The 72,089-nt window shown below is 46.0% G+C and overlaps 2 protein-coding genes across 2 annotated transcripts; one reads left to right on the top strand and one right to left on the bottom strand.

Annotated features, from left to right (window-relative positions):
- The first annotated feature begins 16,500 nt into the window (after positions 1 to 16,500).
- Positions 16,501 to 17,484, top strand: LOC146806166 (olfactory receptor 51A4-like). The gene has a single exon (XM_085623878.1). The coding sequence runs from the start codon at positions 16,501 to 16,503 to the stop codon at positions 17,482 to 17,484; it is 984 nt and encodes a 327-aa protein (XP_085480004.1).
- Positions 17,485 to 41,086: 23,602 nt separating this feature from the next.
- LOC146806165 (olfactory receptor 51G2-like) lies at positions 41,087 to 42,088 on the bottom strand. Its single transcript, XM_085623877.1, has one exon. It carries the CDS (start codon positions 42,086 to 42,088, stop codon positions 41,087 to 41,089), a length of 1,002 nt encoding a protein of 333 aa, XP_085480003.1.
- Between the last annotated feature and the right edge of the window lie 30,001 nt (positions 42,089 to 72,089).

The raw sequence follows: 72,089 nt of genomic DNA, 5'->3' as shown, positions 1-72,089 counted from the left end.
TCCCATCCAGACCAGCGTGATATATATATGTGTATATACATATTTATTTTAAAAAAGTATATCTTTTTTAAAATTCAAAAAAGTTTAATTAAAAGAAATTAAAACATTTTAAAATATGTATTACATATTTATATGTATATTTTGAATATGTATATATAAATATATATAAAATATATATATCATTATATATATTCACTTAAAAAAACATAGGTTTCACACATGTTATAGTTAGCTGGACATTTCACTCGTAAAAAACCAATGAAATTCCCCCGTTATAGTTACTTCAGATAACTATAACTCGCGCGCCCGCAATCCACTGCTCATGACGTCACATATTACATCACTCATGACATGGTCAGTGGCATCACTCATGACATCACTGATGACATCATCCTTGTGATAGAGTGGCGGTCGTGCGAGTTATAGTTATCTGAACTAACTATAACGGGGGAATATCATTGGTTTTTTATGAGTGAAATGTCCAGCTAACTATAACATGTGTGAAACCTATGGTTTTTTAAGTGAATTTGCAAGGTTTTTTAAATGCTAATTCCTAACTATAACGTGTGTGAAACCTATGGTTTTTTAAGTGAATTTGTAAGGTTTTTTAAATGCTAAGTTATGTATGTATTATTATATTTTTTATATATTTATTTTACAATAAACTACCTATGTATCTAGTTCTACATTGACTGTATCCTGTAATATGGAGTTCCTGACCCCCTGACAAAGGCTAGGGGGTCAGGAACTCTCTACCCTGCCCCCTTTTCACGTTCTCCACCTTTCTTTTTCACTGTCACACACCAAACACACAAAATGGCGGCTGACACTTCCTGATTTCGACCGATTCGAATGTTGACTGACATGTAACCACCAATCAGAATTGCGCTCGCGCACGTTAGGGTGCGCGCACCGTGCGCGCACAGTGCGCGCACGGTGCGCGCTTCTAGATATTTATGTACTTTTAAATGCAATTTTCTCAGGAACTACGGAACAGATTGACACCATATATGCAAAAGGCACATGCCTGACCTGAGGACTACCTCTTTGCCAAATTTCAAGTAATTCTGTTCAGCCATTCGGGCTGTACCTTCGACTAAAGGTCCTATGGGAAAATGCATGGGGAAAACGAGTTTTGGGACCCCCCTTTTTTCTTAGCCCCCGCTTGACGAATCACCCCGAGACTTTCAGGGTAGGAGCTGAGCGGAGCGCCCCATTAGTTTTGAACATTTCGCGAGGATTCGTCAACCGGCGCCAAAGTTATTCAAAATAAAATTTTCAGATTTCCTATGGAAACACGGTCCTAACGATAACTATCTACTGGTGACCGCTAGTAGATAATATATATGCATATGTATATATATACATATATATATACATATATATACATATATGCAAGTATATACATGTATATTACCTACTGGCGGTCGCCAGTAGGTAGATATAGTTAGGACCCTGTTTCCATAGGAAATCCGCAACATTCTATTTGGAATAACTTTGGCGCCGGTCGACGAATCCTCGCGAAATTTTCAAAATAGGTGGGGCGCTACGCTCCGCTCCTACCCTGAAAGTCTCGGGGGGATTCGTCAAGCAGGGGCCGAGAAAAAAGGGGGGTCCCAAAACGCGTTTTCCCCATGCATTTTTCCATAGGACCTTTAGACACAGCTACAGCCCGAACGGCTGAACAGAATTACTTGAAATTTGGCAGAGAGGTAGCCATAAGGTCAAGGAAGTGCCTTTTGCAGGTCTGGTGTAAATCTGTTCAGTATTTCCTGAGAAAATAGCATTTAAAAGCATATATATATGTGGGCGGAGCCTAACCACACATCTCATCCTGAGATCTGATTGGCTGTCAGCACTTCATCCAAGAAGTGTTGGCAGCCATCTTGGGACCAATATACATGATAGCACCTCATTAAAAAGCATTGCAGTTAATAGAAGGTTTTACGACTTTAGTTACATTATAAATCATTTGTTGATGGTACCATACTCATTTTAGGAATTGTGGTATGTTCTAAGGTGATTTCACCATGTGAAAAAGCCTTCTGCTGGGATATCATGATTGAGAGAAAAATATTTTCTCATGCTTTTACCACAGAGGTTTGGAAGGTGATCTATAGGCTAAACTGAGAGCTTATTTTCTGTAAATTCACATTATCTTTCTCAGTCATGTGAGAATGAAGTCTGACATTCTCAGTAAAACATGTACATCCAACAAGGGCAGAGACTGTCAGTTGATTCCTTTGTGTTCTACTGCAGCTTCCCAGAGTGTTCCAAAGAACTACTAGAGCGCTAACAGTCCTACTTATGATAAACGTATGGCACACCTTAAGCCATCTTGCTTGGATTAAAGTGGTAACTCTTAAAACATTTAATTTAAAAAGGAACAAAATGAGGGGGTTCATTTTTCCATAAAAAGTATGATTAGTGCTGCAGAAAGAAAAATTAGGGCACATTTTGAGTGACTTCTCAAATCCTCTTCTATTTCATTAAAAAATTCTGACATGCAGACTGAAACATGCACTTTCAATACCAGCAGCAGTTTTCCCTGGTGAGCAGTAGCTTTACTACAGTGATCTAATGAGCAAAAAGAGTGCTAACATTCTGAATTTATGGCAAATGTGTGACACATCTGAATGCCTTCTTGATGGAATCAAAGTAAAAAACAAAGTATTTCCTACTGAGGAGACTGCAGTAAATGAGGAAATTAGGAAACTTCATAACAAATAAGTCTCCCAAGATGGCCACCAGAGACAAAAGAGCCCAAATGTAGCCCAAATATCACCCAGATGTAGCCCAAGTATAGCCCAATGACAGAATGTCCCAGAATGTTCTTAAAAACAACTAGAGCGCTTACTGTCTTCATTATGACAAAAGTAAGGCACACCTGAAGCCATCTTGATTGGAATAAACTGGTAACACTTAAAACATTTAATTTAAAAAGGAACACAATGAGGAGGTTCATTTTGCCATAGAAATTATGATTAATGCTGAAGAAAGAAAATGAGGGCACATTTTGAGTGACTTCTCAAATCCTCTTCTATTTCATTAAAAAATTCTGACATGCAGACTGAAACATGCACTTTTAATACCAGGAGCAGACTTCCATGGTGCAGTAGTTTTACTACAGTGATCTAATGAGCAACTAGAGTGCTAACATTCAGAATTTATGGCAAATGTGTGACATATCTGAATACCTTCATGATGGAATCAAAGTAAAAAACTGAAAGCATTTCCTACTGAGGAGACTGCAGTACATGAGGAAATTAGGAAACTTCATAACAAATAAATCTCCCAAGATGGCCACCGGAGACAAAAGAGCCCAAATGTAGCCCAAAATCACCCAGATGTAGCCCAAATATAGCCCAATGACAGAAGTGTGCAAAACACTTATTATTTTGTGTTTTTGCAGTGTTATATAGTGCAGACTTGTCAGGTATTGGAGTGCTTTACATGAGCATTGGTTACATCACACAAGAACAAATTCATTTTGGTTGTAGACATGGGGAGACTAAGTGATTTGACCAGAATCACAGAATGTCGAGCTGAAGCAGAAACTTCAACCTGGTTCCCCAGTTGCAAAGTCTGCAGTTCTGGAAGTAACACCACATCCTCTCCCCTAAGTGCAACATTTAATCAAGTGGTCAACTGGATAAAAAAACATAAAGATAACAAATAATTTAAAAGTGCTTTGTCGCTATTTGAAAACTCAGAAAATATGTCCTTATTTTAGTCTTTTAGAGCACTAACCATAATTTTGATGCCAATAAGACCCTCTCATATATGTAATTTCTAAAGGAAATGCTCTAGGTATTACAGTTTTGATTACATCAAGATGATGTCAGGCGTTCCACACTTTTGTAATAAATATAGAATGTTAGCAATCTAGTTGTTCATTAGGATACTGTTGAGAGGCAGAGGCCAGGGGCACGGACTCTGAAAATTGAAGGCAGGTAGGAGGGTGCAAAGGCAACAATTTAACCACACTGAGCAGGCAGGAAGGGCCGTGGAAGCACAACAGACTATGGAGGGCAGTGGAAAGGGGGGCAGGGGCAACAAAACAACAATACAGGACTTGCAAGAGAGGCTGTTGGAGGGAAGATCTATTACGGGTCAAGGAAGCTAGGGGCGGTCCCCAGATCCCCGGGAGCCACCACAGAACTGAGCAGGAGAGTGAGTCAGGGACAAAAGGGGCACCTTAATTTGAGCCGGGGTGCCTAGGAACGCTTGCTCCAAAAATGAAGAAAACAGACATATGAGACATGGAATTGGAGGCAGAATACAATGGCAGTTTAATGAGAAGATGCAACTTCAAAGAAACCGCAGAATAGAGACATAAAGTACAAAATACAGAATCCAGATAATCATACAGCTGTCATAATATTCTCTGTATCTCAATTAATGTACTGACAGAGAGAGAGAGAAAACACATCTATAAATGCATCATGAGAAACAAGTTACACCAAGGAAAATGTTACCTAGGAACACTCACGTTTACTCTTAGAGCAAGCATTCCTGCAATTACAATACAAAATCTTTTAAATGCAAAAGTAAAGAGAACAATGGTTAAACATAACATGACATTTCATATAGGTAAAATAGAATAAGATACTTCAAGCAAAGCAGAGCAAGACATTTTAAGCAAAGGAAGACAAGAGCTCCCAGCTCTTGGGGAAAACCTGCACTGCCTGTTAACCTACATACAGACGGCGAGGTAGTCCGTCGATATCTGTGGGTGCTCCCTTTTTATATCATTTTGTGGGCTCCTTTGCACGCTACATCTACCTACGTATGCTACCCAAAAGCTTCGTCTGCAGATTTTACCAGACATTTCGTCATTTACCCACTTAATGCTGACAATGGACTGGGTGAAAAGGTCAGTCTCTCAGGCCAATCGCTTATCGTAAGTTCCATAGAGCAAGCAGAAAATAATGGGTATTGTACGGGAATTCAATATATTCATGTATAAAATCTCCTCAGTTCTCCTAACTTGACGCTCTGCGGTTGCCACTTCCTTAAAAGCGGGAAACCTGCCCAGGAAGCAAGTACCAGTCCAGGATGCAGCCTACTGTATGTCGACAGCTTCAGGGGGATGTTGAACTTTGATACCGAGCACGGAGCACTCGGGTAGGGTGGGGGCTACTAGTTTGGATCAGAAGGCCTCGCAGACCTGCCTTCAGACTGCTATACACTAAAATTGCAGCGCTATGGTCAATTTAACAAAGAGGCCTACATATTGAACAGAAGGGCCTACACAGGGGTTTTATGCTGGCTGAGTGGTAAGGATGTCTCAGGATAATTATATAGCAACACAGGACCCGCTGGTCAATTTAATACGGCCTACAAATGCAGCTGGCAGGGCAAGGACAAGGGTCTCATACTTCAGGTGTGGACAGAACGGGCCAGGGGCCCCCTGTGATACAAAATCTACCCTCCTTCAAGGCTGTGGCAATGTAATAGACCATTGTGGGCAGAAGGAAGAGGCAATGGTAGTACAACCATACATGCCAACAGACCCGATTCAGCCAGGAAACGTCCAATGTTTTTAAGCTCAAATGGGCTTTATTTGATCTGTCTCCTGTCTACAATATCCTCTTTTTCAATGTAACTCAAAGGGGAAAATCAATACCCCAGTTTTTTTTCAAAATCTCCCTCTTACCAAGTTCAAAATGTTCGCAAGTATGGTACATTGGATCATGGAAGGAAATGGGATAGGGACATGGACTTGGATAACAGAGGACAGGAGGGACATGGAGAGGTGCACCAAACTGACCCTGCAGGGCAGGCATCAGGGTTTGCAGCAGCACAATACACCACACAGGGCATGCAGGACGGGAGTGCAGCACAACAGTCCATAGAAAGCAAGAGGGAGGGGACAGGACCATGCACATGGACAACAGAGAACAGAGGGGCAAGAGGCAATGGTAGCTAGCTGACCATAATGGACAGACAGGAGAGAAAGCTGCAGTATAACAGACCATAAAGGGCAGGAGGGACGGATCAGGGGCATTACAATGGAACAGACAAGCCAGGAGGGAGGGAGTAGGGCTGGGGGCAAGGGGGCAGGGCAGGAGCAGCAAGATAGCCATGGAGGTCAGGCAGGATGGGCACTAGAAGCAAGACACACCATGAAGAGCAACAGTGAGACTGTGATGGCATACACACAGACCATGGAGGGAAGGTGGGAGGGGGTCAGGGGCAGCTAACTGACCACACAGGGAAGGTGGGAGGGGCCATGGCAGCACAGAAGACCATGCATGGCAAGTGGGAGGGTTAGTGGCAGCACAATGGCTGTGATGGGCAAGAAGGAGGGTGGAGGGGCATGCACAAAGGACGATGGAGGATAGAAGGAAGGGTCAGGACCTGTGCACAGACAAGAAAGTTCAGGGGAAGGGACCTCACAACAGACCACACGGGGCAGGCAGGAGGAGCAGTTGCAGCACAACAGACCAGGGAGGGCAGAAGGGTGTGGCAGTACAATGGACCATGTAGGACAGGAGGAAGAGGATAGGGGCATGGCATGTGGACAGGCAGGGTGGAGGTGGCAGGGACAGGTTACAGTCATCTGACAATGCTAGGCAGGTGGGAGGGGAGTGGCAGCTCAACAGAACACTCAGAGTAGATAGGAGTGGCAGGTCCATGGGACATGGTGGGCAAAAAGGATGGAGCAGGGGCATGCACAAAGACATCGGAGGGCAGGGGGAAGGAGAATAGGGGCAGCAAGCTAAGCACAGAGTTTAAGCAGGAGGTCAATGATGGGGCATAGAATTGGGCAATGGAGGGCAGGAGGAGTGGACTGGTACATCATACTAAATTGAGGGCAGTGGCAGCACATCAGACCATGCATGGCAGGAGGGAGGAGGCTAGTCCATGGATTCACACAACAGAGGATAGGGAGGAAGGGGATGGGGCAGCAAGCTAACTGTTCAGAGAAGGCGGGTATTAGGAACTTTATTGTTTTTAAAACATTGTGTCTGTGCGAACTACTTAAAATATGAACAAGTATGCAGCATAATCTCACTTTTATTCAGGAAGAAGAGGACGTTTGTGACTGTGACTCCGGGCTCACTTGGCAGAAACACCCCCTGACCCTCCACCCCCTATCGCAAAATGTAATGCCCGTGAAAAGGGTAGGTGAACACAGTGTTATATAGAACATAGTCCTGAGAGCACGATTGAAAATGAAAACTAGATATAGTGTATGGTATAAACTATGCACCAAAAAGTGTGATATAAGATGAACCGGGCGTGAAATATAATATGCAATACATTGTGCGCAATGACAGATTCATGGGAGAGCGCGAGATAGCACAGGCACTAGCGCGTGCTATGCGATATGCGCCTTGGAGTGTAATATGCACAGGGCAGTGTTGTGTAACCTAACTAGTCTCTAAAGTTGTAATATAAAATATGTGCTGGGGAGTGTAACGTTGCATATGCACTGTGACAAAGATATGGATCCCAGATTGTAATATGTATGGCATAGCACTGTGCGTTATAACATAGGCATCGAGAAAGGCACGTTAGATGGGGCAATATAACCCGTGCGAAGACAAGTGTGGCATGACATATTCACGGGGTGGTGTTACAGTGCACATGGGCTAGAGAGTGTCATAGCATATGCACTAGCTAGTGGAATACAACACAGAGGTGTGTGGCACTCGGCAGGCAATGGTGGGTGTAACACAGCATTGGGCTCTGTCAGGAGCACGCTGTGACTCTCAAGTGATGTTCGTCCCCTTTCCAGAGAGTAAAATAAAAAGTATTACACATCCGGCAGTGGATGTGTGTTTTATTAACCGTGAGGGGGGTTTCTTGCATAGTTTTGGTCGAATTTTTGTCGAATCCCCTTTGAATGGCTTGGTGTGCATGTGTATTAAATGTGCCCGTCAATAGCTACCTATGTTTGTATAAATAAACGACAAGGGTGTCTACCAGGATTAGGCACGGTAGGGCATCAGACATGTCAGAGCTTCACTAGTGGTGTAAATACATTCCACGTGGATTCATTGCATGCATAGTCGCCTTTTAATGAATATCACGCAAATCGTCATGGTGATGGGTACGTACGGTTTGTCCAGCATGTCCTAGGTGTGTCTATAAATATATATTTTTTTTAAATAATAAAAAACAGTGGCCGGCCCTGGGGATTGGGGTCAAAAAAATATAATTAGGAGACTGGCCCTGGGGGATGGGGTCATCAGGGCCAATAAATTAGAATAAGAAGGGGAACCAAACAGCCCCCCTTCTTAAAAAACTAAAATAAATAAAAGACTGGCATCGTGCCGGAGGCCATGCCCCCTCCGTGCAGCACTCTGCAAACGCGCCCCCAACAGGCATCTCCAGTATGCGCCAGGGAGCTGCGCTGCAGCCAGGTGTTCTGAGGCCAAGCCCCTTTTTACACCTCTCTGCAACGCAGCTCTGTGGCGCTTACTGGAGGTACCTAGTGGTCTAGTTTGACCCTAGGGACCCTTAGGATTCAGGGGGACTTAATCTCTCAACTTAGAACAGCCACAGGGCGCATTTACACAGTGGTGAAGGGAGGGGACGGGGCCTGAGGTGACGTGTGCAAACACGCACTATGGCACGTTTTAAATTGGGGATATAATTTCCCTTTAATACTGAGGGCCCCTGGGGGCTAACTAGCCCACCAAGTGCTTCCAGTAAGCGCCACTGAGCTGCATTGCAGAGAGGTGGTCCAGGCCGTGCCACTTTTTACACCTCTCTGCAACGCAGCTCTGTGGCACTTACTGGAGGTACCTAGTGGGCTAGTTGGACCCTAGGGACCCTCAGGATTCAAATGAACTTAATCTCCCAACTAAAAATGGACACAGGGCGTGTTTACACAGTGGTGAAGGGAGGGGACGAGGCCTGAGTTAACGTGTGCAAAAACGCCCTGTGGCCTGTTTTAAGAGGTAGTTTTAATCCCCATGCCCTATTATACACTAGGGGCTTACAGAGGAGGTCATGCTAATCACAGGGGGACCCCAACGCATAATGTTCCCTAGTGTATGTAGGTGTTTTCACTGTATTCTAAGTGTCTTTTAACATAGCACTGGCTCTAGGACTGGTTAGTCAGACTCAGTTACCACCAGTATCCGTCTGAAAAAGTTGAGGGTACAGGATGATTTTGCAACAAGGCTTCTTTCTGCTCTTCTTTTTGTTCTTTCTGCACGTTATCCTTCTTCCTGCACTTATCTTCGTATTTGAGGACTTCTGTTGCTTCTTTCTGCACTTCTTTTGTTTCTTTCTGTGCATTTTTTCTTCTTTCTTCACATGTCCTATCTCTGTAGGCATAGTTAGAAATTAGCATTTAAAAAAACCTTTGAAATTCACAGAAAAAACCATAGGTTTCAGGCACGTTATAGTTAGGAATTAGCATTTAAAAAACCTCAGAAATTCACTGAAAAAACCATAGGTTTCAGGGGTGTTATAGTTAGCTGGACTTTTCACTTGTACAAAACCATTGAAATTCCCCCGTTATAGTTAGTTCAGCTAACTATAACTCGCGCGCCCGCAATGCACTGCTGATGACGTCACATATTACATCACTCATGACATGGTCAGTGACATCACTCATGACATCACTGATGACATCTCAAATGACATCACTGATGACATCACTGATTACATCATCCTTGTGATAGAGTGGCAGACCTCCTCTTCCCCTAATATAACCTTTGATACACACATTCAAAAATAGAAATTAAAATTTTAAAAACAATGGACATACCAATACCAGTTACAACAACCTATACAGTAATTCTAAGATCCACATACACATCCACTCATTCACCAACAGTCCTATACAGTCACTCATACATGTACTCATACACCTATACATCCTGTTACACAATGCCACTCATCCATAGAGGTACTCACACACATAGTCACTCATGCTAATAAAGAATCAAACATACATTTACTTGCATATACAGTTATACACACACCACCACACTTACTTCTACGGAAACTTACACATACTTAGTCTTTTAAACAATCACTTATAGAAACACATACTTATTCATATAGGAACTCTTTCAATCTCTCACTGTCACATATACTCGCTTATATACACCAATAGTCACATATACTAGTTTAAAACATATGTAGTTACTCATAAAGACACTATTGAGACAGTCATTCACTCACTAACACACCCATACACTCACTCATCCACCCATAGAGTCCTGCACACATGCTGTCTTCAACACATACAAAGAGTGAGTCATTCATTCATGCACCTATGCACTACGTAATACCCCCACCGAACCATGCAGACACTCAGACTGATACTCATAAAACCAACTAATAACCTATATAAACACCCATGTAGCTACTCACCAACCCATGCAGCCACTTATACACAAAGTGAGAGACTGATACAGATATTTACATATTTAAACATTACTCACTAAGCCATGTATTCACTATGAAACACTTAATCAGTCAGTTACACAATCAATTTTTCAAAAACAAATCATCCATTTAGACACTTATATACCCATTTATTCTTCCATCGACCTTGAGATATACATATATAAAACATATTTAATTTTCAGAAACACACACATTCACTGGATGATGTCATCAGTGATGTCATCAGTGATGTCATTTGAGATGTCATCAGTGATGTCATGAGTGATGTCACTGACCATGTCATGAGTGATGTAATATGTGACGTCATCAGCAGTGCATTGCGGGCGCGCGAGTTATAGTTAGCTGAACTAACTATAACGGGGGAATTTCAATGGTTTTGTACAAGTGAAAAGTCCAGCTAACTATAACACCCCTGAAACCTATGGTTTTTTCAGTGAATATATATATATATTAATCGCCAGTAGATAGTTATAGTTAGGACTGAACCATTGAAATTCCCCCGTTATAGTTAGTTCAGCTAACTATAACTCGCGCGACCGCAATCCACTGCTGATGACGTCACATATTGCATCACTCATGACATGGTCAGTGACATCACTCATGACATCACTGATGACATCTCAAATGACATCACTGATGACATCATCCAGTGAATATGTGTCTTTGTAAAAAATAAATATTTTTTATATCTGTATATCTAAAGGTTAATGGAAGAATAAATGGGTAAATAAGTGTCTAAATGGATGGGTTTTTTTGTAAAATTAATTGTATAACTGACTTATTAACAGTATCTTAGTGAATACAGTGATGTAATATGTGACGTCATCAGCAGTGGATTGCGGTCGCGCGAGTTATAGTTAGCTGAACTAACTAAAGCGGGGGAATTTCAATGGTTTTTTACGAGTGAAATGTCCAGCTAACTATAACATGTGTGAAACCTATGGTTTTTTCAGTGAATATATATATGTATATATCCACAGCGAAACCTCCGACTGAGGAGCCATCGACCCTGCAGGGTGACCTCTTAAAGGCGGGCACGGAGAAACCCGTCACCTTCACACATAAACACAGAGAGAGAGGTCCATTCCTGGAGACCAGCACTTTATTACAGGTAATGCAGCACATTGCTTTCCTAGTCCAACATGTTTCGGGGTTAGCCTTCCTCACGGACAGAAAGTTCCAAACAAAGTGCATGCGTGCGTGCATTCTTATAGGTGTATTTTACCACATGATTGAAGAGCCTACAGTATCCAGGATGCAACGGGAATTGCAAGTAGCTGCTGATTTACGAAGACAGTTCTCGTTGTTCATATCCCCGTGCAATACATATTAATTAAATGTGGAATCAATCACAAACGTTATCAGCATGGTGCTCAATATTCTATTGGCCTGATCCAAAGTTAATGTCCCCAGAAAGATTGGTGCAAGAGGTCTCCCTCTGTGCCTGGAGTGGTAATTGGCTTTTGTCATTTTACAGTTCGAGTGAAATGTCCAGCTAACTATAACACACCTAAAACCTATTGTTTTTTCAGTGAATTTCTAAGGTTTTTAAAATGCTAATTCCTAACTATATCAGGCCTGAAACCTATGGTTTTTTCAGTGAATTTCAAAGGTTTTTTAAATGCTAATTCCTAACTATATCAAGCCTGAAACCTATGGTTTTTTCAGCGAATTTCAAAGGTTTTGTAAATGATAATTTTTAATGTATTAATTGTTATACTCATTTTTTTGATACTGATTTACTAAATTTTTTTTAACTATTTATTTTTAGATATTGTAATTTTTTAATTACATTATAATTACGTTATACATTACAATACAAAATAGACTTTCTCAGAATGAATTACTTTAGTTTAAATACTTTGCAAATAGGCAATAGACTTTTAAGTACAGTAGTTACAGTTGTTGCAATGGGCAACACAATTTCAAACACAATGCAACATTGAGCTCAATGTGAATTTCTAGTCAAATGCAATTAGTTACTTTATGGATTACTTTTCTAACCACAGGACTGGATCCTAGATTCAGTCCTTGGACATCTCCTGTAAACAGTTGAGTAAAAGCGTTTTGGTTACAGTAGTGATTTGTAAGGATTATTATTGTATTTTAAAAGTTGACACTTAGAAAAATTTTCACATAGAATCACCAATGTTATCCTATGCCAGAAAATTCACTTAGCAGGTAAGTAGTGTTATTGTTACTTTTTCTTACTCTGTGGTGGAACCTGGATCCAGCACAGGTGAATCTCCTGTAAACAGTTAAAAGAATGTGTTTAAGTCATACAGACGATTTTTTATGAATATTTTTAGTTTGTGAAAATAGACACTTCGAAACCTTTCTACTTAAAAGCACACAATGGATTCCTATGGAAGGAAATACAAGTGACTGTTAAGTACGCTTAAAATTACTTTTCAGGGTCAGTGCTGGTCTAAAAGATGCAGCACTGGGTTCTCTCCTGATAACAGGTGATTAAATCGGAATTTGTAGTTCAGCTGATTTTAGAGGAATATTTGTAGGTTTCAAAAATGGACACTTAGAAACTTTTCTGGTGAAAACCACACAATGCATTCCTATGGAAGGAAATACAGTTACTAGTAAGTACGCTTAGAATTACTTTTCAGGGTCAGTGCTGGGCTAAAAGATGCAGCCCTGGGTTCTCTTCTGATAACAGGTGAGTAAATTGGAATTCGTAGTTCGGCTGATTATAGAGGAATTTTTGTACGTTTCGAAAATGGGCACTTAGAAACTTTTCTGCTGAAAACCACACAATGGATTCCGATGGAAGGAAATACAAGTCACTAATAAGTGCGCTTAGAATTACTTTTCAGGGTCACTGCTGGGCTAAAAGATGCAGCCCTGGGTTCTCTCCTGAAAACAGGTGAGTAAATCAGAATTCGTAGTTTGGCTGATTTTAGAGGAATATTTGTAAGTTTCAAAAATGGACATTTAGAAACTTTTCTCCTGACCACACAATGGATTCCTATGGAATGAAATACTAGTTACTGGTAAGTATGCTTAGAATTACTTTTCAGGGTCAGTGCTGATCTAAAAGATGCAGCCCTGGGTTTTCTCCTGATAACAGGTGAGTAAATCGTAAATTGTAGTTCGGCTGATTTTAGAGGAATATTTGTACGTTTCAAAAATGGGCACTTAGAAACTTTTCTGGTGAAAACCACACAATAGATTCCTATGTAGAGAAATACAAGTTACTGGTAAGTACGCTTAGAATTATTTTTCAGGGTCAGTACTGGTCTAAAAGATGCAGCCCTGATAACGCGCTTACTGAAGGTACCTGGTGGGCTAGTTGGCCCCTAGGGGACCTCTGGATTGAAGAGGAATTAATTCCCCAACTTAAAACGCGCCACAAGGCGTGTTTGCACACATATCACCTCAGGCCCTGCCCCCTACCTTCACCACTGTGCAAACACATCCCGTGGCGTGTTTTAAGTTGGGGGATTAAGTCCCCTTGAATCCTGAAGTCCCCTGGCAGCCAACTTGCCCACCAGGTGTTCAGAGGCCATGCCCCTTTTTACAACACTCTGCAACGCCGCTCCGTGGCGTTTACTGGAGGTACCTGGTGGGCTAGTTGGCCCCTGGGGGACCTCTCGATTGAAGAAGAATGAATTCCACAACTTAAAACGTGCCACAGGGTGTGTTTGCACAGTATCACCTCAAGCCCCGCCCCCTACATTCACCACTGTGCAAACGCGCACCGTGGCGCGTTTTAAGTTGGGGGATCAAGTCCCCTTGAATCCTGAGGTCCCCTAGTGGCCAACTAGGCCACCAGGTACCTCCAGTAAGCGCCACAGTGCTGTGTTGCAGAGAGGTGTAAAAAGGGGCGTGGCCTCATTACACCTCTCTGCAACGCAGCTCCCTGGCACATACTGGAAGTTCCTGGTGGGCTAGTTGGCCCCCAGAGACCCCCAGTATTCAAGGGGAATTAGTTCCCCATCTGCAAACGCGCCAGGGGGCACGTTTGCAGAGTGGTGCAAGGAGGGGGCGTGGCCTCCGGCCCGATCCCGTTTTTCCCCTTCTTTTTTTTTAGAAGAGGGGCTGTGTAGCCCCCCTTCTTTTTCTATTTTTTTGGCCCTGGGGACCCAATCCCCCAGGGCCTGACCCCAATTTTTATATATTACAAAAAAAAATCGGGAAGGAGACCGCGTGGCCATAATTGCCCTGGGGACCCCATCCCCGGGGCATAGGCCTTTTTAAAATAAAAATTATGTAGGGGGCTGCGTAGCCCCCCTCCTCTGGCCACTTTAAGCCTCGGGGACCCCATCCCCCGGGGCCAGCCATTGCTTTTTTTTTTTTATTTAATGAGGGAGGGGGGCCGCATGGCCCCCCTCCTGGGCCAATCCCCCCATGGTCCCAGCTGGCTGGGAGAACCGAGGCACAAGAAACCTAAAAAACAAACGCAAAAAACGCAAAAAGGGGGCATGGTAGAAAGACTCTGACCCCCTAGGACTGCTCAGGGGGTCCCACAAGGAACCCCGGGGCCAAACAAAGAATTTCAGCCGGAAAAAAAAAAAATTCAGCGCGGGCTCCCGCGCTGAATATTCTAATTTGCCCCCGGATGGCCAAATCCCAGGGGCATAATTTTAAAAAAGCGGGGACCGCCACCCCCTGGGACTTTGTTAACATAGGGGGGGGCTCGCAGCCTCCCAGCCCCGGCGAGGACCGCCACCCCCGGGGCTTAAAACTAATTGATGTGGGGGGCTCTCAGGCCCCCCCAGCCACGGGGACCGCCACCCCCGGGGCAGCTTGTACATGTGGGAGGGGGGCCACGTGGCCTCCCTCCTGGAGCCTTGTCTTGGCCCTGGGGACCGCCACCCCCAGGGCCGGCTTCTGCAGTGTCTCGCGATGCCCACCCCGGGACACTGCTGTTTGCAATGGCAAGGCGGGAGCCTCGCGGCTCCCATTCTGCCAGTGCAAACTGCTTTGCTTCATTGAAACGAGAGCAGGGAAACCTGCTCTTGCTTCAATGAAGCAAAGCAGATTGCTTTTCCACATGGGGAGCAACATGTTAGCTGCTCCCCATGTGGAAAAGCAATGCCGGCTCACGCAGGAGGCGGGGAGCCGGCTGGGACCGTGGGGGGATTGGGGACCCCCCCATGGTCTCCAACGAGAGGCCAGGCCCCGGGGGATGGGGTCCCCGGGCCAGAAGTGGCCCGGGAAGGGGGCCACACCGCCCCCCTCCCCATTAAATAAAAAAAAATATTGGCCGGCCCCGGGGGATGGGGGCCCGGGGCCTTAAAGTGGCCAGAGGAGTAGGGCTACGCAGCCCACCTACATAAATTGTTTTTAAAAAAGGCCCATGCCCCGGGGGTATGGGGTCCCCAGGGAAATTATGGCCACGCAGCCCCCCTCCCGATTTTTTTTTTAATATATAAAAATTGGGGTCAGGCCCGGGGGGTGGGGTCCCCAGGGCCAAAAAAATAGAAAAAGAAGGGGGGCTACACAGCCCCCCTTATAAAAAAAAGAAGGGAAAAAAACCGGGATTGGGCCGGAGGCCACGCCCCCTCCATACACCACTCTGCAAACGTACCCCCTGGCGATAACACTACTTACCTGCTAAGTGAATTTTCTGCCATAGGATAACATTGGTGATTTTATGTGAAAGATTTTCTGCCTAGTGGTGATCACTCAACATATGTGACATGATATATATCCTGACAGAGGTGTAAATGTAGATAAAAGAGATAGATAGATAGATAGATAGATAGATAGATAGATAGATAGATAGATAGATAGATAGATAGATAGATAGATAGATAGATAGATAGATAGATAGATAGATAGATAGATAGATAGATAGATAGATAGATAGATAGATAGATAGATAGATAGATAGATAGATAGATAGATTATGAGGTCAATGTGCAAATATGTAGACTTGACAATAGGAAACCTATACTTACATATATTGACTTACATTAAGATATTTTGGTCACTGATAAGTCACTATGTCACAATATTGTGTGGGGTCATAGTTTATCTTCGAAATCCTGGGACTATCCTGCCTTGCCATTCACTTTACATGCAAAAAACCTTCCCTCACTGACAACACATACATTTTTTTTAACTGTTTGTAAGAATTCATTTAATTTCTTTTGCAGCATTATGGTATCTGTCAACAGCAGCATCTTCATTCATTCAACATTTGTCTTATCTGGCCTGGAGGAAAATGATTCCACTGACATCTGGATCCCCATTCTAATCTGCTCCCTGTATGGTGTAATGACACTTGGAAATAGTTCTATTCTGTACATCATCAAAACAGAGCCAAGCCTCCATTCTCCCATGTACTACTTCCTTTCTGTCCTCGCGGTGACTGATCTGGCTTTGTCCATCACCACAATGCCTACTATGTTTAGTGTCTTCCTCCTCAAATCCAGAGAGATTCATATTGACACCTGCCTGTGCCAGATCTACTTTCTGAACATGTTTACAGTCATGGAATCAGGGGTACTCTTGGCAATGTCTGTAGACCGCTTCATTGCAATCTGGAATCCATTAAGATACGTTTCCATCTTGTCAAAGTCAATGGCTTTAAGAATAGGACTTTTCATTGCTCTCAGGGCCATAATGCTAATCCTACCAGAGCCTCTTCTTGACAGGCAACTTCCATTCTGCCGCAACAATGTCCTCACTCACCCATGGTGTCTACATCAAGAAATCATCAAGCTTGCATGTGTGGATGTCAACGTTCATAGCTATTATGGATTATTTGTTGTTTCCAACATGATGTCTGATGCAGTCCTGGTCGTGCTATCGTATATTCTGATTCTTAGGGTAGTGCTACGGATTGCATCACGAAGTGAACGCAGCACGACTCTGAGCACTTGCGTGTCCCACATCTGGGCTGTCCTCCTGTTCTATGTGCCAATTATCTTGCTGTCTGTGCTTCACAGATTTTCCAACATGGTCCCACCTCTTACTCATAAAGTCTTGGCTTACATCTTCTACCTCATGCCTCCATTGATGAACCCCATCATCTACTGCATTAAAACCAGGCAGATCCGTGCAGGATATGAACACATCTTCAGAAAAATGAAGATCTTTTGGAAGGTTTTTTTCAAACTTCCCACAACGTTCCCTGCATAGACTCATACTGCATGAGTCAATGATTTTGACATTGATGCTAGGATCCATGCAATAGTGAGTGTTATTTTATCAAGGTGACCTTGTATTGTTCCAGCACACAGGAGGGAGATTACCTAGGGTACATGGCAGCATAAATATTTTTGGGGAAGTGAAATACTAAATAAATTGCAATAATGCTGACCTACGAATTTCAAGTTTGGTTTCCTGTAACCAATAAACTATTGGATTCGATGGAGGGACCGTTTTGTGGCTGACCCCTTGGTGTTAGACAGGGAACTCCAAGAGAAGCCACTGGACTGATATTAAACCTTATATCACAATGGGTAAGGGCACATCAGACATCTTCATCTGGCTAATAAATCACATTCACAGCCCTGCTGTCAGACAAATAACACATTAATTTGAAAGACTCCATCTATTCTGAACATATAACTTTTTTGGCACATTTGGTTAAATATACTTATAGCTGGGAAACAATTTCACAACCTCTTCTCTGTTTGCATTTTATTAAAATGAAAAGTCTGATGAAAACTTATTCTATAAAAGCCCATTTATCATTGTTACTCAGAACTCTATGCAATTCTTTATTGAATCATTTTTGATAAGCGTTGAAAAACGTCAACCTTTTTTAGGAATTTTGTGAGCTTCATTGAAAACAATGGTGTGCTCCGGGCGTCTAATGGCTGGTAGAAGCACTGAGCTCCAACATTCCAATGTTTGACTGTGGCTCCCAGAGGCATTTGTTTTTACTAATTAGAACTTTCTGCCCTCTAGGGGCAGAATGAACTAATAGCCTTAGACCTCTCCCTAGTGGTCTCTACCGGCCATTAAAGGCCAACTCATTTTAACGCTGGGGCGGGCCTTTAATAGCCAGTAGGGCCCGCAATGGCAGGCTCTAAGGCTATATTAATAAGGTAATGCATATGAGCCTTGCTCATATACTTAACTTCGATGTAGAGATGGCTGAGACTCTTAAAGAAAGGTGTTTGTCACTTTTGAGGTGAAGCTTTTGAACATTTAGTTGTTTTAATGCAGGGGTTTGAATATTCCAAATTAAAAACATTGGTAAGGGTATGACAGTAACTTAAAACAATGTGAATGGAGTAATTCCAATGTGCGTAAACTCTGGTAAGTAATCTGCAATCTGCTCATAACTCTGCTTTCATCAACATTGTTGGTCTATAATGTTTGTTGTATATGTTTTCATCCCTACTTTGAATGCTATGCAATGTTATGTAGATATGTTATATTCCATATAGGTACCATATATAGGCGCAAGTAACACTGCAACCATTCAGCTATATCCTTCCCTACATTACATACATAATGGTTCATAGGGACTGACCTTTTACCTAGATAAAACGCTGCATTCAGAACGTGGGTTTTCCCTAGTTCAAAACTCATACATTATGCATGAGGCTTCTTAGAAGCACAGCAGGATGAACATCTCATGTATAATATCTATGTAAAAAGTTCAAGCCCAACGTCATCCTTTCAGGCCGACATAGTAACACAGCAAGGTAGGATCCCTGGGGAGACCTGTAGGTATACATACATCATGTCTTGCTTTCACAGACAGAGGAGACTGTGACTTCCCGGCTGACACCTTGACCAGAGACCCTGAGGTTCCTGCATGCAGACACTCCAGCTAGAAGTGGTCTAACATCCCTCACGGGGTGTCCAACTCGAGACCAGGACGGAGTCTCATATTCTCTCCTTACTCAGGTAATGGGGTTGAATAGACCTTAGAGGGATTCTTGGCATAACACATAACACCTACACCGATATTAGGTACATTTAGGTACATCTAGTTAGGGAGACATCGTAGGAGTATGCACTTTCTTCTCATGTGTTTTATGTACGTGTATATATTCATGATTACTACAAAATGGTAGAACTGTACCACCCCTTTACTTTCATAGTAATGCTAATCATATATATATACTACTGTCTAATGGTTTTTACAGCAAATCTATTCCACACTAGAATAACAACTGTTCAATAAATCCTTAGTGAAATGCCCAGACTGTTTTTTCAGTAGTATATTGTTTCCACAATCCTGAGGGATCAGGGTTGTCATGTTCTGAGGTTGCCAGAAACGATTCACTCCACTGTGAGCTAGCTAATGCAAACAGGATAACATATCTGGTGGGGGTGCTCAGAACCAGTCTGCCACCAAACCCACAGTTTATGTTATCCGAACACGCAGATCCAGTATATGATATATAGGAACTACACGACATGGTGCCCGACGTTGGTTGGGTATTTATTTAACAGTAGAATCTGAGTAGTTCAGTTGTGCTATTCTCAGAGACCCCTACTTACAAAACACGAGAGACGTCTGGAGTGGGTGGGCACAAACTCCGCCAAAGCTGACTAGGCGAAAAATCCTATTTATTAGCTGTTGGTTAATCAAGCTTGAAGGCCACAGTGTTCCTAAAATTTTGCATAAAAAACCCTTATCTTAGTTCCCTTAGAACAATTCAGACATACAGTCACCCTGAAACTGTTAGAAAATGGTTTATCAGCTAGGGGTGGCTTAGTATTTTTTGTGATTGAGGCACACACATCTAATAAAACAGAGGTATTTTATTTGTGGGTTATATTCCCAGCAGGAGATGCAAGAATACAGACATTTCACTCTTACACAGAAGGAGATGTACCCGCGGAATATTATCCACTCGAGGACATAGAGGTTCCACTCACATACCAGGAACACTTATACTGCTTTAAAGGCGCCCTACCCCATATAAGAGGAAGAGGAAGATTAGGCCCTCTCAGAGGAGAAGGGGCAACATAGCTGATATTAGCAGCCTACACACCACATCCTGACATTGAAAATAATGCCACCAGGAGACTTACTCATACAACATAAAGATTTAATTAAAATCAACAGAAACATGACGCAATTCATTATGAGGACTTTCACAGTTCAACCAGCGATAGTTGCAAAAAATGGAACTCAATCTCAGGATACAGTAACTAAAATCACACCACAAACATTACACGCAGTAATGGGCAAAATGCCCACAAAATGCAAACAAATGCCATTCTGGGTAGCTCAGAAAATAACACAGTTAGAGGCAGTATTCCCGAATAATACCCCGTATGAAAAACACAGAATGCTCACAAGCTGCTTGTCCATGGGGATAACACCACAAGTAGAGGATTGTACCACTTGGGGTACAGTCTTTGCTGCCATTCATACCAGAACTCATGGTATTCCTTCATTAGCAGTGATACCCGATGTATTAAGACAAATACAGAACGAGTATGGGGCAGAGCCTGCTCTGAACTTAGGGATGAAGTTAGTAGGTAACTATGTCCAGGTATCAGCAATAATTTTAGGTAATATAAAAGGGGAAGCAGCGTAAGTGGCTATTTTTCAGCGCCTGAGGGAGTTCAGTCCTTTAGAACAGGAACACGGAGGGGCAGATTTACAAGCCCTTGTGCCTCATTTACGCCGCCGTTGCGTCACTTTTGTGACGTAGCGGCGGCGCAAATCCTGCGCCATGGTGCCGGGTACTTACAACGTGACGCATCTAGGAGATGCGTCACGTTGTAAAGCCCTGCGCCACATGTAGGCATTCCTGCGAAGGGGGGGGCGTTCCGACGCCAGAACGCATCCTAAAAGTGGCTGAGTGAAATCTACAAGATTTTACTCAGTCACTTTTAGGCCCATGCTGCATCAAAACCCTGCGCCTGCCTGAAGCAGGCGTAAGGATTGATGCAGCATTAACAAGATAGGGCCCCCCACAGCATTGCTGGAGCTGTGTCGCGCTTGCGACGCAACTCCAGCAATGCGCCATTTTTACGGCACAGATGCGTCACGCATCTGTGCTGTTTTTGCCCCATGGTGTGCCGCATTGTAAATTCGGCGCATCCATGATGGCAGAGCCGTGCCGCACAATAACTGGCGCATCCCTGCTGATATGCAGGGATGCGCCAGTTATTGTAAATATGCCCTGAACTACCCAAAATAATTGAACTGCGTATGCCGAATTAGGCACAGACAATTTGGGTGGGAAAGCGTTAAAACCACAACTAATAGGCAGTCCTGAAAAGGACACTTCCAAGCAGACACCTGCTTCTTCTAAAAAGAAGTGGGACAATAAAAAACAAGCATTTGCAATGCAATAGGTCTCGCATTTATAAGAGTCTGAGCTATTGGCATTGTAAAATTACAATGCCTTTTATTTATGTTTTGGCTTTAAAACAAATAAAAGGCATTGTCATTTACAATGTCAGTAGCATAAACTCGCATAAAAGCAGTGTGTGGAGTGCAGCAGTGTGCGGCGTGCAGCAGTGTGTGGCGTGCAGCAGTGTGAGGCGTGCAGCAGTGTGCGACATGCAGCAGTGTGCAGCGTGCAGCAGTGTGCAGCGTGCAGCAGTGTGCGGCGTGCAGCAGTGTTTTGTGTAGCAGTGTGAGGCATGCAGCACTGTGGCGTGCAGCGGCGTGCAGCAGTGTGCGGCGTGCAGCAGTGTGCTGCGTGCAGCAGTGTGCTGCGTGCAGCAGTGTCGTGCAGCATGCAGCAGTGAGTAATGCAGCAGTGTGCAGCAGTGTGTGGCATGCAGCAGTGTGCCGGTTGCATCAGTGTGTGGCGTGCAGCAGTGTGTGGCGTGCAGCAATGTTTCGTGTAGCAGTGTGTGGCGTGCAGCAGTGTGTGGCATGCAGCAGTGTGCGGTGTGCAGCAGTGTGCGGCGGGCAGCAGTGTGTGGCATTGTGTGGCGTGCAGCAGTGTGAGGCATGCAGCAGTGTGTGGCGTGCAGTGGCATGCAGCAGTGTGTGGCGTGCAGCAGTGTGAGGCATGCAGCAGTGTGAGGCGTGCAGCAGTGTGAGGCGTGCAGCAGTGTGTGGCGTGCAGCAGTGTGTGGCGTGCAGCAGAGACACGTGGCGGGTGAGGAGAGACACATGGAGGGTGAGGAGAGACACGTGTAGGGTGAGGAGAGACATGTGTGGAGGGTGAGGAGAGACACCTGTGGAGGGTGATGAGATACACATGTGGAGCGTGAGGAGGAGACACCTGTGGAGGGTGAGGAGGAGACACATGTGGAGGGTGAGGAGGAGACACATGTGGAGGGTGAGGCGGAGGGTGAGGAGACACATGTGGAGGGTGAGGAGAGACACGTGTGAAAGGTGAGGAGAGACACGTGTGGAGGGTGAGGAGAGACGTGGAGGGTGAGGAGAGACACATGTGGAGGGTGAGGAGAGACACGTGTGGAGGGTGAGGAGAGACACGTGGAGGGTGAGGAGAGACACGTGGAGGGTGAGGAGAGACACGTGGAGGGTGAGGAGAGATATGGAGGGTGAGAAGAGACACGTGGAGGGTGAGGAGAGACACGTGGAGGGTGAGGAGAGACACGTGTGGAGAGTGAGGTGGAGGGTGAGGAGAGAGACGTGTGGAGGGTGAGGAGAGGCGTGTGGAGGGTGAGGAGAGACATGTGGAGGGTGAGGAGAGATGTGTGGAGGGTGAGGAGAGACACGTGGAGGGTGAGCAGAGACACATGTGGAGGGTGAGCAGAGACACGTGTGGAGGGTGAGCAGAGACACGTGTGGAGGGTGAGGAGAGACACGTGTGGAGGGTGAGCAGAGACACGTGTGGAGGGTGAGGAGAGACACGTGTGGAGGGTGAGGAGAGACACGTGTGGAGGGAGAGGAGAGACGTGTGGAGGGTGAGGAGAGACATGTGGAGGGTGAGGAGAGACATGTGTGGAGGTTGAGGAGAGACACGTGGAGGGTGAGGAGAGATGTGGAGGGTGAGGAGAGACACGTGGAGGGTGAGGAGGGTGAGGTGGAGGGTGAGGAGAGACACGTGGAGGGTGAGGTGGAGGGTGAGGAGAAACAGAGTTGGAGGGTGAGGAGAGACAGAGGTGGAGGGTGAGGAGAGATGGAGGTGGAGGGTGAGGAGAGACGGAGGTGGAGGGTGAGGAGAGACGGAGGTGGAGGGTGAGGAGAGACGGAGGTGGAGGGTGAGGAGAGACCGAGGTGGAGAGTGAGGAGAGACGGAGGGTGAGGAGAGACCGAGGTGGAGGGTAAGGAAAGACCGAGGTGGAGGGTAAGGAGAGACCGAGGTGGAGGGTAAGGAGAGATCGAGTTGGAAGGGAATCAGAAGTGGAGGAGAGAGAGAGGTGGAGGGTGAGGAGAGACAGTGATGGAGTGGGGGGAGGGGAGGATATCACTTTTACTTCCTCTCCTAGTGTAAGGTAACGCCCCCACCCCACAGGCCCTGCCGGGGCCGAGAGCAGATCACTGTTCGCATCAGCCGTCACCGAGACCGCTCCGTACTTGTTGGTAAATAGAGGTTCACTATCTGTTGATAATGGGATTCACTAGGGGGGCTGACTTACCTCCTCCACCCCCAGGGCCAACACTGAGAAGGCATCAGAGACCTGGTGCTGCCTATGCTGCAGTACTGCGAGAGAGAGGGATGGGGGGGGGGGGCAGAGGAAGAGGAGTGGGGTTAGAGAAGGGACAGGTGGGGAGAGAAAGAGGAGAGAAGGGACAGAGACAGAAAAGGAGCAAAAAAAGAATTAGAGAGAGTAAAGAGGAGAGTTGGGGAAAATGAAAACATTACGAGAGAACATGTAGCAAAAAGGTGGAGAGAGAAGATGGGAGAGAGTAAGGACGCAACCAAGAGATAGGGCAGAGACAAAAAGAATCGAAACAATACAAAAGTATTTTCCAAACTCATAAATAACCACGGGCCAAACAACTGATCTGCAATGAAGCATCCGAATACGGTATATCATGACGTTAACCATGCAATAAAAAATAAATTAAAAAAAAATTAAAAAACACCCAAAAACACGTATACACCATGTTGACCCTTTTCCATGCAACGTATTCTAAAACGCCATTCTCATTCATACATTTACAGCAAACCTGTTCACAAGAGTGACAGAAAATGTGCTATTAGTGTTACATTTTTGTTTACATCCATACCCGCTCACTTATGCAATTAAAGGATTCATGACCACACGGTTAAACAAAACTTACTGATTGGCCTTGCCGTGAAGGAGAAACACGTGTTGACACGCACTCCCGATCTGTGAAACGTTCACCCCACTTTCTCGAAATTGAAACCAGTGCATGTGTCCGACGAACTTCCTGCCGCTTATCTGAATGCACCAGTGGCAGAAGATAGTCACCATCTTGCAACAACACAATTAAAGGGAGGCATGTCTGTCTCTCCCCACCGCCACATGTCTCTGAGTCTTACTGTCTTATGCGAGATCTCCCTCTCGGAGACAGCTGACACCGACTCTTCCCCTGAGACAGTACGGGAGATGCGTGTGTGTGCATAGTGTGTGTCTATATGTATATATCTGTGTGTGTATGCATGTGTGTGTGTTTGTATGTGTATATGTTTGTGTATGCATGTGTGTGTTGGTGTGCAAGTATGGGTGTGTCATTGTGTTCATTTGTCTTCATGGATGTGTACACATATGTTTGTGTGTATACCTATGTCTGTGTATGCATGTTTGTGTGTATGTATATGTGTTTGAGTATGTTGGTGTGCATGCTTGTTTATATGTGTATGTGGGGTTGGTGTGTTGGTGTGCATGTATATGCATATGTTTATGCATTTCTGTGTGTGTTTGTATATGTTCATATGTGTGTGTAAATGCATGTGTGTGTTTGTATGTGTGCATAGTTGTGTATGCATGTGATCAGAGGGAAGAGTGCACTTGAGGGCAAAGAGGAAAACATACAGGGAAGAGTATGTGAGGGCAGAGAGAAAAATACAGAGGGAAAAGCACGTGAGGGCAAAGAGAAAAATACAGAGGGAAGAGTCCATGTGAGGGAGGAGAAAAAATAGAGAGGGAAGAGCTCATGGGAGAGCAAAGCGAAAAATACAAAGGGTAGGGCGCATTTTAGACCGGAGATAAAAACATAGAGGGAAGAGAGCATGTGAGAGCAGAGATAAAAATATAGAGAGAAGAACACATGCGAGGGCAGCGAAAAAATACACAGCGAAGAGCACATGTGAGAGCATAGAGAAAAAATGCAGAGGGAAGAGTACATGTGAGGGAAGAGAGACAAATACAGAAGGAATAGCATGTGTGAGGAAAGAGAGAAAAATGGAGAGGGAAAAGCACATGTGAGGGCAGAGTGAAAATACAGAGGGAATAGCACATGTGAGACCAGAGAGAAAAACATAGAGGGAAGAGCATATGTGAGGACCAAGAGAACAAGTACAGGCTATGCCAAGCGGAAGTGATCGCGTTTGCGATCAAACATCAATGCGGCGAAAGTGAAAGTAATCGAGCAGAGCATCAAAGGGCTGGGTGAGAAGGGAGGGGGGAATGCAAGGGTCAAAGCGGCTAAAGTGAAAGTAATCGAGCAGAGCATCAAAGGGCTGGGTGAGAAGGGAGCGGGGAATGCAAGGAGCAGAGGAGAAGCTGTGCACGTGCACGCTATCATGCACTCAAGCCCTAGGCCAGCAAAACCATGTGGGTAGCACTTTTGAAAGCCCACTTACAAAATGTCTCAAAGAGACAGCTTTTGCTGTCTCAGTGAGACCTAACAACAAACATTTAAGGGAAACAGATCTCAATCCAGAGGTAGATCTCCTCCACAGGAGCCCTCCAAAAAGAGGTGAAATCTCAGGAATAGGGATAATATTAGGAAACCTGACAGGTATCAGGATACTGATAAACGTTCCTCTCAATCCTTTCAGGGTTAATTGAGAAACTCTGAGAGGGAAGGACAGTCAGAGAGACAAGTAGAGCATACAAAGTCCAGAGATAAGCAGCACGCTCAAGATTACACTTCCAAAAGAGAAGAAAAGGCAAAGCTAAAGCCACAGTTCAAATAGAATAAGGTTGCAGGTCTAAAGATCAGACATGCTCAGAATTCTGAGGACTCAACTACTGATCGGGGAATGGGCTCTGACGATGCTAGACAATGCGGCAGAAGTAATAACAGCTCACCAGAACCTGATGGAGTTTCTGATGATAGCGGACTTGAATGATTATATCACGGTAGAAACACCTGACACTAGGGTGAGTGTCCCACATAAAGTATTTGAAATGACGCTTCAGATGGAGGGGGACAAGTGTAGAAAAGTTAGAGGTCTCTTTTGGGAAAAACTTACATTTGGCTATGACATTTTGTTAGCTGAATACGATTGGCTGGCAGCTATTGTCATGGATTGCCCTAAAGGAGAAACGGTAATTCTAACAGCATTCTCAGATCATATTCCCAGGCATTTGCAATACAGTACAGCATCCAATTAAGGAAGAAGCTAAAATACAGGTCAGGGAGAGCTTAGATCAACTTGAATACACCAAGGGGTTATTGAAACTTGCACCTCTCAAATGAACAACCTTTTGTTTCCTGTCATGAAACCCGACAATTCATATTGTCTAGATTTAGATTGCAGACATTTAAACACTTGCACTAAGACATTTTCAGTTTAGAATGCACACAGTGCTGCATTAATGAATAACATTGTGCGGAAAAAACTACAAAAGAACACTAGATAGCTCAAATAGGTTTTTCTGCCAAAATATAGCACCTGAAAGCAGGTATTTAACAGCATTCTCAGCGCTCCGGTCCCAGCAGCAATTTCGGCGACTTTCCCAGGAGCATGAGAACAGCCCGGGGTTGTTTTTGGCCAGAGTAACAGAGTTACTACAACAATTGGATAAAAATGCACTGTCCTATGTGGACCATATTTATCTGACGGACGATGACCTAGATGAACACTTGAACATGGTGAATACCATTATTTTGGGATTTGCATCTGAGGGCTACAAATGTACTTTTAAAAAATCAAAAATAGCCCACCTCATTGTTATGTTTTTAGTATATAGGCTTTCAAGTGAAGAAAAAAGCATGGCAGCCTTTTTTTTCGAAAAAATGCGCGCTGCTCCAACCTCCAAAATCATTAAAAAACTTACCCTGGGATTCCTAAATTTTGGTCGAACATAAATTTTGGATTATGCAGAAAGAGTAAAACCTTTATCCGACTTAATTAAACTTGATTTCTCAGCAAGAAATTGGACACCGGACACACCAATACACTTTGTTCCTTACAAGCTGACATGATAGCTTCCAAACACTTACAGACACGCGTAAACTCACAAAACCTAGTGAACCGTATAATTGCGGATCAGTCTGGGTACACCTATCTGACATACAATGAAGGTGAAACAGTACCAATTGCATACAAATCACATTTGTACACAAATGCTGAGATGCGCTTCGCATCTACTCAAAAGATTCTGACAGCGGTACGGACTGCTGTAGTAAGAGAAAGAGCACTGGCTCAGGGGAAACAAATAATAGTTGTGGCTCCGGTTCCAGCCTTAGAGGGTGCGACAAAGGCAATCGTCTAATGCAAAAGCCTTAAATCGGAGATGGATACAATGGGCTAATTCTCTCACTGCAACAGATGTGGAATACAGGTACGACCTACATTTAAAGTCACAAGCATTCCTGCAATATGAACAAGAATATCCTCTACCTAATGAAATAATGCCTCTGGATCAGTATGAATATATCATTCACACTGATGGATCTGCTCAACCGGGCATAGGAAGTAAGCAACAATACAGCGCAGCTTGTGTAATCATTAAAAGTCTCATGCGGGATGGAAAGTTCCATCCAAGTTGCACTAAAACGCAATCTTTAGGAGAATGTACGGCACAATTGGCAGAGTTAAAAGCACTGATACAGGCACTTGTAAAAAGGGATCGGGAATTCACCACTCTAATTGTTTGCGATTCCTTTTACTGTGTGCAGTCATATAATGAATACTTACAATACTGGATTCAAAATGGTTCAAAGATGCTAAAGGTGGCACAATTAAGCATACATTTCTATGGGAACAGGTAGTGGAGTTTAAATCCGAACTACTGAGGACTCACGTGATACATACACTGAGCCATCAGCGTGATGGCGTTCACGTTGAAGGGAATTCATTGGCTGATGAAGCCGAGAAAGGGGCTGTACGTACAGCTCCCCTAGCTGCAATCACTCATTCTAAAACGAAAATAGATGGTGAGATTGTGGTTGCTGTTATTGCTTCATGCAAAAACAGCGGTGCAGTACCAAAAAGATTTCCATTCAAGTACTCCTACAAGTTAGATGCCAATAACATTCCATTTGCTCAGATTCTTGGAGTAGGGGATAGAGTAATTCTGAACATGATTCGTAGGTTAGGTTTAATCCTAGCAGCACACAAAGGGATAGGTTCTGCACATGCTGGAGTTTCGGCAACTGTTTATTGACACAACGCTATTGGTGGCCAAGATTAACAAAGCAGACCAAAGACTTTGTCTTAAAGTACAATATCTGTCAACAGAAAAGAAGGTCCACCATAGCACGTCCAGCACAGATACCATTGCTAGACAGCATCAGACTGTCCATTCACGTGCGTTTATCTGAACTACGGCAGCCCCTTACAAAGTAATGGTAGCAGTGGATTCCTACTTTAGATTCCTATGGGTGTGGCCCAAATGCTCGGCTGACGCTCGAACTGTTATAAAAGATTTGTGAGTCTTCATAGGGACATACACAATTGGCAAATTACATTCTGACCAGGGCCCTGCGTTCATTTCTAGGGCTTACAAGGAGACCATAGGAAGTTTGGCTATAGCATTGTGGTACTCATTTCCGTACCATCCTGAGGGAAATTCGGTTGTGGAGAGAAAAAACAAGACTTAAAGCATTCTTTAACAGCTAGAGTATTAGGCATGGGCAAAAGTTGGGTAAAACATATTTATGGAGTCCAGAATGCTCTCAATAACATGCCAAGAAGTTCTCTAGGGGGGTTCACTCCATATGAGGTCCTATTTGGCACAAGAATGTGGGTACCTGATCTTGACTGTGAAGGCGCAGTGGCAGATGAAAAGCCTTTTGACATCCATGATGGTTTGGCTGTTTTACAGGATCTAAATGAATCCAGGACACCACAAAGTAAAGTCCACCTGAAGCAGACCGCCACTGGGGAAGTCAAATCAGTCATGGCAAGACCTGTATGGATCCCAAAAAGTCTAGGATCTGGTCAGAAAGAAAATAGCGGAGAAAAATATTTTTGGGCCATCCTACAGAAAACCTGAACCGGTCCTAGCAATTGAAGGAACAAGAACTGTGCTTCTACCGCCTCTTGCCGGAAAAAAGGTGAAAAGATTTGTCTCAATTGACCTAATCAAACCACACTATGTGGCCGATACTAAGCAGTAGGCCCCGTGGACTCCAAAGTAGCAGATGCCCTCCTCTCACTACAATTCAAGAAGTTAAAAAGGAAAGACTCATCATGTTCAAACAGTCACCTATACAGAATGAAGGACTATGCAGCAGTGCAATGGAACTTTTCTTTGGATGTAAGTGAACCTGAAATGACGCCAACCCAGAAATCACGCAAGCATCAAGTTAATGCCTTTCTGAACTTTCTAGGAAAGTCTTACCTGGTATCCCCATGGGTAGAACTATGGGTAACTTCCGGAATTTTTTTCATTCTTTTCTGGCTAAGCTTAGTGATAGTTTTTAAAATGCTTATTAATGGACAATACATTCAGCAAAGCTCTGCTGCCCAAGAAGTGAAAATAATATTAACACCACATCAACCATCTCATTGAGAACAAAGAGACTTGTCATTAGTAACCATTAACACGGTTCCTGTACAGGATGGTATAGTTTGGAACAAGGTTGATTTCGATATATTTTGCCCAACAGAAATTTTAAGAATTCCACATTTATTTAAAATATAATTAAGTGATATCATTACCTCAAGTACATTTTCCGATGATTGGGATCTTGAAACTGTTAATAACATGTTGTCTGATTTTGAATAATCTGCTGCATTTTCTAATAGTAAAACATTGGAGAGCTCAGCAGATTACGAATCAATGTATTGTTATCAACATTATGGTCATAATTTTTTGCATAAATCTGCTACTCCTAAAATGTGTTCACATACCACCAGTGGGAACATTGTCCAACACCGGCAAAAGGCAGTTCAAAAACATTTGCGCAAAAATTTGCTAATTTTTCAGGGTTCAATATGTCTGACCCAGCCTTATAATATTATAAGGTTGCACAAACAGCAGCACAGAAAAATATGTTGACAAACACCAAACAGATTTATCCTACATCCTTTATTGCCCAGTTGTCTGAACAAGGTTACGAATTAAGGAAAGACACCATAGACTTAAAATCGGTCTGGGGTAATAGAGAATGGCAAGTTCAGGGAACGGAAGCTTTGTTTAGAGCATGCCTCATCCCTCAGCAAATCATGTTTTTGAACGAGACAGTGCAACAGACGTCTTGCCTTGGACTTGCCAAGAACAAAGACTTGAACACATCCCGGCTGCCAACACCATCACACACGAGGGTGATGAAACATCACAGCAAGGAATTACCATCGATTACATCATGCAATACAATAGATCGGATCCCGATTGGAAGAAATGGTTGATTCCTGGGTAAAACCAAAGGGTTTAGTATCCATAGGACAAATCCAGGTTATGTACAGAGACAACATCCAGGGGTAGTGACGTCATACAGTGTTTGGCTAGAAACCTCAACACTAACAGAGTTGAAAAAGCACTTATCTTTACTCACATGAGAAATGGATCCTAGGGATTTTTTACTAGGTCCCAGGAATCCACATCAGAAACGTTTCATATATGCTGCCTACAATGAGATTTGGAAAATATCCCAACAAGAGGCCGCAGAGAGATTGCGGGAAATAGACTGTATTAACTTGGAAAAATCTCTAGCAGTGGTAGACAATTGGTTAACAACATTGACTTCCAGGATATATTCCCTAGGCGACATTGCATCTTCTGCGATAGACATATTAAAACAAGATTTGGCCATATTACAACACAGGCAATCTCAGTTACGGTCTAATATGTTGTTGAGCTGGATGTTGCAATCTTTGCGTGGAGTCTATGTGCCTCGGCGTTTCATCAACAGTATGTCTCTTCTTTCTGAATACAATCTGACAGATAAACAAATAGAAATGGCACAGAGGGGAGCAAAATATACAATGCTGCGTATCTAAAAACTGGATAGATTAACATCTACAGTGGCAGAATCACCGCCCATGGAATGGCTAACCCATGGCCACATAACTCTACCGGTCACTACTTTTCAGTTTTAGTACTGCTTTGAACAAAAGCATGCAGGCAGATATGAAAAAATGGGTAATGAATACATTAGGGAATCTTGGGAAATACCATAGAGATTTCGGTGCCAGAGTGGGGATCAAGAAGTGTTTCTCAGTGGTACAAACTGTCAGAGCACTTCTAGTGGATCGCTCATATGTCAGGATATTACGCTGCACGGGGCTTGTAATGGTTCAGTAGCAAACTTGTCCTGTCATCTGAGGGGTGCCCCAGCTGCTGTGATTACCCCAGCTTTTGGGCTACTTTCAATGGGAGTTACTTGATGCTGAACAGTCAAGGCTGCTGCGGAATGCTCCCGGGCATCACATATCTGGTAACAGTGAGCTTCAGGGTTACTTGTTGTATGCAAGTATTGTTTCCACCGACACATACAGTCTGAGAATGTTTTAGAGTAGCTGTGATGCCTGTGGATTATTGTTAGATTTGGGGGTCTCTAGTTGGCAGAGGTAGGTACTTTTGACCAAATAGGGACCCTTGCATATAGTCAGGGTCAGGGCCTACACTCTTAAAATAATCCCTGCTCACCCCCTTGGTAGCTTGGCATGAGCAGGCAGGCTTATCTCAGAGGCAGTGTGTAAAGCATTTGTGAACACATAAAGTAATACAGTGACAACACTACAGATGGACACCACACAGGTTGTATTATAAAAATAAGTATTTTTATATAGACTTAACACGAGACCAAACGACAAAAATCTACAATACTGAACTAAAAAATAGACTTTAAAATGGTAGAAAAAAGCTCAGTTCTCTTAAGATTGTAAATGCGACACTTTACTCCTAAAGTACCTTGGATGCGTAACACAAAGTAAACAAAAGGGTCGCAGGGAAGGTGATGCGCCGGTTCCTTACACTCAGGGGAGTGGATGCGTCGGTTCCTTACTGCTGAGCAAGGGAGTTGATGCTCACTTCCTTACTTTGTGGGGAGGTGATGCATCGGTTTCTTACTGCTCTCCGGTATGATGCGACAAGATGGCGCCTCGATGCGTTACTTCTCTCCGGTGCGATGCGACAAAATGTCATCTTGTTTACGATACGACAACGTTTATGCGATGTGTGCACACCTGACGGCCATGTGGCGACTCGATGATCTTCTGAGCCGCGACAGGCCCTGCGACATGCTTCTCGGGTGATGCGACGGTGACCTCTGTGGCGGCGGCACGCTTTTCTGGTGATGCAACGTGATTCGGGATGTGATGGCGACAGCGGCAGCAGCGGCACGCTTCCTTGGCGATGCAATGGCAACTGCTGTGGTGGCAACACGCTTCTCATCGTTGAGTCGCGCTTCCAGCTCCCAGCAGCATGTAGTTTTTCAAAGGCCCAGCACAACAGCAGGCACTTCAATTCCCAGCAAGGGAATTCAGGGAGGAGCTTGTTGGTGAAGTCTTGTATCCCTGAGACTTCAGGCAGGAGGCAAGCTCAAAGTTCAAGCCCTTGGAGATTCAGTCCGCTTCTCCTTTCTTTGGCAACCACTGCAGGCCAACCTCCAAACACACAGCACAGGCGTATTCTCCTCCATCAGCTTCCTGGTTCTTCTCCTCAGCAAAGGTTTGTCTTGATTCCCAGAAGTGATCTAAAATTCTGGGGTCTGGGTCCCCCCATTTATACACCAAAATCCTCTGTGGAAGGTAGGCACAGCCCTATTCAGGCCCAGGTGCTAGTCCTCCCACCACTCCTCATGCAGATAGGTCTATTCAGCATTGTGCTGACTCACCCTGTCTCCTGGAGCACCCCGGCCCCTGTCACTCATAAACCAGACAAGGAATACACAACCTAGCAGAGGCATGTTTGGATAGTTAGGCAAGAAAATACCTACTTTCTAAAAGTGGTGTTTTCAAACACAGAATGTTACAACCTTCTTCACTAAAAGATGTATTTTATCATTCTGAATTCATGCATACTAAATTTGTTTTTCTACCATGTTCCCTGTGTCAGTTAGGATTATAAGGTGTTATAATCAAACTTCCCATTCTGGCCTATGGGAGCAGGCAGCCTTGCAATAGGGAAAAACGAAAACCGTGGTAATTCACTCTCAGGACATACCACACACATCAGAGCATGTCCTACCTTTTACCTACAATGCACCCTGCCCTTGGGCCTACCTTAGGAGTGTCTGATATGTAGAAAAGGGAAGGTTCAGGGCTTGGCAATTGGGTAAACTTGCCAATTCAACATGGCAGTACCAAACTGCACACAGGTTCTGCAATGGCAGGCCTGAGACACACTTTACAAGCTGTTCCAGTAGGTGGCACAATCAGTGCTGCAAGCCCACCAGCAGCCCTTGGCACACACAGTGCACTGTACTAGGGTCTGACGGGTAAACCAAATAAGCCAATCATGGAGTCACTAATCCATACATCAATTTATAATAGAGAGCATATGCACTTTAGCACTGATCAACAGTGGTAAAGTGCCCAGAGTCATCAAACAACCAACAACAGGTCAGACAAAATACAGGAGGAAGTCAAAATGTTCAGGGATGGCCCTGAAAGAAGGGCCAAGTCCAACAATTTTCTGCTTGGCAATGACCTGGAGCACATCATCTGGTAGGAGGTGGATCTCAGGTCGCCCTTGGAGATGTTAGGATTGCCTGAGTGGGTGTGTCTGACCAGATGGCCCATTGCTGCCAGAGAAAGCAGTCAGGAGGACCTGGAGCCTGGAAGCATGGCCCAGGGGCTTGCCAAAAAGAGGAAGGGCAAGGGGCACTGGAAACCCTCTCCTGAAATTCCTATGGTCTGGGAGGAGGCTGAACCTGAGGTAGACACTCTGGAGCCCACAGGGGAGATGTTACCACCCTGAGGAATATACCTGAATTGTCCAACTGGAAGCAGGAAGGAGTCCCACCATGGGGGAGTTCTGCAAGGCGCAATGGATTGCCCCTCTCTTGAGGGCTTACAGTGGCAGGTCAAGCACCATGCAGCTGGTGACACCTCAGGCGATCACCTGATTTACTGGGAGATTGGTCTCCTCTATAGTGAGCCTAAGGTTAAAGAGTCTGGTGCAACATGTGTGTTGGTGGTCCCCCGTTGCTAAAGGGCCTTCTTACCAGAGCTGTCTCATGTTGTACCCCTGACTGATTATCCAGGGTAATACAAGACCTTTGACAGGTTTGTCACCCACTTGTATTGGCTCCAGATTAGGAGGGCCTCAGGTGCTTTCTGCAGATCATGTTCTAACTCCCAGGCCAGTGGGAAGTCAGTAGGGAAGTGGAAAGCTCCCCTGCAACCTTTTCCTGTCCATTGCACCTCCTTTGAAAGAGTGGGTATCAATATTGTTGGACACAATGCCTATAAGTTAAGCCTGACTGCTCAGGGCCAAGCTACCAGAGGGTTGAGAACAGGTTAATTTAGGTATGGCTTGCATGTCACCTAACAAGAATTTAGACTGATTGACCAGTACTCACACCCCAGTCAACCAACAACCCAATTTCTTACAAGACCTTAACATTTCATCTTGTGGTCCTTCTCTCTTTTTTGGGATTTCGGCGAGAAAACATTACTAGCTATCTCTCAGATCCAAGGTCAAGAGATTGAAAAATACCTGAGCTGGCCCTGCTTGGCAGATTTCTCATTTCCTTTTGGCAGCTAGACACACCATCCTTTCCTTATGGGGGAAGCATGCTGCCCCTACCTATTATCTCTGGCTCCATAAAGTTTGACACCTTCTGAGCCACAATATGCCGGCCAATGACATCAATATAAATCCACACCCTTTATTAAATTGTGATGCCTAATTACCTCTTTTTTGAACATGGACTTTAGGGGCCAGGCCTCCATCAGACATTGAGACCCTTGGTCACCTCAATCCTACACTGATTCCACATTTTGTTTCCTTCATATGCTCAGGGGACTGATGCTTTATGAGTGTCTTCTTAATTATATTGAGGATGCTGTGCAGGGAGGGGAATTTGGGGGGGCAGTTTTTAATTGGTGGCAGCGCCCAATGACAATTATGTTGGTTCACTCTTTTTCTGCTTCACTTGAAGTACCCACAATTAAAACCTTTTGCAAGAAATATGTAACAGAATTTCCGAATATTTTTACATTGTTCCAATCAAGCCCTTCCTCCCCACTGTTAATAGTTGCCCTCCAAGAAAATTTGAAAACATGGTAGCAAATTAGTTTATTATCCAGTATACTTTCCCTAAAGATTGGCTAGATAGCATTATGTATTGCAGGGAGTTTAAATGGTCTAGTTATACTCGCCACATGAAAAATGTACATAGCCTCTTTCTTCAAATCATGTTCCATCCTTCTTCTTCCAATAAGATTCTCATTCATATGTTACAACATAGAGTCTAATACATAGGGAGGAGGTGGAAAAATCAAATGCTACACAAACCTCATAATCACAGGCCATACATAGCAGAGCTGGTCAAACCCTACAGTGTCATGCATTAATAATGCAGACAGATGCTAATCTATTCTATTCCCCTAGATGTATAAAGCGCATGGCTACCCAGAACGGCCTCCTGTCGCTGACCTGTCACAGGACAACTACCATGCAAAGCGTATTTGAACAACCTAGTCTTTAGCAATTTCCTAAATTGCAATTCTGATTCCATTAGTCTCATTTGTAGTGGGAGAGAGTTCCAAAGCATAGGGTCAATTTAAGCAAAAGAATGACCCCCTAGAAACTATAAGTAGCATCTGGTCAGTGGAATATGATGATGATTGTGAGGAATGAGCAGTTTCTGAACCAATTATAACTTTTTTATGGAATTCTTTGTGTACAAGGACAATTGTCTTAAAATGAATTATTTTGACCGCTGGGATCCAGTGCAGGGCTGCCAGTACTCTCCTTGCTGACTGGTGTTTGGGTATTTTTGAGGGAATGTTTGCTGCAGCATTTTGTATGAACTTCATTCCTTTCAAAGCTAACATGGGGCTTCCAAGGTATAAGAAGTTGACATAGTTGAGTCAGGAAATTACCAGGCCTTGTACCAACCCTCTCTGCATTGGGTCTGGCAGCCATCTCAGAAGTCATATTAGAGTGTGAAGTGAGCAAAAGCATTTGGCTGGTAGTTTCTCCACATGGTTTTCCATTGTCAGTTTCTATCCAACCAGACTCCTAAGCTTTTGACCTCCATTTTGGGGTTAGGATGCCTGCCCAGGACAGTCGGCCAAAACAATTCCATTCACCTAGTGGGTTTGTTACCCACTATAATCACCTCTGTCTTATATATGTTATGCTTTAGGCTACTGGCTGCCATCCAGATAACTACATGTTTAAGACAGAAGTTAAGGTTTTTGGAGGTCTTTTCTGTTTGATGAAAAAGACTAATAATAATTTGCATGTCTTCCGCATAGGAGATTGTGGTAATACCATAGGATTTTAAAATCTCTGGCGGGGGGGCAACAAACAAATTGAATAGGGTCAGGCTAAGGGACGAGCCCAGCGTTACTCCGCATTTAAGGAAAACATGATTTATTGCCTATCTTCTTCTTGTACTTGATAGGTGCAATTGTGAAGAAAAGAGGTTAGCTATTTCAAAGCTGTGCCCCCAATGCCCCCTTCAGCTAGTCTCTTAATCAGTGTTGGGTGTGATACTGTGTCAAACATGGCACATAGATCAAGTAGGATTAAGACTGCAGTGCCACCCATTTCCACAATTTCCCCCAAGTCTTCTGTAGCAGCTAGGAGGGCAGTTTCTGTACTTCTCCCTGTTCTGAAACCAGTGTTGGAGGAACAAGTCTGGGAGCAGTGCAGGATACCATTGGACTCTAGGTATAAGGAAAGGTATTTGTTCACAAATTTCCCCATGAATTTACTAGGGCCTTTGGACAGTAGTTTTCGCACAGTAACGGGTCAGCTAGCGTTTTTTTCAAGAGAAGTCTAACTATGGCATGTTTCCACTTAGGTGGGACTTCACCAGTTTTTAATGACTGACTAAACATATTAGTCAGGATGGTAACAACTGTCATCCCTCCTTTAGAAATAATATCTGGGGGTGCTTGATTCCGAGGGGAGCCCGATTTGAGAAACGACAAAATATCTTGAGTATCTTCATTGGTTGTTCATATTTCCATTCACCTGTTCTAAGGGTATGATAGTCTACCTATATTCTCCTAGAGTATGAAGGACAGTGATAACATTTTCTAGGATAAATTGGGCAGTTGAATGCAGGGTGCTTCTGGGGGGTGGGTTGGATTTAGTGTATGTGAGATGCATTAAACTATGCACCAGATTGTACGGTTCTTTTGACGAGTTTGGTACATTTTGTATTCTGTTAGCAATTTAGTTGACTCCTGCTTCCCTGATAGCACAGTGGTACTTCTTGGAAGCTTTATTTATAGTTATTTTTATTTATGCTATCGTAGTTTTTCCTCCGTAACCTGTTTGGGGTTTTTATTTAGTTCCTGGAGCTCACTTGAGAACCACGCTGCTTTCTCTCCAGTGCATGAAGATTTTTGTTGTTTCAGAGGCACCAGGAGATTAGAGCCATTCAGAAACCATGTTTTGAAACTATTGTATATGTTAGTTATGTCTCCAGTCACTTCAGGAATGGAATTGGAGAGCATATTCTCCCATTCGTTTGTAAGCAATTTTGTCCAGTTTTGACAAAATCTAGAATTGGAGTTCAGACAGCTGGAACTAAATCATTTTATGGTCATATAATTTCTAAGGGCTTTCCAATGATTAGGTTGAGTATATAGTAAAATATGGGATTGAGAAGGTGCTCTTGATTATGAGCAGGGCCATTCACTCGCTGTATTAATCGGACCGCTTCAAGGTCCATTAACAAGCTCCTAATCATTTGCAGTTTTTATTTTCCAAGTGAGGTCTTCTAAGATAGCTAAGATAGAAAAATTGGCTGCAGTAAGAATATATTCTGCCCCAACATCTGGGAGCGACTGTGAATTGTGTGGGAGGATCCTGGTGGTCGGTAAATGAGTAATCATGGAAAAGTGAAGGTGGGTGCTAATTTCAAAGAGAATAGCAGCCTGTCACACCCAGAAAGTGGTATAGGGTTGATTTTAACTTTCATTCTCTCTTTGTATTTAACTGCGACCCCCCTTTCCTCCTGCTGTGTCCCTTCCAGCGATAGCCTATCCCGGTGGAAGTGTCATGGCTATGTCAGGCTTAGAGTCTTCTTGAAGCCAGGTTTCTGTAAGGAACATGGCTTCTGATTTTTCTTCCTTCATAAACATAAATAGATCTAAACTATGTTTGGATAGCAATCTGTAGTTGAGTAAATACATCGGCCAGTGAAACCTTTTAAGTTTTCCCATTGTAGGTGGGTCAGTGGTCACCATGTGGTTTGATCTCCTAGATTTCATTTGCATTCTACACATCTCAGTCCTGTATTATCGGGGTTAAGTTTTTAAGTACAGGTCCTACCTTTGATTGGATTAATAGGTCGAATTTCCTCAGTAGAGGAGCTGATCCTGCTTCTGTTTTGGTTAAGACGGACAGGGGTTCTGCCCTCTGGTCCTGGCCAGGTGTGGATGGGTGCAGACGGGCTAGTCTTTTGCCCGCCTTTGGAGTTCCTGCGCCACATCTACACCCCGTAGCTCATTAAGTAGCCGGGCCGGCGTGTGTGGTGCATGAAGCAACAACTAATGCACCAACCAAGATGGGAGCCGCTAGTGGAAATCGGGTGAGACACTGAGCACGGCTAAACCTAATAATGTGCAGAGGGAGACTAGAGGTCTCTCATTACCAATTACTATCTCAATTAAAATAGTAACAGTGTCCCCCACAGTGAAAGCAGTCCACAAGTCAATCACCTCACAATAACAATCTATATATTAAGTGCAAGTTCAATTTTAAAACAGTTTTAAAACATAAAGAGATTACAGGCTCAAGCAGGCTCCTACATGCCCAAGCCTCAGACATCAATATACGTAATTAGCATTATCAATATAGATAGCAAAAGCTCAGCAAACAATTCTTGGACTGACAGGCATAGCAGTAGATGCTTTTGGGTGCCACGAGACCAATAGAGAAAGTGATTTTTTTAGTAGAGGTGGATGGTACTGTACCGTAAGGAATTAGGGGTTGGATCTGCTAAAGCTTTCTGCATTTGCAAATGTTCCAAATCCAAAACATTGGGCTATTTGTGAATACCAAAGTATTTTTGTATGAAGCATGGACAAATTGCACTACAGTAGCATGTTACATAATCATAATTTTGGTTTGTAACTACATACTGAATCAGTATTTTTAAGGGGCATGTTTAGGGTGTCCCTTCCAAATACGAATTTTGAATGGGGTGTATCAATGTTTTGCGACCGAAAAACATACAAAGGTAGCAGCAACCCATTCATAAACGGAGAGGACTATCCAAGGGACACCTTCCTCTTTGTGAATTTTGACAAAAATATTTTCAAGAGCAAGTGGTACTACTGCCTAATCTTAAAATGATTGCATTTTTTAAATGCATCCCGTTTTCCTTCAAGGAAAAAGGTCTACATTTAAAAAAAAAGATTGTTTTACTTAATGATGGTCAGCTAACCATAGCAGGCTACCATCCCAGTAATGGTAGAGAAACACAGTGGGTCACAATTTGTGGTCTTCCTCATTAATATACATAAGGTAGGTTGAATTGCGACCCACTAAGATTCAGTATTTGGAAACAGAACTATTAGTAGGTAGGTGGGTATGCGAAATACCACACTGGTCTCAAAAATACTATTCACAAATTGTTACTACAATTTTATGACCATTGTTTAGAACAGCCAGCCCCAGGTGGGTACGTTTAAGTGTGCTAAATCTCTGTGGAGGGAGATGACACAGAATTTATTTTTCTAAAGGAGTGGAAGCCTGTGTTTGAGCTCCTGTTTTCCCACTCATATTTGATTTGCAATTGTTCCACTGCGCGATTTTGACTATCCTCCATTTACGTGCATGTCCAGAATGTATTATTATTAAATCTTGCACCATTAGTTACTTCAAGCTAAGGGTTACCGGTATTACGCAGAAGAAAAGAGTATTTCATAGACAGGGTATCTAATAGTCACATCATACTCGTTAGTTCCATCTTTAATGGTAGTCGACTTACTTATTCTTCCCCGCCTCGGGGGAAGAATATGGTTTTAAGACATTTACAATACGGGTTTTCTAATCCAGCGCTCATCCCATTCTCAAAACTCACAGCCCCATATTGAGTGACAGTACAAGCGTTGCTTTAACCCACCACAAGGACACCAAGGAGGGTCTAAGTAGATTCAACTGGAGCTTTCTGACTAGGTGCTACAAGGATGCTGCCTACAGCTTTACCACATGCTTGTGAGTTCTTATGCCTGTCCTTCTGTCCTGCCACCAGCTCAGATTGTTATACACGTCAACTTGGTCAATTTTTTTATGTACCCAACCTCCAGCCAAAAGTGGATCCCCTCTTTAACCATCATGGTAGGGAGAAGGTTATGAGTCTGCTACTGTAGTTCTGAGCAGAAGAATTCAGTCATAAAAAAGTAAATAATTCAATAAAGCATTCAATGAACTCCCCGCCACATTGCTAATGAGTTGCTGGATAGCTTTGCTGACCAGTATTATGATGACTTTTGGAGTCCTTAGCCATCGTCTTTTTCGCCCAGACTTTCTTGCCAATGGCATCACGGATCTGTTTGTTTTTTATGCTGTAAACTATTGGGTTCAAAGCTGGTGGTATTGCAAGGAAGAACAAGCCCATGAGAATAATGAGAAGTGGTGAAGAACTCCTGCCATATCGATGGGCCAAGGTTACACCGTAAAGTGGGACGTAAAAGAGAAAAACCACACAGAGGTGGCTCACACAGGTATTGAGCGCCTTTGCACGTTCCGCTTGTTGGGATGCTCTCAGAACACTCTTCAGAATCATCACATAGGAAAACGCGATGAAGCTTGAGTCTAGAATGTAGGTGGTGAGTACTAGGACCAAGCCATACATACTATTAATGGTCGTATCTGCGCATGCAAGCTTCATTACATCAGACTGGTAGCAGAAGGCATGGGAAAGAGCCTTGTTGTCACAGAACGGAAGCCTGCTTAACAGCACTGGTATGGGCACATGAATACCCGCACCTCTGAGAACCGCGACAAGCCCTACTTTTCCAATGATTGGGTGCATTAGTGAGGCGTATCTCAGTGGGTTACATATGGCAATAAAGCGATCGTAAGCCATGGCCACTAAAATGGCCGACTCTACTGAACAAAGACTATGCATGAAGAACAACTGAACCAGGCAGGCATCGAAATTAATTATTCTATAGTCCAACCAGTAGACGCAGAGCACTGTGGGTAAAGTAGAGAGTGCCAAGCCCAGGTCTGTGGCTGAGAGCATGCAGAGCAAAAGATGCATGGGCTCTCTGAGCTGAGAGTCTGTCTTTATAGTGAACAAAATAAGGCCATTTCCCAGAATGGACTGAAGATACAAGAAACTCAAAGGAAGAGTAAGCCAGATTTTTGCTGCCTCTGCTCCAGGAAAGCCCATCAAGATGAAGAAGGGAACACTGCTGCTGCTGGAGTTCATGGTGGACATGGTGGACGTGGACCCAGTTGGACAGCACCTGTGGTTAAAAGTATTATGCAATACAGTTATTGCGACAGTGCTGTCAATGTGTGTGTAAACAAAACAGTAATCTGGTAGAAAAGGCGTGATTTATACCACTGGGCGTTTGTGGTGATTATTATTACAAGAACATGCTCAGAGTTGCCAAAAGCATTAGACATTGAGTAGGCAACAACAAATACCCCAAACACAGGAGCAGACTGTAAAACAATTAGTAAGTTTAAACATGTTCATCCATTGTAGTGAGCATCAAAAATGGCCAGGACTACCCTGACAAATATCCTTACATTGTAGATTTAGGGATATACTTACATTTTCTATAATTAACTATGTGCTTCTCTTTGACTGGAAAAATGTTTCCAAATAAGAGGTATCCCTTTGCAAACACTGAACAAATAACTGTGTTTCGGATACTCTGTCGATCTAATTGCACATATATGCTACCTTTTTCTGCAAGGTGTTTGTTAATACCAACAAGGTTTTGACTTTTAAATAAGAAGCACTCTCCTTGCTCGTAGTTCAACAATCTGCAACATCCAAGTAAGTCAAAATGTCCAAGCATTTCAGGTGTCCCACAAGAATCTTTTAGTCAATCTCTTGTTCATACTAATAATATAAAGTCTGACATTAGGTCTTATCTTATCTTTTCTTTTTTTTTTAAGTGCAGAATAAAACAGTCAACGCATCTCCAACAGGGGAAATTGTTCAGGTCACAATTCATTTATTGACAATTAATTCATCTACATGCATCATTAGTCATAGATAATGGTTAAATGTAATCATTCTTGTGCAGTGTCCTATTCTGTCTCCTCATCATTAGGTGAATGTTGGGATGGAAAATTACTCCGGTTACAGAAGCACAATAGCTGTCTCATTTTGAAGGGATCTATGGCTCTGACGAGTTTTTTGATTCCTTCCCTCATAATTTACCTCAGCAAGGTTAATCTCCTCTTATTTTTGTGGCCGAGGATATAGAAAAAGCTATGAAAAATACTTCAAGCAATAAAGCCCCTGGCCCAGATCATGTCCCAGCTAACGTTTATAAGCATAATCCCAGTTTTTGGGCTAAGATATTGGTTAACGTTTTTAATGTAGTGGCTTTGATTGGGCCTCCTGCATCTTGGTGTCATTCAATTATTATACCAGTATTTAAAAAGGGTCAGCGGAGTGAACCAAGGTGCTATAGACCAATATCTTTAATTGATTCAGTTGTTAAAATACTAGGTAAAGTCATATTGGGTGAGATCACAGATTGGGCAGATGAAAAGAAAATAATAAGTAACCTACAATATGGCTTCCGTAAAGGACGAAGCACCTTGGACCAATGTTTGAACCTTTTTCTGTTAATAGAAAAATATACTATGGCGAAGGAGGGTTCGCTGAAGCTGGCCTTTATGGAACTGACTTCAGCTTTCGACCTGGTCAACAGGTCGAAGCTATGGACTATTTTATTGGAAATGGGTCTGGATTCGGCTTTGGTTTATTTTTTAGCAGATCTTCACCGTGACCTTACTGCTTCAATTAGGCTGTCCCAGGATGGTAGGTGCTCTAAATCTTTCAAATCCAGGCGAGGGGTACGTCAGGGGTGCATAATGGCACCCCTGCTTTTTACCTTATATATTAACGCCCTGGATAAATCCCTGGTTAAAGCGATTTTGGACATTCCGCGTGTAGGTGATACTTTAATCCCAGTTCTCCTATACGCGGATGATGTTGTACTACTGGCTAGAACGGTGGTAGGTTTACAGCGTCTTTTAGATGCGTTTGAAGCATTTCTGTTGTCCTTGGACCTGGTAGTAAATATTGGCAAATCGCATATTCTGTCTACAGGCCGTAGAGTTAAAAAACCAAAATCCTTTTATTGTAATGGGGGTCTAGTGTCCTCTGTTCCCTCCTTTACTTATCTAGGGATAGTATTTGATGAAAGGAGTTCTTGGGTTCCACAGCAAAAATCGAAAAAGAATGCAGTAATTAGATCAACCTCTGCTGTATTAGGGTTTGCTAAACATTTGGGGGCAAGACCAGTGGAGGCTAATATTAAAATATATAAATCTAAGTGTCTGGCCATAGCGGGGTATGGCTCCGCTATATGGGGTTATAAACCCCAGTTAAAATTACAGATAGCTGAAAATAGTTTCCTGCAGAACCTCCTTTCAGTACCGCAATCTACCCCTAATTTTTCTTTAGATCAGGAATTGGGGTTGGGTTTTTTATCTGATACTCTGAACCTGGCACCGTTACTTTGCTGGCTCAGAGTGTAGCTTAATTCTGAATTAACCCTGAACCAACAGATATTGCGGGACTGTGTTAAATTGGACAAAGCGAGTAATATTATGTGGTTGGTCTATGTTGAATCAATGCTTTCTAAATTAGGACGCCAGGAATTACATGATCACCCTGAGAAAATTAGGAAGGATGACTTGAAATGGGTTAAAAATAACTTTATAAAAATGATGATGGCAGAACGGGAGGGGTATGAGCTGCAGAAACCTTTAGTTAGGGCTCATTCCTTGATAAAAAACAACATTGTCGACAGAACCTTATCTGCTAATTGTTACCAAGCCGATTCATCGTTGGCTTCTGACCAGATTTCGATTTAACTTGATACATCTGTCCTTGGGGGACTTTGTGGGGTGGTCTAAACCTGAGGAAGCAGGATTATGTACTTGTGATAATTATTCCACTCAAGATACCCTACACTTCTTACTGTTTTGTTAACCCCATACTGTTATTCGGAAGAAGTTTTTGGTTCCTTTACTTCGTAAGAAGGGTTTTCAACAGGCCATACCTGCTTTACTTTATCTACAAATGTTAACTGACACGTGGGAAATTTTTAACATTGCTTCCTTTTTAGTGGCCGCTGTCAGGATCAGGGGGAAAATTATAGATAGTTGACATTTGGAATCCATAACAGATAGAATACACATTAATGCCTGGTTCCTTATGTACCTTTACAATTTGTCTAAATTCCTACTGGTTAAATAGATTGCCGTCCCAGTTAAGTAATTTTTATAGTATGTTGACATGTGGTGGGCTGGTAACTTATTAGTAAGTACGTTCCTGTAGGCACTTTACCCTTGATGGCTTTGAAATTATTTTTAAGGATATTTTTACGACTGAGTATAACATTGTTATTTATTTTTTGTATTTGTATTTGTGTATGAATGTAATTGTTGTCTTGTACTTTTATGATTTTAATTAATCGAATAAAGTGGATTGATTGACTCATACTCCGCATGGTAAACGATGTACTGGTGACAGGCTACCACCTTCAGTAAGAGTTAAGTAGCAAAAGCGCGGTGCTGGCAGCATACTGTGTAGTGATAAGTGGTAGTGAACAGGTCCCTTTACCCTGCATCACCGGAGAGATGCCTACATGCTCACTCACCTTTTTAAAAGTTCTTCGGCTCTGTGCTTAATTGACCCTTGTCCTACATGAAGTAGCTGGATGTGTGTGTGTGCCCGGGAAGGGTACAGTACAAGGATGGAGCAGTGCTATGCAGTATACATGCGGTTAATCCATGTACTGAGTCGATGTATGCCTGCTAGAAATACATAACGAGAGATGTAGTGTTGTGCATTGCATGTGCAATGACAGCATGTGCTGGGTGTATATGTGCTTGCTTCAGGTACAATACTTGAAGGTTGAAGTGTTGGGCAGCACGCACATGTTTTGTCTGCTAGCAGTGTGTGTTTTTGCAAATAGCACACCCTGGTACAATACTGAAAAGCTACAGTACTGAACAGTGCACACAGACTGAATGTATGAGATGAATGTATGTGTGCCTGTAATGGCACAGTGCATGGAGGTAACAGTGCTGGACAATAAGTATGTTGTGAAAGTACACTGGGGAAGATTTACAAGAAAGTGACTCAAACCATTTGGCTGTGCCACACTGAGTCCCTTTCAAAGCACAGGGATGCGACATATTTACAACAATAGGTCACATCTCTGTGCTTACCCCTGCACTAGCACACAAACAGCGTGGGGAGATTGTTTTTGTTCAGTAAGGGTTTCCTTCCTGCACAAAAACAATCTGAAATGTCATTTTTCAACCTCTATCTGTGCTGCATTACCACACATAGAAGTTCAAGAACGTCATTGTTTCAATGATTGTTTGTGTGCAGAAAGGGAGCCCTTCATGAAAAAACCAATCATTAGAGGTGATTTCTTCTTTCTATGTGTGCTGCAGAATGGAAAATAAGATTAGAAGAAATTAATACATTTCTCCTCGTTGCGCCTCCCTACGCCTCACCTGGGGAGGCGTGGCATTCACACGCATTTCCAGATTTACGATTCCTCATAAATATGGAAATGTGTCTGGCTCCATGGGTGTTGTATGGGAACACCCACAGCAACACCCATGGAACACCCCTTTCACACCAAGTGCTGTGTGCAAAGCGGCCATATTTACGAGGACAGGAAAAGTCACGCAGGGTGGCGTTTCCTGTCCTTGTAAATATGGAGCAGAAAAATGCGCCACTGGTGCATCACAAAAAGTGACCCTCCGGTGCCGCAAGGGGCTTTTAAATCTGCCCCACCTGGTGCAAATGTGCCTGCAATGGCACATTGAGTGGTGGACCTTTGATTAATTCTTGGGAATCCCAGGCTGCAAGCCCAGGCAGGTATGAGGAGTAGAGGAATTACCCAGAAAGATTTGTGTATTGCTGCATCCTGTGAGCTGGGTGTTGGGCACAACTGGACTGTTTTTCAGTCACAGGATGTCCCACGCACGAGGTGCAGGGCATCCTATGACAGCAAGACCAGCTACCCTGCCCTCTGTCCAAGTGAGTGGAATACCAGCCATCCTGCTCTGTTTTCTTCGGTTGCAACACACAGCTCCTTCCTGCGTATAGAATACTGGCCTCCCTGTCTTTGTTTGGAGTTTCTTGCTTTGGTTGAAGGGTATGCCAGAAGCTGGTTTTAGTTGCCTTCTGCCTCACAGGTTTGCTCTCCCAGCCTGAAGACAGATGTTGTAGGACATAGATATGTCCTTTAGGAGAAGAACAAGCATTGTATGCTTTCCTGACAGGCATCTGGGCCAATCACATGCCTTGCCCCATGCATCGGCCGGGTCGTATAAGCTTCCCTGGCAGGCGTATGTGTAGTTCCCATACCGTACCCCATGCACCTGCAGGGTCGTACAAGCTGCCTCCACGCATGATGCTAACAGTAAGTGCCCTGATCACTCTGCCTAGCCATGTTAGCTTTTTGAAAGTTATTTAATTCTGCCCAGTGGCAGCATTCTCACCCCTGGACTGTTACGAGGAGTTAGGCCTACCCCAAAGGGACTCACTACTTATCCACAGGTGCCCCCAGGTGACTGTTTTTACGATTTACTTTTTTTGTTTTGTTTGTTATATTGCACTTTAAGGCTGCACGATTTTCACTGACCAGCCAAACACAGCTCTGAGTTTTTAATGTTATAGTCACAGAAGGTGATCTAAGGTCAGCCATCAAATACTAGAAAATAAAACACACAATATGACCATTTGCTGGATTCTAAACTTATTATCAGCCTGGAGTTAGAATAGGGAAGATGAGAAAGCTGGGGCATGCACTTCATGAAAGCTGAACACAGACACACATCCAAAACCATTGCAACAGAAACGTCATTGAGAACAGCGGTGAACTGGTTGAGGGGATCCTCCAACTTCAAACAGAAGCAGCATGTCCAAAGGATGGAGAGGGGCAGACTGCGAGGGGAGCATCAACATGGCGAGAGATTTCAATAACATTTACACCTGACCTTTGTTTGAGGACGGAGGGTGAGTCTACTCTGGTGGACACTGGCATTTGCCAGTACCAGGGAGAGGCCACAGGGAGGCGTGGTACCCATTGGACAAGCGATAGGAGTTGTGAGAGGGAGACACAAAGCTTACTTTAGAACTGGAAGTGGAGTATGTTGTTGAGATACAACACCCACTGTAGAATAGGCAGGGAGATGTGACAGGGACACACAGGAGAAGATAAGACAGAGGGATGCAGTACCGCCGTAGTGTCAGTAGGGAGAAATTATACAGCAGAAGAGTTTGGATAATATGACAGGGAGAGATGCTGCTCACTGCAGAACTGTAGAGGGCGCATGAGAGGGAAGATACTTCACTCACTATAGTCATGGTGAGAGGGAGTGGCACTCACTGGGCAGTGGGGGTGGAGATACCGTACTCACTGACAATAGTGAGATGTGCTGCAATACTCACTGTAGAACAATATTACAATAAACAGATATAACAATCACGGTAGAATCAGTGGGGAAACATGAGGTGGCAGGATAGGCGGGGTATTTATTCAGGGAGAGATGCTGCTCTATAACATTGGACTGGAGGAATGATAGGGGCATACATCACTCAATATAGACATGGGAGGAGGGTGTGAAGCTCACTGGGCAGTGGCCAGATAAACTACTCACTGATAATAGTTAGGGAGATGTGAAGAGGAGACTCACTATGGAACAGGTAGTTGGCAGTGATAAGGTGACTTATTTCTCACTGTACAACCAACAGCACATTTCAATGCGAGCTCTAAAACCCACTGTAGAATCAACAGGGAAAAAGGATGGAATAGGTTGGAGAAGGCGATAGGAAGAGATGTCACTCCCAAGTATAATTGGAATGTAGACTTTTTAGTGACATGTAGCCAGTGCCGGTTGGTAGCACGGAAAAGTGGTGGGCGGCACGGGGGGAATAAAAATATAACTTACCTGCCACCTGGCTCTTTAGCTCCCAAATCCCGAAGCACAAAGGCTCCCAGAGTCCCCTGAGCCAGTCCAGATGCTGCTCTCATGCTGGAATTACCGAGCATGAGAGCAGCACCAGGATTGGTTGGAGAAGGCTGGTTTCATGCTCCAGCAGGGACTGGCAGCCTGTGCTCCTGAACCCTGCTGATAACTCCAAGCAACACCCTGGAGATATCCAAGTACAAATGTTGGTATGGCCATGCTAAGATGGCCGGAAAAACTGACATGCGCACTTAGTGCCCTGTGCCCAACACTCCTCCTGCTTCTGATGACACCACCTTCAAGATTCAGCTGCTGCTCCGGCTCCTAAAAGTAAAATAAAATGAGAATAATGCAGTTTTATTAACTGCACTATTATCATTTTATTTCACATGTTTTTATGTGCTTGTTCCAGCAGTGGGGCATTGCTCCTCCGCCATTACAGAGGAGCCTCCCCTGCCTATCGCACTCATTGAGGAACATTGAGGAACAGTAGTGTCCTAGATAGATACAGTGTGGTTGGCAGATTCTGTACCCAATGGTCAATATTTACGGAAATACAGAACTGACTATGGAAGGCATAGGAATTAAGCAGTGATAAGGTGATGCAACACTCTCTGTAGAATAGATAGGAAGGAACAGTATTTACTGCGAGCAGGTTTGAAGACATTATGCTGTAGAAGATGGAGGAGGATGTGAAAGAATGATCCAATACTCAATGTAGAATAGGTTTGAAGATAAGATAGTCACTGGAGGGTGGTTATGCAGATATGGAAAGATATATTTGGAAGACATGATGCTGAACAATAGGTTTGAGGATGCAATAAAATGGATATAATACTCACTGTAGACAAACTGCTGGGGAGTGGTTGTACTCAGTGCTGATATGCAGGGAAATAAGATTTTGAGATAAAATACCTACTGTCGATTTGGTAGGAAGATAAACAGGGAGAGTAGATCCCAGCACTCACTATAGAATAAGTAAGGGAATGCAATATAGAGAAGTAGTGTTGACTGCAGAATAGGTAAGGATATAGGATGCTTAAAAAAGAGAGGTAAATCCATGCAATACAGACATTAATTGGGTAAGAGACAGTACACAGCGTTTACAGTTTCCTAGCAAGGGGGGGTCTTCCCAGGACGGCACGAGTTTTGGGGGTGGTGGCTCGCGACTCCTCCGCTATTCATGTGTTTGCCGGCAATTGTGGGAATATCCCCAGCACTCCCCTGTTCTCATGGCCGCCGCAGGCGGCAAAAGCAGGGTCCGCCACGGGCAGCAAAGTGGCTAGCTATGCCACTGAGTGTGTACACCTTACACAGGAGTTTACCTATGAACAAGGCAACAAATGGGTCACTTTTGAAACTTCCTAATATGCCTAGAGGGCCCTACCCTCCATTTACCCTTTAATTACTGTGTTTGGGGAGATCAAATGAGGGTGTTTGAAGTAAGCAAAATCGGACATTAGTTGGACTTAATGAAGTGTGAAGGGTGCTTTGCTGTTTGGTGACTCAAGGTAACAAGAATTGGCAAAGCCAATAGGTTTCATCGATGTGATAGGTATTGTCGTAGTAAATTTTTTAACAATGTTTTATGACCATGAAACATCAGATTTTATTATTTTTGACAAAGGAATTTGTAATATTTGTCATATTATCATTTGTAGGATGTGAGGTGTGCTGAACTAATTGGTTAGCAATTTGTATTCACTGTGAACCAAGCCCCTATTGTATTTTGCTTTTATATGGCACTCGACCAGAGTATTGTAAGGTGTACGTAGTAAAGGTGATGTGTGCGTATAATGCACCTGTTTGGGGTATGCAATAATAAGAACCACATTAATTGTTGCTTTATTTGTGCTTTCTGTTATATTTATTATATAGAAAATACTAAATTGTTCCATGCAAATTATAGATATATACATAAGGTCGATAGCCATATTGTTGCAGATTAGATTATAGGTTTCTTTTGATGGGTTTTGATTCCTATCATCCATGGTAAAACGTGCTTGCAAGCAATAATGTATTGGTTATGCAAAGAAACAAAGTGCACTGTATTTAATATTGTGCACATCAAATACAGTTTGCGCAAGCACATACAATTATTGTCTTTTAATTAATAAAAAAGCGGAATACATTTTGAAAGCATTTGCATCAAATAATAAAATTATGACCTTAGTGCCTGCACCATTGGCACATGTACCTGTAAATGCATCATGACACAATAGACTAGTAAATATAGCAAACCACTGTTACTAATGTTGGAAGTATTTAAGATAAATGAGAAATATTTCTTTGATGAATTTATTCGGGCACTGTAGTTTCATGCGCTTAATTTGTGATGGTAAAAATGTGTTTGCAAACAATAATATGTTGGTTGTGCAAAGAAACAATGTGTGCTGTTTTCAATATTGTGAAAATGAGCACATATAAAACAGTTTGTGTGTATGCTGTAGAATTATATAAAATATTTTAATCAAGTGTAATACATTTTGAAAGCACTTGTATCAAATGATTAAATCATGACCTTAGTACCTGCAAGGTAATTGCACTTGTAACTGCTTGTTTTTTAGTAAAATAAGCAATAATCAGTATGCAGTGGGTTTCGTAGACCACTGCATGTGCTGCACCACTCAAATCATGAGTCTAGTGCCTGCAGGGTAATTGCCCTTGTGACTGCTTATTTAGTAGTAACATACAGCAATAATTAAGGTTCAGTGTGTTCCCTAGACCTTTTGGCCCCTGTGCCTCTGTACCTGCTTGTTTGACTGAGTTTTCCTAAACCTTGTGACCCTTGTGTACCACTGTGCCTGCAGCCACATTCAAATCATGACCATAGCCAGCAGTGCAATTGCACTTTTGACTGCTTGTTTTCTGGTAAAATATAGCAATAATTGATGTTCAGTGGGTGTCCTAGACCTTTACGGCCCTGTGTCATTGCACCTGGTGCAACATTCAAATCATGATGACCCTAGTGCCCGCAAGGTGAAATGAGATAATTATTTATATCCAGTGTTAGATATGGGGGTCTCTAATTGTCAATGTTTTGCACCTTTGTCCATGTGGGGACCCTTCTTACTAGTCAGGGTAAGGGGGATACTCCTAAAATAACCCCTGCTTACACCCTTGGTAGCTTGGCACGAGCAGACAGGCTTATCTCAGAGGCAGTGTGTAAAGCATGTGTGCACAGATACAGTACTACAGTGAAAATACTACAAATAGTACAGCACACCACTTTAGAAACCAAACAAGCCTAAAACAACAAAAATCCACAATACAATAATCAAAAATGTAATCCTTAGAAGACAAAAACAGTTCCGTCCATAGCAAACTATAGCTGCAATACTTTCAACACAAAGTACTTTGGAATGCTTCAAAATCATAAACAAAAACAGCTGCAGTGAAGATGATGCATCGGATCCTTATGCCCAGGGAAGGTGATGTGTTGTTTCCTTACTCCAGGGGAGGTGATGTGTTGGTTCCTTACTGCCACGCAGAGGAGGTGATGTGTCAGTTCCTTACTGAAGGGGAGGTGATGCATCGGTTTCTTACTGTGCGGGGGGTGATGTGTCGGTTTCTTACTGCAGCCCTGGCGTTCCTGTAGACTTGGTGCCCTGGTGTGATGCATGGGGATTGGGGATGTGGCAGTTCTTGATGCAGCGGCAAAAGCGTTGCGTTGATCTCTCCAGCTGTGGTCCAAAAATGCGTTGCTTCTTGCAGCCGCACAGCAGCATAGTAGGGCGGAATCAGTGAGGTGATCTTGGACTTCAGAGATCAATGCATGGGATTCAGGGTGCGGTGATTTCTCCAGCTGCAGGCAGGCGCTGTATTGATTTCTTCACCGGCACAGCGGCGATGCATCAGAAACGAGTGCGGATGCTTTGAGCTTCATGTAGTGGCGTCTCTTTTCCAGCTCCCAACAACAGGAACAACCTCCAGAGGCCCAACACAGCAACAAGCACTTCTTGGCAGGTCAGAACTCCCAGCAAGGAATTTCAGGGGAGCTGGTGGTTTAGTCTTTGTGTCATTGAGACTTCAGAACAGAAGGCACACTCTACTTCAAGCCCTTGCAGATCTTCTTCAAGCAGGGGACAAAGAACACATCAAAGTCTTTATCCTCTCCTTGGCAGAAACAGCCACTGCAGGCCAACCGCAGACAGCACACATCAAAGGAGCAGTACTTCTCCTTCAGCTTTTGAGCTTTTCTCCTTGGCAGATGATCCTCTTGAGTCCCGAAGTAATCTAAAGTTTTAGGGCCAGGGCCCCAATATTTATACAGAATTTTCCTTTGTTCTCTGGTGGTAGAGAAGCTCTGTGCTCAGTCAAAACCAGCTCTGTCCTCTCTGGTCTAGCTTCCCGGCAGGAGGTGGAGACAGCGTTGTCAGCGTTGACACAGACCAGGCCCATTCAGGTGAAAGGAAATCTCTTCCCCTAACTCTAAACAAAGATCAGGTCTATTCATCCCAACCCTGACTCATCCAGGAGAGGTAGGACACACATCAAACCGCCCAGTGGATGTCTACAGTGAATGCACATCCCCAGACCCTGTCACATCAAAATCAAGCAGTCAATCCACAGCCCAGCAGAGGCACACAGGATGGCTAAGCAAGAAAATACATACTTTCTAAAAGTGGTATTTTCAAACACACAATACAAAAATCATCTTTCCTAAAAGAAGTATTTTTATATTCTGAATTCAGGCATACTAAACTCCATATTTCCATCTTGTCCAAATGGAAAGTTATACGTATAAGAGTTAATAAATAAACTCCCATTCTACCCTATAGGACAGATAGCCTTTCAATACTGAAACATGAAATTCACTGTAATTCACAATCAGGACATGTTACACACACCAAGACATGTCCTACCTTTCATATACACTGCACCCTGCCCACAGGGGTACCTTGGGCTTACTATAGGGGTGACTCACATGTAAGAAAAGAGAAGGTTAGGGCCTGGCAAGTGGATGCACTGGCCAGGTCGACATGGCAGTGCCAAACTGCACACACATACTGCAGTGGCAGGTCTGAGAACCTTTTGCAAGGCTGATTGTGTGGGTGGCACAATCAGTGCTGCAGTCCCACTAGCAGCATTTGACTTACAGGCAGTGGGCATATACAGTGCACTGTACTAGGGATTTAGTCACAAGTCAAACAAGCCAGTCATGGAAACACCGATCCACATCACAATTTACATAGAGAGCACTTGCACTTTGGCATTGATCAGCAGTGGATAAGTGCCCAAATGATCTAGACCAGCAAAAACGAAGTCCAGCACACAGCAAAAATACATGAGGCAGAGGAAAGAATACAGGGGAAAACCACAGCAAGGATTCCAGGTCAAACATCCAGTAATTTATGCATTCCGAAAAAGGCACAGTTGTGGACCAAATACATAATTATTGCGTTGCTAAACATAAACACAAAAGTCTTTCTTCAAAAGTGCCTGCAAATGTATCTAAATCTCTAAAACGAGCTACAGTAAAATAATGGTTGTTATTGCGTGTGCATGCACTTTCCAATATTAAAACACTTGGCAATTTCTCCAAACTCACCTTATAGGGTAACAGTAGAGCACATGGGGGCAGATGTATCATCATTTTACTTTACGAGTCCTTAATAGCGAATTTTACTAATTCGCTATTAAGGACTCGCAAAATTCAATGTATGTAGGTTTAACAATAATAATTGCGATTCCTACATATTCCTTAATTGTGAATCGCAAATTGAGATTCGCAATTAAGGAATACCTTCCCATTCATTCCTATGGTGCCTAGTAAATTTGAAAAGGAACTGAGCCATAAAACATAGTTGCCACAGATGTGGTTAGTACAGCATATGTTTTACACATCAAAGTAAAAACCAAGCATTGTTAAATAGTGTTACAATCTGGCTATTTCATTCCTGCGCTATACAAGTTGCTAGAGTCTCAACAGTGAATGGGCTGCTAACAGTGTAAATTGCCCAGCTCTACTGGTAATTGCACATTCTGTAGGAAGATATAATATTATGCCCTATACACTTTCACAGAGGGAATTGATTGCATGTGAAAGGAGAATCCCAAAAATAATAGACACTATAATTTAAAAAGCATCACTTGTGGCTGAACATAAAAGTGTATATTGTAATTACACCCAGTGCAAAATGTGCTAAACATTTGCCTAACTGTGAAAGCGTACATGCTTAAAAAAGAAATTCCGAGGAAGAACAGAGAATTTTTTACAAGAGTGTAATATATAAACAGGCGTTTTACTCAAAAGCTAATTACGGATATGGTCTTAACAGCTTACGAAACGTGCTGTCATTACTATTGTGAAATTATGTCTGGTAAAAATAGAGAAGTTCTTGAAAGGACAATTATTTAATCACAAATATAGTCTAAATAAGGAAAGTTCTTTTGTGACAACAAATAATTCAATCTTTCAGAGCAATTAATGAATATGTTCCGAAAAAGGCAAAAGTGCACAAATTACATCCAGTCTCCAAAGAAGAGGAATGTCAAAAGTAATCGCAATATTGAAATCTGTGAGCATGTTAGGAATAAAATAATTATGTCCATAATCAAGAATAAACAAGCAATCATGTGCTCCTTGAAAAGCAGAGCTGCAGTCACCAAAGAAGCAGAATGTTGTAAATAGTACAAATGGTAAAAATTTGTGACCGTGTTTTTGATCAAAAATGATTACATCTTTTGTTTCCAAATAATGGATGTGTTCCTAAAATGGCAGAGTTTCACAAATTAGATGGACTCAACAAAGAAGAGGAATGTTAAAAGCATTAAAGCACAGATTCAATCACCAAAGGAGCTGGAAGTTATCAACAATCCAATTTGTGAAATAAACAATGGTTGTACTATGCAAAACGCACTGCTGCACGCTCGCTCACAAAGAAAAAAGTAGGTCCATGAAGAAAAAAGGCAGATGAAAAGTTCAAAGGAATTAGTATCTGGCCCAAGTTACACTGATAAGATAAACACACAAAGAGAAGCCTGAACACAACAGGAAATAGCATTGTACAACCAACAAAAAGCAAGGAAAACAGACTGGCAAGCACAAAAACAAATGGAAAGTAAGGGCAGGCTGTATGCCTTTTTAAAGTTTTTTTTTTCTCTTTTATTACAAGAGATTTCCCAAGAGCAACCTAAAATCCACCTGTGGTGAACACAGGCAGCAGAAGTAAGACTTTCTGCTGTGCTGCCGTGCATCAAAAGAAAAGGACAGGAATATGCCGTATCTGAAAGACAAGATATTTAAACAAACAAATACCTCTGAAACCATAAATGAGACGTTACTTCTGCCACAGTAGTCCTTTTTTTTTAACTCTGGGCTTCAATTAGTTTTCTCTTTTGTATTATTTAAGTTAAAGGTTCCTATCACCAGCTATGTTTGAACATACCCTCGGTGTTTTTTCAAATGATACTAACAACACAGAGGACAATATTTACATCACATACATAAACTGTGTGACTAACAACAGAAATGTTTACATGTAAAACATAGGTATCAGCATCAAGCACAATTATAATGATACTTTCAGTCCACAAAACAATGTACTCCTCATCTGAACTTTTTTAGTCCTACTAACTTATGAGCATGGTATTGGGACCTTTTTCCTTTTGTCCTCGATACTATCTATAAGCAAGGTCCTGCAGAGGTCAGAGACCATTCTCAAACTTTATATCCGAGCTGGGACACTCCAGCTCGAGACGCCTATTATTTGGCGTGTTAATGTCCTTGTTTGCTCTGGACCTCTTAATAATAAGAGCCAACGCGTTTCGACCTTCATTAAAGGGGGACCAAGGCGCTGTATTTATGGGAAGGTCATTGTCAGGGCGGGGCTTTCTTCTGGTAGGACATCTATTGCCTGTGTGAATGAGAATAATAATACTGTGAATCTGTGCTTTCTTGCTTGATGCAAGGGTGTCTGTGTTGTAGTGGTGATTCTTTTTGTGCATGAAGGATTACTTTCCTTCACAAAAACAATCACAAAAAAAGAAAAACGAGGAGAAATAAATGAATTTCTCCATGATGCGCCTCCCTTACTCCGCCCCCTCCCACCCCTGGAAGGCATAGGAATCTGATGTATTCATTCCAAGGTTTACTGAACCTTGTAAATCGGGGAATGCGTCAGTTTCTATGGATGTTGAGTGGGAACACCCACAGCAACACCCATGGAACCTACCTTTCACACAGAGTAATGTATGAAAGGGGGCCATATTTACAAGCCCATAGAAAGTCACTAAGGGTGGCTTTACGTGGCCTTGTAAATATGAGCAGGCACACTGCTCTGCCGGAGCGTCTAAAAAAATGATGCACTGGCACCGCAATGACTTGTATATATGGCCTACAACTTGAAAGAAGGGCTTACCTACTTTCCGTCTGCACGTTTCATTGGCACGGGCTGCGTAACGGTAGTAGAGTGTGCATTTATAAGGTCATACATTTGATTCATGTATCTGCTGGGAGCACTTCTTTTTTCCCCAACATCTAAGTTCCTTTTGTTTCAAGTACTAACCTTTCAAATTTTTTTTAAATATAACAGTTATTTACCCATGCTATGTTTACAGAATTCCTTTTCTGAACCAAGCTTGGTTTCTCTTTGTATGGTCACAGCTCCACCTAATTTTATTTTTTTTGTGTTTGTTTTTATGGCCGCTGTGTGATTGTTTAACAAACTGACAAAAAATGCTGTTATAGATAGATATATTCCGATGGCAATTCTCCTGTTTTACTGGCCAAAACTCTAAGGTGCCGATCACGATCCGGCAAAAACCGGGTACGAACCGTCGGACGGAGCATATTCTCCGTCCGACGCGTACCCGGTCGTCAAAATATACAAACATGGAATTACGATTCGCACGGGTACACCATTACCGTGCGAATCGTAAAAAAGACCGACCGAACAAAAAACACCTACCAATGCGATCCGGGAAAGCGCCGACCTGACGTCGGGACGCACGCAGCCAGCCATTCACGACCCAGGAATCACGATTCGCACCGACGTCACCCCGCACGTGAATATTTTGCGGCAGCCAAAAACTGCCGGGAAATCAGGACGACGCGAACAAGGACCACCAGTACGCGACGGACAGACGGCGACGCGAACAAGGAGGACCAGTACGTGACGGACACACAGGACGACGCCACCAAGGAGGACCCGTACGCGACAGGACGACGCGATCAAGGAGGACCCGTACGCGACAGGACGACGCGAGCAAGGAGTACCAGTACGCGACGGACAGACATGGACCCGAACCTACGAGTCATCCCTGCCCTCATAGCAGTACACCTCCTCTACAGGTTACGACGCAGACGCCGCAGAAGGTCAGAATAACTAAGGGAGGGGGGAAAGTGGGGTGGGGTGGGGGTGGCACGACCAGGGCAGGCCACAAAACAACCACATGAGTGACACACTACACATGGCCTGGACATACCTGACTCCCATGCCCTGGTCACCACGAGGGGGTGGGGGCGTGTCCTGATAAGCCAGCGACCGCCACAACGGAAGTCCGTCACCACGCGAACCGGCAACACAACCAGACAGGTACGTCCCGTACCCACGCCTGAAGAGCGTGGGTACGAGTCGGACCACGCCCACACACGTCACCCCAACAATGGCGGGACGGATCGCACCCACGTGGCAAAGGCCTGGGTACGGGCCGCACAAACATCACATAGCATGGGGACGGATATGTACGGACCCTACCCCCACCCCGTATGCAAGGAGCGTACCCCCCAGCCCAACAGTGTAAGTACGACCCGTACCCCCACCCGCGGACGTACGGAGCGTACCCCCAGCCCAACAGTGTAAGTACGACCCGTACCCCCACCCGCGGACGTACGGAGCGTACCCCCAGCCCAACAGTGTAAGTACGACCCGTACCCCCACCCGCGGACGCACGGAGCGTACCCCCAGCCCAACAGTGTAAGTACGACCCGTACCCCCACCCGCGGACGCACGGAGCGTACCCCCAGCCCAACAGTGTAAGTACGACCCGTACCCCCACCCGCGGACGTACGGAGCGTACCCCCAGCCCAACAGTGTAAGTACGACCCGTACCCCCACCCGCGGACGCACGGAGCGTACCCCCAGCCCAACAGTGTAAGTACGACCCGTACCCCCACCCGCGGACGCACGGAGCGTACCCCCAGCCCAACAGTGTAAGTACGACCCGTACCCCCACCCGCGGACGCACGGAGCGTACCCCCAGCCCAACAGTGTAAGTACGACCCGTACCCCCACCCGCGGACGTACGGAGCGTACCCCCAGCCCAACAGTGTAAGTACGACCCGTACCCCCACCCGCGGACGCACGGAGCGTACCCCCAGCCCAACAGTGTAAGTACGACCCGTACCCCCACCCGCGGACGCACGGAGCGTACCCCCAGCCCAACAGTGTAAGTACGACCCGTACCCCCACCCGCGGACGCACGGAGCGTACCCCCAGCCCAACAGTGTAAGTACGACCCGTACCCCCACCCGCGGACGCACGGAGCGTACCCCCAGCCCAACAGTGTAAGTACGACCCGTACCCCCACCCGCGGACGTACGGAGCGTACCCCCAGCCCAACAGTGTAAGTACGACCCGTACCCCCACCCGCGGACGCACGGAGCGTACCCCCAGCCCAACAGTGTAAGTACGACCCGTACCCCCACCCGCGGACGCACGGAGCGTACCCCCAGCCCAACAGTGTAAGTACGACCCGTACCCCCACCCGCGGACGCACGGAGCGTACCCCCAGCCCAACAGTGTAAGTACGACCCGTACCCCCACCCGCGGACGTACGGAGCGTACCCCCACCACACCAGTGTCAGTAGACTCGTACCCTCACCTCTAATGCAGTGTGCGTAACCCCACCGTGTATGTGCCAAGCGCACATATCCAGAAATCGGAGGTGTGTGTGCAGACTCCACCCAGCAGTGCCCTGAGACAGGAGGGGTGGGTGCCCATCACTCCCAGCAGTGCCCAGAGACAGGAGGGGTGGGTGCCCATCACTCCCAGCAGTGCCCAGAGACAGGAGGGGTGTGTGCAGAGTCCTCCCAGCAGTGCCCTGAGACAGGAGGGGTGGGTGTGGAGTCCTCCCAGCAGTGCCCTGAGACAGGAGGGGTGGGTGCAGAGTCCTCCCAGCAGTGCCCTGACACAGGAGGGGTGGGTGCAGAGACCTCCCAGCAGTGCCCTGAGACAGGAGGGGTGGGTGGTGAGTCCTCCCAGCAGTGCCCAGAGACAGGAGGGGTGGGTGCAGAGTCCTCCCAGCAGTGCCCTGACACAGGAGGGGTGGGTGCCTAACACTCCCAGCAGTGCCCTGAGACAGGAGGGGTGTGTGCCTAACACTCCCAGCAGTGCCCTGAGACAGGAGGGGTGGGTGCAGAGTCCTCCCAGCAGTGCCCTGAGACAGGAGGGGTGTGTGCAGAGTCCTCCCAGCAGTGCCCTGAGACAGGAGGGGTGTGTGCAGAGTCCTCCCAGCAGTGGCCAGACACAGGAGGGGTGTGTGCAGAGTCCTCCCAGCAGTGTCCACACCCAGGAGGGGTGTAACACATGTGTGTGATGCCACAATTACCCACATCCATACTGCCTACAAGGGAACATGTCCCCATGAACTCATGTCAACTGACTCCACACACAAGTACAGTGATCACCAAGGATGCCACGATTGTTGCAGGTGGAGACATGGCCATGCATGCATGGCCAAAGTAGAAGGGCTCCGTCACACACACAGCTCATGTAGACACAGCTCTGCGCTAAACATTGGGAACACCCTGCAGGGAAGAAACTGGGTACACAGAGGAAGGAATACACCCTGGGACAATTGAACCATGCAGTAACTGCTGACATGACCTAAGGAAGTTAGCCAACACCTTGTGATGGCACACAGATCCTAGGGTGGCCCCAAAGAGCAGAACACTACTACAAATCCCACACACCCAAAGCCTTAAACACCACCCAAAACAATGTAGCAGCCCCACCAACACCAATACCACCATAGCAGGAGTGTGATAATGAAAAAAAAAATAAAGCTTTAATCAGCATGAGCACAATGTCCGTGGATCAACGGCAGTTCAAAGTCAACAAAGGCCATAGGGCAGTCAATTATTCCCAGCTGCATGGGGGACACAGTGGGATGTGTGTCCCCTACCTTGCCTGCACAGTCAAATGCCATCGTCTTCCATACTGGTGAGGGCATCAGGGGGGGGGGAAGCAACAGGCACCGCAGGGACATCAGGGCAAAGGGGCGGCGTTGTGGGTGCAGGGATGGAGGACTCAACCACAGGGGGTGTGTCATGGCCAAAGGCGGAGGCCAGGATGGCACTACACACCTTAGCAAGGTCCTCCAGGGAGTCCCCTGCACCCGAAGTGACCTCAGGCCCCAAGGAGGGGGGGGGTTCAGAGGGATGGGTTGCAGCGCCACCGGGGGAGGGTGGAGACAGGGGGGGAGACTCAACCACCCTGACCGAGGACTTCCTTGACCGCTTGCGTGGTGGCGTAACTGTGGGGCTCAGGGACAGAGCGGCCATGAAGGAGTCCTTGGGGGAGATGTGGCCAGGAGAGCTGAGGGGAGGGGATTTGGAGGGAGTGGATTGTGTGGAATGCGGACTCCCACTCTGGCTGCGTGTCACACGTTTGCCCCCCGACCCAGTGGGTGTGCCTATCTCACCCTGTGTGTGCGTGTCAGGAGGAGTGCGGTGGACCTTCCCTGCTGGTGTGGTGCCTGTGTCTGTTGTGGTGGGTGCATGCCGACGTCTGGGTGTACGTGGGACAGGCATGGAAGTGGGAAGTGTGGATGGGGCAGGGGTAGGTGGGGGGAGGTCGCGCTGCAGGAGACCCACTGCTGCAGTCAGTGTGGAGTCTAGGGACCTCAGCAAGTTGCGTTGGTCAGCCTGCAAAGAATGAATGCCCTCCAAGAATGCCTCGATGTTGCTGAGGGTTTTCCCGTGGGAATGGAGGACATTCAGGATCGCAGCCTGACCAACCTGCATTTGCCGCTGGATGTCCATAGACTCAGCATTGGCGGCAGCAGTGGAGACAGGGGCAGGGGGTGCGGTGCCTGGCAGGAAGGAGACATGCGGTGACCGGGCACGCTGGGAAGGGACACGAGCAAGTGGGAGGCGGTTGGTGGGAACTGAGGGGGCGGTGGCAGGTGTTGTTCCACTGTCAGCTGCTGGTGCAGCCTCCGCCAACCCTGAGACATCCTCCTCGGACCTGTCAGCTTCGTAGTCTGATGTGCCAGTCGACAGGTCCTCGGCCACACTATCCTCCGCCTCTGTCCCACTCGATGTGCCAGCCCCGATGTCACGGCTGCCACTGGTGCTCGGTCCCTCCGCCTGGTCCGTGTCCATGTCTCCCTCTGTGTCCCCCGACGATGCTGTGGGCAGGGTGGAGAGACAGAAATTAATCAGACACCTGTACACATCTGTCACATGAGTCCAATCTACATAGTCAACATTGCATAGCCTGAAGAGGCAGATCCCTAACATCTGCAAAACAAGGTACCGATGTAGGGCATGATACACACTTGTTTGAGCCACCATGCCACTGAAATACCATGGAGAGCATGAGACAATAGCTGATGACAGGAAACGGAGTCTGACATAGCACCCAGGCCCTGGGGACAATCCTGCACTGCCTCTGCACCACACAGCGTTTGTGAAAATACCTATGACCAGGGACAATATCCATGAACTTGAGACACATGCTGCATAGGTAATGCTGCTAACATGCCCAACATAACTCGGTCACTGCACCTTGCGTGTGTGTCCAGTAACATCACACACTGTCCAGACCCAGCAATTAGGAATCAGGATTTGACACATAGGCATTGCCCGCCCCAAGTAACCCCCACACGATGCTAATTGCTGAGACACAGGTGGCACCAACATCTCATAGTCTGGGTGATAAACACAGTGGCAGGCAAAAGGCAAGATTGGACGCAAATTAGCAAAGGTGCGCCTGTACAAATAATGAGGTACCAGTGCCCATCCTCAGATGAGTATAACAAGACACACAGGCACTGGCAACTGTGAGTATGAAGAGGGACAATCAGGTCAGGCTGCACAGTGGACACCTGTACATAATAGCACGTCTATATACATGGTGACAGGGGACAATGGCACAGAGCACAACCTACGCTGTAGACAGTGAGAGTGTCCACGTTGATGATGACACAAACAACACTGAGGATAAGGTGCCCCAGGGGACAGTATTGGGCACGCAACTACATGCTACTGAATGGCTGAATGGGAATGACTGCTACACACGTCACCATCCCTGCACTATGCGTAGCGCACACTCATGCACATCATGTCACAGGCCACTACATAGGACATGCGCGCTGTATGGCATGACACATGAGAGACCAACTCCCATGTCTGGAGCCAGCATCAGTGCCAACTGACATGGAACCCACATGCAGTGAACTTGACAGTTCACAGGCAAGGTCCCACAACCTGTTACCCACCACTACCACCCATGATGCTACAGTCATTGTTCTCGTGGACAAAGCGCCAGCCTACATTACCTTGTGAAGGAGTGACTACACACAGACCAGGGAACACATTGCAAGGAGGGGAAGGGTGGCAGGGGCGCAGCGCCACACTTGGGCAAACTGGATGGGCACAGCACCTTTAAACCCTGCCAGTGAATTAATGCCACTGTGCCCTTACAAATGCCGGTGACACACAACAAACGCACATGTACCTACCCCCTTCCGCCTGCTGCATCGCCTGTAAGCGCCTCTCCAGGTCTGGAAAGACCACCGGCAGCACACGCCTGTGGAGGTGGGTCAGACGGCGGCGGCCGCGGTTCTTGTGGCTCTCAGGTGAGTCCCCCAGCAGGAGCCGTGCAATCCTCCGCGTCCAGCACCGGATATCCTGCCAGCGTTTCCTCACCTGGGACAGGCTCCGCCTCCGACCATCCACACGCCTCACGGCACTGACGGCGGTCAGCCAGATCTGCTCCTTGGCAGAGGCGCCTACCTGTGAGGAAGTACAAGTGACACCACATCAATACACCAGCCACATGTCACAGAGAGACATATGTGAACATAATAGCTGGTTACTACATGGCATGTAATGCAGCCAACGCATTGCACCTCTGTCATAGGGACATCATCCTCTGGTGAGGGAAAAGGCAGTACGTGCCATAGTGGGTACTCAGGTGGAATGATGGCAATGTCACAATCAATGATCAAGGCTCACACTGTGCATCACACCCACCCCTCCTGTCTCAGGGCACTGCTGGGAGGACTCCACACCCACCCCTCCTGTCTCAGGGCACTGCTGTTAGTGATAGGTCCCCACCCCTCCTGTCTCAGGGCACTGCTGGGAGGACTCCACAGCCACCCCTCCTGTCTCAGGGCACTGCTGTTAGTGATAGGTCCCCACCCCTCCTGTCTCAGGGCACTGCTGGGAGGACTCCACAGCCACCCCTCCTGTCTCAGGGCACTGCTGTTAGTGATAGGTCCCCACCCCTCCTGTCTCAGGGCACTGCTGGGAGGACTCCACAGCCACCCCTCCTGTCTCAGGGCACTGCTGTTAGTGATAGGTCCCCACCCCTCCTGTCTCAGGGCACTGCTGGGTGGACTCTGCACACACACCTCCTGTCTCAGGGCACTGCTGGGAGGACTCTGCACACACCCCTCCTGTCTCAGGGCACTGCTGGGAGACATCAGGCACCCCCCCCCTGGTACCCCCCCGACAGTACATGGCATGTGTGTCACACCGGGTCACAATGCCTGAAGACACAGTCACAACATAGGGACAGTCTGTGGCAGTGGCCTATGCACTCACCTGATACCCTGGTCGCCCATACAGCATGGGGTACTGTGGGAGGATCACATCCAGCAGAGCCATGTTCTCCTCCAGGGTGAATGGCTGTGTCCTCTCCACAGCCCTTGACATGTTTCCAGGGAATCAGTAGCAGCAGCTTGGTCGACAAATGCAAAGATGTGCAGGCAAGTAATCCCTCATGGGACCTGGCTGCCTTATATGTGGCCTTCTGCCCAGTCTCATGCACAGGAGTACAGAGTGATTGGTCACTCACATTTGCATCCTATGTTTCCACCAATCCCTTCAAACCTAGCAGTCTGTGGGTTCTCTATCGGTTTCATTCTCCTGCATGATGTCAGCCCCACAAACACATTGCAACAAAGTAGAAGAATTCCAACTGACTTCTGCTGTGCACCTTCCAGAACAAAATCGAAATTTGAACCTGGTCGCCATGACAACCAGCATGCATGTAGGCCTTAATACTTGTCCCCTATGTAATTAGGAGAATCACACACAGGTACGGTGCGTTTCCGGGCCCTAGGGCACCCCAAAAGCATGGCAACGGCCCGTACATGCATGCCTACGTTCAAAATCACTATGGGTCTGCACGCGTATGCGTACACGTAGTGGTACGGACCGTACACACGCATGTACGCTCACTATCACTATGGGTCTGCACGCGTATGCGTACACGTAGTGGTACGGACCGTACACACGCATGTACGCTCACTATCACTATGGGTCTGCACGCGTATGCGTACACGTAGTGGTACGGACCGTACAAATGCCTGTACGCTCACTATCACTATGGGTCTGTGTACCCGTAGTGATAGTGAGCGTACATGCGAGTGTACGGTCCGTACCACTACGTGTACGCATACGCGTGCAGAACCATAGTGATAGTGAGCGTACAGGCATTTGTACGGTCCGTACCACTACGTGTACGCATACGCGTGCAGAACCATAGTGATAGTGAGCGTACAGGCATTTGTACGGTCCGTACCACAACGAGTACGCATACGCGTGCAGAACCATAGTGATAGTGAGCGTACAGGCATTTGTACGGTCCGTACCACAACGAGTACGCATACGCGTGCAGAACCATAGTGATAGTGAGCGTACAGGCATTTGTACGGTCCGTACCACAACGAGTACGCATACGCGTGCAGAACCATAGTGATAGTGAGCGTACAGGCATTTGTACGGTCCGTACCACAACGAGTACGCATACGCGTGCAGAACCATAGTGATAGTGAGCGTACAGGCATTTGTACGGTCCGTACCACAACGAGTACGCATACGCGTGCAGACCCATAGTGAGAGGGCCGTACACTCGCATGTACGCTCACTATCACTATGGGTCTGCACGCGTATGCGTACTCGTTGTGGTACGGACCGTACAAATGCCTGTACACTCGCCATCACGATGGGTACACATACGGCAGCACTCCCACAGTGATTGGGGAACATACACAGGCCCTCTTAGCAGCAGTACGCCGGTTTGTACACATCACTGTGGTGATAGTCGACACACAGGTAGGAATAGGGCGGACATACTTGTCCATGGATGGACATACTTGTCCAGGAATGGACATCTAGGCATCGTCTGTGCATTACTACATGTGTGGGGCACAGGTGTGACAGGCTGTGATGTGGAACATGCCTCCTGAGTGGAGAAGGCACCAGATGTATGATGAGATGTGTACAGGTGTACTGTGTGAGGGTGCAATGTGTGCCAGGCATGCCCTTGACTCCTTTGACATGTGTGCATGTCGTACTGCGCACTTGGGGTGAGCGTCACTGGCATGGCACGGACACCAACACACGGAAGTGTCCCATGATGGCCGGTACAGGGGTCATGAAACCTGACTTGTCACTACCCACAGTGCACAATGTGACTATGTCATTTATGTGTCCGGGATTTACATCAGGTTGATGTTGTAGCACCCTCAAATGCTGCAGCCGTTGCAGCAACCAACATGTGTCTGTGTGTAGATTATCATTGCACACTGTTCCGCACACCATGCCACATGTGGTATCTGATGTGAGGTGCACATGTATGCATGGGACACGGAGTAGCGTGACAAGGCCATGTCAGCAAACTCACAAGGAATGTGTGGTGAGTCATGACATGTGCACCTTCATGGCAAGGTGTGTGGGCTGGACTAGTGTAATGTCATGTGACCTGTGGCTCCAGTGTTCCGCTACCAGTCTCTGCAATCGGCATCCTACTTCTGCTGATGTGTGGGTGTATGTCACTTCTGTCTTGCGTCGGGCTGTTCACTTGCACTGGGACACAGCTATTCCCATGGCGTGGCATGGGGAGGTTCTCAATCACCGTGTGTGGCTGGGTCTTGGAAGGAGTGTCACCTTGCATCCATACGTGTCCTGGGCATGTAGCACATGCCTGACTCCCTATGTGGCATGTGTGTATTGGCAGATTTACATGTGCTCAGTAGACATGAGTTGTTCTCGTAGTGCACTCACTCTTCCTTGTCACTTCCAAATTACTGCAGAGCGCCTCCTGTTGCCCGAAGAATTCCAGACTTGGCCACCATGCAGGAGAATGACAGCATCCGGCTCTACCGCTTCACCCAACCGTTGATTCTGGAGCTGACGGCGAGACTGGCACCACACCTGCAACCGCAGCACAGGTATCCTACGGCACTGACACCCCAGCTGAAGGTAATGGCTGCCCTACATTTCCTTGCCACGGGTACCTTCCAATATACCATAGCTCATGTTGGTGGCATGTCCCAGAGCATGTTCAGCGGTGTGCTGCATGATTTCTTGGAGGCCATGTTGATTCACCTGGATGACTTCATCAAGTTCCCAACCCCTGAACAGATGACTGAGGTCAAGCGTGGATTCTATGCCCTGGGAGGGATGCCCCATGTCATTGGGTCCATAGATGGGACACATGTAGGTTTGGTACCACCACACGCACGGGAGGTGGCGTACCGCAATCGGAAGCACTACCACTCCATCAATGCCCTTGTGGTGTGTCTGTCCAACATGGTGATTTCACATGTCTGTGCTCGTTTTCCAGGATCAGCACACGATGCCTACATCATGAGGCGTAGCGGGATGCCTGATATGATGATGCAGCTGCGCAACGAACGTGCATGTGTTGTTGGTGGGTACAGTCTGTCTGTCCTGTATTCTGTTTGGCCGAGCAGCACTACCGCTTCGCCTGTTCTAACGATATCCATGTGCTTTCCATTTAGGGGACGCTGGCTATCCCAACATGCCTTGGCTGCTGACACCTCTCCGCAACCCCATCACGCCGGCCCAGCTCCGCTACAACACCGCCCATGGCCGGACAAGGCGAGTGATAGAGAGGACGTTTGGCATGCTGAAGAGCCGATTCCGGTGCCTCCACAAGACCGGCGGCGCACTCCCATATGCCCCGGCGAAGGTCTGCAAGATCTTCATGGTCTGCTGCATGCTGCACAACATGGCAGTTGAAAGAGCTGTGCCCCTCATCCTGGATCAAGATGACGAGGACCATCCACCCGTGGAGGACGAAGGGCTTGGCAATGGGGCTAGTGATGTGGAGGATGTGGAGCCGCAAGAGGACATCCGGACTCGGCTCATACGCGACTTCTTTGCTTAGTGGTGAGTACCAGGGTCTGAGTGTGCACGCATTGGTCCCCGTGTGGCATGCGTTGTGATGTGTGTCTCCACCTGCATGTATGGCACGTGGGTCAGAGGTGTGTGTGGGTGTGTCACTGGAGTGATGGTGGCAGTGATGGTAGTATTTCCCCAGACATAATTGTGACATAGCATGTTGTCATACATACATGTGTCGAGTACATGCACATGCAAGTGGCTGTGCTTCTTGTGGCTGAGTTCTTGTGTGTCTCTCTTCCCCAGGTACCTGCGCATGCCGTTTGCTGGTTGCATTGTTGTGGCACTGCTATTCCTCATGGACATGGCATCGTGGGCTGACTCAGCGTTACAGGCACGGACACGTTTGGAAGTCTCCATGGGGTAAGGGATGCATCTGGGGTGTATTGGGTGTGGCAGTTGTTCACGATGTGTGCACACTGCCCCGGTCGGGGTTTGGGTCCTCTGCAGACATGTGGCATCCCCATGGGACACGACATGCAGCTGGGTACACCTGAATAGATGGGCTGCCTGGTTGTCAGTCATCAGTGATGGGATGGTGGATTGTGATGAAGGCATCAATGTGTGTGACACTGCCCTCGGACACATCCGGTTAACATTGTCTTGACATGGCGTGGGACTTCCACATCAGCGGATGTATGGTGTATGGCAGGCTCTCCGTGAGCAGCTGTGGGTATTTAGCTATTATCCGACACTTGTGTGCCAGTTCCATGGCTATCACGCATTTGTGCTGCAGAAGGGGGGTGCCAGTGTTGGAGCCACATGGTACTCCACATGATGTGTTCATGTGTACTTCAAGTTGCCTCTGCAATCCCAAACACATGACTATTAAAGGTGTCCCTATGCCTCCAAGGTGCCTCTTCTCAGTCAATGCTGGTGTGTTGGCACGGTGCATCCTGCATGTCTGGCATGGTATTCCCTGATTGTGGCTATGTGTCAATGTGTCGAGTGGCAAGATGCAAGCTGTGTGTGTGTGCTGAGACTGTGTAATGGGCATGATGTCCATGACTGTGTGGGTATTGTGACATGTGCCATCCCCATGCATCCAACGTTATCCATGACCCCATTCTCTGCATCCACCGGACTGAAGCTTGCAGGACATGGTTCTGCCACCTGTCTACACGTACCTGGGTGCCCCCCAGGACACGGGCCAGGATCCCTGACCTCTGCGCATGACTGTTGCTGTACTCAATGTGTCTGTCAGCACGGTTGTTCGGCCACCCCCTCAGCTGGTTCTGACCATCACGGGTGTGTATGGTGCTCCATGTCTGTCTTGCCTAGAAAACTGTGACCCATGTGTCCTGTGCCAGACTCAGGCCCCAGGGTGTGGATGGTTGAAGTGAACAGATGACTCAGGCATGTTTAGACTGTACAAGACACATGTTAGGTAATAATGCTACCAGCAGGCATCTACTCTTAATAGTGTGATTTATTATTGGGGGGGGGGGGCCAAGTGAGGGCCTTTCCGGGATTAGGGAATCCAAAGTTCAGTAGGGGAGTTGGTGTCCTTGCCATTGGAAATCCTCAGAGTCCATGCCACAGTCTTTGTCAACATTGGTCAGCCAGTGACCAGCAGGGCCATGTGGCAGAGAATGTCTCTTGATGCTGTGATGCTGTTGCTCCAGTGGGCCAGGTGCCAGGCCAGGTGTCCTGGGAGATGGTGATGTAGCAGCCACCCTCACGGTCCTTTCCGTGGACGACCCGGCTTCCTGCGGGGAACCTCAGCAGCAGGCCGTGACGACGTCTGGGATGCTCCGTCGGATGTTTCCTCCTCCTCCTCATGATCCCTCCCTGTGGGTGGTGATGTTCTCCGCCTTCTGGCACAGGGAGGGTCGGCCATGGTGTCGGCCATCCGACGGAGTTCAGCGTGAATCCCCTGGGACGCCGTCACTTGCTCAGCCTGTCTGTCCTCCATCCTCCGTTGGTGTAGCTGTAGACAGGCTATTAGCTCCGCATGTTGCTGGGCCTGCTGGACCTTGATCCCCTCGAGGACGGACACAACCTGGGCCATGCCCGTGGTGTCCTGCCGGTATGAGTCCAGGATGTTACGGACATGGGAAAATACCGGATCCCCAGCCAACTGGTCAGGCTCGCGCCTCCGCCGCTCTCCACTCCCACCACCCCTGCCCACTTGCGTCTGGCCTGCACTTGTGGGCACATGGGGTCTCCGGGACCCCTGAGGGGTGGCATTGGCGTTGTCGCCTGCCTCCTCCTGGGTGCCCGGGACACCGTGTCCCTCCTGGCGAGCCTGGCTGCATTGTGGTGTTGGGGCAGGGATCCTGGGTGTCTCCTGGGATGTGGCAGGAGTGGGGGTGGTGGTTGGCACGGTTGTACCTGACGCAGGTGCTGCAGGTGGTTGGACACCAGAGGGGCCAGGTCGGTCGGGGTCGTCCGCAGAGTGGTGAGAGTGGTCGCTGCCGGTGGGATCGGTCTCCTGCAGATCCGGGTCCTGTGAGTGTTCCCCCCCAGTGTTGGGGGGTGCAGCACGACGTTGACCTGTGTGTGAGAGAGACAATGTTACTTTTGATCCATGCAACATCCATGTTGCATCCGTTACAAAGTTGGCACATTTCCTCTTGGAATTAGGATCTGTCTTGCATTCCACTCACAGTGCACTTGTGCATGTGTGTGTCCCTTGGGCACCAATTTGGCCCCTTTAACTATGTGTGGCACAGTCTTACTTGCTGCGTCAAGTGTGACTGCAGTCAGCAGTGGAGTGTGCATGTGTGCCGAGCTATGCGTTTGCGCCTTCCCTGTAGCACTGTACATGTGCACATGGAGTGGATCCACACACTCATATGATGCAGGTGGCTGTCCTTGTGCTCGTGTACAGGTTGTAACATGGCCCTGCGTTTTGCCATGATGAAGAGGGGGGGTTCTGGCACTGGGCACCCTTGTCTACATGCACGCAGTCCACCTGCTGACGAGCAGACATTCCCACACACCAAAGGACTGATTTGCTCTCCCTGTGTCTCCCTCCTTCTCTGTCCCCCTCTCCCTCCCTCTCTGTCCCCCTCTCCCTCCCTCTGTGTCCCCCTCTCCCTCCCTCTGTGTCCCCCTCTCCCTCCCTCTGTGTGTCAGCCTCCTCCCTCTGTCCATCTTCCTGTGTCTCCCTCCCTCTCTGTCCCCCTCTCCCTCCCTCTCTGTCCCCCTCTCCCTCCCTCTCTGTCCCCCTCTCCCTCCCTCTGTGTCCCCCTCTCCCTCCCTCTGTGTGTCAGCCTCCTCCCTCTGTCCATCTTCCTGTGTCTCCCTCCCTCTGTGTCCCCCTCTCCCTCCCTCTGTGTGTCAGCCTCCTCCCTCTGTCCATCTTCCTGTGTCTCCCTCCCTCTCAGTCCCCCTCTCCCTCCCTCTGTGTCCCCCTCTCCCTCCCTCCGTGTGTCACCCTCTGTCACCTTGGCCCAGCTTCCTGGGCACACACTGTTAGCAGATCTTTGAGTGGCCCTTGGCCTGTTGATGTGAGTTTGTTTCTGATCTCCAGGCACCCATTTTGTCTGCTGTGTGTCTGTGCGCTGCTGCTGTGGTGGTGTGTGCTGCCACTCTTTCACACTGTTGGCTGTTCATTAGCTGCTGGCATGTGCAAAACAGTGCCTTCACCCCCATGTGTTGATGCAAGGCATCCGCCATTTGCTGGCAAGTCATTCCTGTGTTGGGACACAGTGTTTGTCTGGCTGTGACCTAGGCCATATGGGCAGAGGGCATTGTTGTCTGCTTTGGAGTCGCACTATGTGATTCTTGGTGCCCACACTCCCGCCATCCGGGTTACCGTGTCATGTGTTGTTGTCTTCTGTGGCCTGTGACTTGACATTGTCCAGCTGGGTGCATGGGGCATGGTGGCAGCAGTGGCATGTGCCTGCTCATGGAG

The sequence above is a fragment of the Triturus cristatus genome, chromosome 8, assembly GCF_964204655.1.
Source record: "Triturus cristatus chromosome 8, aTriCri1.1, whole genome shotgun sequence".
In the NCBI taxonomy this organism is placed as follows: Eukaryota; Metazoa; Chordata; class Amphibia; order Caudata; family Salamandridae; genus Triturus; species Triturus cristatus.
This window is presented reverse-complemented; position numbering and strand designations above follow the sequence as displayed.

Coding starts and splice junctions, on each gene's coding strand:
- LOC146806165 (XM_085623877.1), bottom strand. CDS start 42,088: ATGTCCACCATGAACTCCAGCAGCAGCAGTGTTCCCTTCTTCATCTTG.
- LOC146806166 (XM_085623878.1), top strand. CDS start 16,501: ATGGTATCTGTCAACAGCAGCATCTTCATTCATTCAACATTTGTCTTA.